Source organism: Populus trichocarpa, chromosome 5, assembly GCF_000002775.5.
Source record: "Populus trichocarpa isolate Nisqually-1 chromosome 5, P.trichocarpa_v4.1, whole genome shotgun sequence".
Taxonomy (NCBI): Eukaryota; Viridiplantae; Streptophyta; class Magnoliopsida; order Malpighiales; family Salicaceae; genus Populus; species Populus trichocarpa.
The window spans coordinates 2,319,471-2,378,929 of record NC_037289.2 but is presented as its reverse complement, the minus strand read 5'-3'; the positions used below and the strand labels follow the sequence as shown (position 1 = coordinate 2,378,929).

Below are 59,459 nucleotides of genomic sequence, written 5' to 3'. Positions count from 1 at the left end.
CCCACCTCACTAGCAAGATATTGTTCGTTTTGGCCCACGGGCCTCACAAATTTGTTCTTGACAGTCACGCATGGCCCCAAAATGTGTCTTACTAGTCAAGGTGAACATGCTCCCATAAGGTCCCCCAAGTCCTCACTTGTCGATGTGAGATATTACAGTGAGTGCTTTTATTATGGATTGCACTGTTTTGCATTGTAACGCGAGTTATTGTAGGGTGTGAGTGATTTCACTATAGACTGCACTGTTTTGAGTTTGCTCTTTGCTAAAAGCACTGTAGAACCCTGAGGGGTGTTCCTCGTCTGTTTTTTTATCAAGAATTGTGGTTGTGGGCATTGCCTCATCTGCCAAAAGTTGTTGGGTCTGGCTGCCAACTCAGGCCCAAAACACTTCCAAAAAGAGCCAACAACGTTGTGTCCTGTTGCCCAGCAAGACCTAACAGTGTTGGCTCTGGCTGACCTAAACCCAAAACATTTCAAAAAAGAGTTGGGTCAGGCTGCCCAACCAGACCCAAACCCAAAACACTTCAAAAGGGGGTTGGGTCAGGCTGCCCAGCCAGACTCACCGATCTTGGGTCTGGCTGTGCAGCCATAACCAATGATATTATTATTTGTATTATAAATATTTTAAATTTTTTTATTATTAATATTAAAAATATTATTATTTGTACTATAAATATTGTTATTTTTATTATAATGAATGTTATTGATATTAAAAATATTATTATTCGTAATATAAAGATTATTATTTTAAGTATAATTAATATTATTAATATCATAATTAATACATTTGTAAAAAATATTATTAATATTGAAAAACAACTATAGATTTGATTTGAAGGGTAAAATTGAAAAAATATTATTATTATCATTAAGACTTGAAAAAAAATATTATTACTATCAAAGAAAAACAATAAATTTTATTTGACAGGATTAAAAACTATAAAAACTTGGACTAGACAAATTTAATATTATTATTAAATTCATTAATATTATTAAATTTTATTATTATCGAATAAAAACATAGATTTGATTTGAAGGATAAAGTCAATTATTATTATTATTATTATTAACTTGGGTTTGTCATTTTCTTCCAGACCTAAGAAACTTGGGGCTAGAAAGGAGAGCCTGACTCAAGTTGCTTGGGAGAGGCAGGGACGCAAACTCAAGTCTCTTGGGTCTTGTATCCCTCCATGACTCAAGACACTTACGTTAGGAGTCCAGGCTGATGGGTCTGTGTCAAGACCCAATGATCTTGGATCTTGCGTCCTAACCCAAATTTAATGGGTTGGGGCTCAAAGCGCTTGGGCCTGATGTTACAGTCAGACCCACTTAAACTTGAGTAAGTTTATTAATATTATTAATATTAAAAATATTATTATTTGTATTATAAATATTTTTAATTTAATTATTATTAATATTAAAATATTATTATTTGTACTAGAAATATTGTTATTTTTATTATAATTAATTTTATTGATATTAAAAAAATATTATTATATGTATTATAAATATTTTTAATTTTAATATTGTTAATATTAAAAATATTATTATTTGTACTATAAATATTTTTATTTTTATTATATTTAATGTTATTAATATTAAAAATATTATTATTCGTAGTATAAAGATTATTATTCGTAGTACAAAGCACGTCGAGATAGACAGATTCTTCATTAAAGAGAAATTAGATGGAAAAATTGTTGAGTTGCCTAAGGACATTCTCACCAAAACAATCTCAAATGGAGTGTTCTCAAAGTTTTTAGACAAGTTGGGCATGTGTGACATCTATGCACCAACTTGAAGGGAAGTGTTGAGATTTTATCTCGTCTAATCAGGAATTATATACATGTAAGATTCTATATTTGTTTCTTGAATTAGAATTATTGATTTCTATAATTAGTTTCCAATTTTCTTGTATATTTAGTTTTTTATTTTGATATAGCTAGGTTTGTATCCTATAAATTGTATTATTCCTATTCAATCAATACAATAAAAAATACAGTTCTGAAAACAAACAGCTACATCAAATTAGAACTTAAAACTAAGTCAGAACCCAGAACTCTCGAAGTCAGAGACTAGGTTGAGTTAAACTCAACTGTCTTCAAGGCTGTTTCTGACGCATATAAAGCCTCTTAAATCAGTTCGGTACTTTTCTTCTCCTTTTCCTTGTAGGAAACTTCCTCTTTTTTCATGTCCAGTTTCCCTAAGAAAAATGCCTCTTCTAGCAGCCTTGCAGGAGCTAAAAACCCACCTCCCGAAAGGACTTCCGGCACCGACCTGCTGCTGGAAACTCTCTGCTTGCTGCTGTTTCCGCTTCCGTGACTTTGTTGGGAGTTTCTGAAAAATGTTAACATTTTATTCTTATCTGAAAAATGATATTTGTTTTTTTAATTGTAAGAAAATCATGTTTGTTGTTGACATCAAACATTTTTTACTGCCCCTTGCCATGTCATTTTCTCTGAGATTGGAAAATCTTCACCCCACCGAATAAAGCCCAGATGCAGAGATTGGACTCAAATATTACTGAGCTAGCTGGGTCAAGCTAAAACAAAACTCTAATCATGGACCAAGAATCATGGGGCTTCAAGTTTATTTATGTGACCACTTTTCACCCTGTTTTTCCTGGCGTATAAGAATCGAGAATGAGGTCAAGAGATGGCGTTTTCATTCATTCAAGTTCTATCACCTTAATCTCTACACTTCAAGAAAGAAAAGGAGAGCGTTTTCTTTCAATTAACCATAAATTTCTATTTTTCATTGCACTTTGCTAACCTTCCTTTAAGTGCGCAGAATTCTTTTTTTACTAAATGGCTTGACAGAAAATTACATTATCAGTTGCCTGATTTGTTGCCTGGGGATCCTTCTTCTCTTGTAGAGAGATCTGAGCTTTATATAAAAAACTCACACTTAACCAAATTATTATTATTATTATTATTATTATTTAACTCTTCGTTCAATTGACTATAAATTTCTCTAGCAATTGGCACTTCCGAAAGCTTTTTTAAAGACAGAAATTACCCTTAAAGATTCTCATCAACTCTGTTGTGAAAAATTCTGAGAATTGATAATCCTTTTCTCCTTTTTCTTTCTAATTAGACACCCTCCTGTCTTGATTTTTATTTTATATTTTAAAACATGAAAATATCTTTTATTTTAATTCTTTGTTTTTAGGATAGATACTTATAAAAATATTATTTAGTTCATTCATTTTATTGCAAGTTCTAGAATCAAGGCTAAATGCTCAGAATTTCACCAATTTATTGTCTGTAATTCACCATTTATTTTATATTGATAAATTAAAAACATACAATAATCTTAAAAGAGAATTGTTGCATAAATTCATGTTCATTAAGAAAATCAAAGAAAAATTGAATATAATCAGTGAAACAGTGTCGTTAAGCTAAACACCATCTTTATGTTTTCGCTATCACCGAGTTTTGTCCAGGGATCTGAGTGATTAATCTTGATTGTATTTCTTCTAATGTTCTTCCCTTCGTCTCTGGCACCAACTTCCATACGAATAAAATAGTTAAAGCACACATTCCACTGAAGATGAAGAATGTCCCTGCAAGAAATATCCAGCACGGAATCTTAATGAAAAAATATTGAGCAATTTGTGCGTGGATGCGGCGGTGAGAGGGGGAAGGGGATAACTCACCAGCTGAACTCCACTCCAGCATAAAATTAAATGTGTATGTCACAACCCAAGAACTAGCCCAGCTGGTTAAAACCACTAGGCTTCCTGCTGATGCCTTAACATTTACAGGATATATCTGCAGTGAAAACGCATGCTTAAGTTCAACTTATAAACCCTTTTTTTTTCTTTCCAATCAGTTTTTCTGTTATAAATACATGCATATAAAAGTTTAAGCCTTATAACTTATACCTCTGCCATTATAACCCAAGGTATTCCTGACATGCCTATGGCAAAACCGCAGCCAAAACCCTGTTCATAGAATTAATTAATTAATCAATGAGCACATTTATGTGTTACTTGGAAGGAAAATTTGCTCAGAATAAAAGCAGAACAAATTAATACAGGTACTCAAGTATGAACTTATGTTCATTAATCTAAAGATGGAATTTGAATTGTTTATAGAAAAAACTCTGAATTTTTGGTAATTTTCCAGGCTAGATTAAATACCAATATGCCAACCAAAGTCATTATTGGGGTGAGCTCTTTCAGGTTGTGGGATTCCTGCTCATTAAAAACAAGGAAGAAGGATGCATTATGCAAAAACATATATAAAAAAAAAATAAACAACAACAAAGCTCATGAAAGGAAATATACTTAACCATTTTCAGGTCAAATTACCTGGAAGCAAAACGATAATCCTACAAGGAACAAGCATAAGCATGATGTGGTAGCTGAAACCTGCAAAATATGTTGGTAGATTTGGTTACCACCTAGAATATCAGCTACATCAAAATTAAAGTAAATCGTTGCCCTTGTGAGTTCTAACCATAAGAAGTGTCCGTCTTCCAAATAAATCCATTAAGAGTACAGTTGCAACAGATGTTGGAATCTGCAATAGACTAGCTACTGTCATTAAGACATAAACAGAGCAAAATAAACAAAATAAATTCATGTATCTACCTGTAAAAGAGCAAAAATTATAGGTCCAGAGGAGGTTGAAACATCTGTGGAAAACCACACAAAAATCAATATTATGTCTTCCTTTTCCACAATATTGCAGGTTAATACGAGGGATTCATGTTTATATTTCAGTCAGAAGAGACTCACTAGCTTTAGCAAATATGGTGCCAAGATAATATGACACTGCACTATTTCCTCCAAATGTTTGTAGTAATATCAGCCCTACTCCAACCTAAGCCATTTGGCGAATTCAGATTAAACATGTAATTAGACAAAAAAATGAAGATATTTTTTTTATATATATATAAAGTAGATACCTTATTCAAGACTTACAATAACTGCATAAGCATATCTCCTCTGGAACAACTCTAAGGTTCTAGTTTCAGCTGAGGTCTGTTTCAAAATTTCTATAGCATCCTATAAGAACCAAATGTCATCTCTTGTTATGGAACTCAAAAACCAAAGTTGTTAATCACGGCCCGAGAGGTTTGATTTAAAAATAAAATAAATTGAACTGATATAATTTAGATTGACCAAGGTCAACCCGCCCAACCTCACTGGGCTGGGTTTAATAACCTTGCTGAAAACTTGATTAAAATTTTGAAATCCTGCAGCTACTTTTTCTTAAGATATATATGAAGCTGAAAATTACTCTGATATCAACTGCTTCTTCAGAAATATCTGAGTTTGTTCCCCTAAGACGTTGCAAAGAAGCTTCAAACTCCTTTTCACGGCCGAGTTTTGCCTGTTGAAGAATTTAGGCTTCAATTTCGCCTCGAGATGGAACCTCTCCGTGTATAACAACAGTAGCAACAATATCATACATTGGACTCACCAGCCATCTTGGAGACTCTGGGACGAAAAATAAACATACAATTTGCACTATGCTTGGAATAGTAGCTGAAAATGAGATCAGAATAACCCAATCAATACTATAGTATAAGCTAGCGTTGCGTTAATCTCAGAAAGATAGATGATGAGAAAAGTTACCTATAAGAGACAAGGCACGCCAGCTTGCAATACTTCCAACAAAATACGTTACTGCAAAGCCACAACATACTAACAACTATACACAAAAAACAAAATAAAATTTAAGGGTCTGCTGGGAGCAAAATCCTAGATTTGATTTTCATTGTATTCAAAAACTTCATTTTACCTGATTGGCTGAGGTAAATCGTCCCCTGAGATTCTTAGGAGTAATTTCTGAAATATATACAGGCACCTGTTGCACAAAATGCAGACTCCATAACATGCAGCAAAGACACGATGATCGAATACAGGTGAAATGGAAGCTTGTGTAGTTACCACATAAGTAAGAATCCCAATTGCAACTCCGACTAAGAATCTTCCAATGTCCAGACACCAAGCTTTCTTTAAACAAGAATTCAACGCCAGTTGGTTCCATGTATTATGTGATTGAGATAGAAAGACAGAAAAGGGCGAGGAGAGGAAATAGAAACCTTAGCAAATGCTATTGCAAGCCAGCCTGCCATGCAAATTATCTGGCATGTCCACATCGTCTGCTTGACGAAAAATTACAACGAATAAGCTGAAAATAATTGAGGGCATAATAAGATAAATCTCTCACAGTTTAGATTTTAAGGGCAAGTAATGTTGTCAAGGAAATTACTCCTCTTCGACCGATGAGATCTGCCATCTTCCCACTTAAAATTGCACCTACCATCCCTCCTATTGTCACTATCGAGCCAAAAACTGAGTACTGCAATTTGTATAGAAAGACCCAAAAAAACAAAAACCCATCAAGCAGGGCATAGAAATCGAAAGTTAAGTTTGCAAAGACTGACACGCATGGTCTCACCAAATAGGATTGGAAGTTCTTTAAGTTAAGCATTATTAACGAGCTAAAAAGAAAAGGGAAGTAGATAAATTGGCATGATTTGTACTTACTGCTGCAACAGAGAGGCCTAAATCTTTCATGATTCCAGACTCAGCAGGCGACGAGTAACCCACCTGACAAGAAACTCCATCAAAGTCAACGTAATAGGTAACAATATGATTCTATTTTAACGAGGAAAATAAAATCAATGAGATAAAAACTGCATTTGAGAATAATAAAGTTAATGTCTGGGAAAATCTGGAAAAGGCATGCCCCTTTCAGATCAATAACGACCTGCAATGAAAAAAAGGAATTAATTCTTTCTTTTTTTGAACTGCGTGTGTACGTGTGGGGGCACGTCTCAAATCCAAATATTTCTCCCATTACCAAGCCTTGCAATGCATGCACCGCTACGTGTTTCTCTATAATCGACTCTACTGCAATTTGTTGCTATACTGAGGTAGTGGACGGACCTCCCGTCTGATGTTACAAGTTGTTTTGAAAAATAAATCAAATTTTGCTTCATGTTCTTCTAATTATGTGTTCCTTTTGTTATTGTAATTAAAAATAAAAAACATTTTTGATTATGAATTTAAAAAGTAAGTTTAAAAACTGTGTTTATATATTAAAACTGATAAGGCATTGATTTTTGCCGCATAATAAATGAAACCCAGGTTTTCATGAAGGAAAAATAATTCATTTTAGTTTTTATAAAATCAAAAATTAAAATGCAATTACATAAATCAATATAAAAGCAAAAGTTATTTAACTAAAAAATAGTAAAAACATAAATTACAACTATACCGATTGAGTCACTGTCCCACGAGAAAAGAGAATATCAAGATCAGCTATGGAACAGTATGCTCATTGGCAAAATCTACTACACTTCAAGTTTTTATGGCCTATCTTATCCAACCCAACGTGGCTACATCTTTATCAAACGTCATGTGGGGCACTTGCAAATAAAAAAAATGCTAAGCAAAGAGACATGCTAATCTAAGGTTTAGACTTTAATCTTCGTTTTTTAAACTCAATATGAAGGATAAATGTTGCTAAAATCTCAGTTGTGAAGAGAGTAATTTAGCTTTAGACTAGAATTACATTAATTCGTGCATGGTGATTATTGGAACTTGGATTTTTCTCTGAAATTTTACTAAATAGGTAAATAAAATAAGAACAGGAAAATGGCAGAAAAAAAAGCTATATATTAAGTTTTTGCTAATACCGATCAATCGATCATAAACAAAACTAAATAACTCCAGACTTTGCCACTACTACGTGTATATATATACTTACAGAACATCCATAGCTGAAGGAACCACAGAGAGCAACAAAGGTGCTGAAGACAAGAACGGGAGTGATGGAGTGCTGGTTGCTGGTTGTTGTGTTGCCGGTGCTCTTATCTCCGAGAAGTAGAGGGCTTGTTGCTGATTCCAGCCCTTCTTCTATGCCGTCTCCCTCCATTACTTTAGTTTCTTGGAAGCTCAAGCACAAGGAAGGGTAGACAAGACACAGGCAGAAGTGCTAACCTCGGGGAAAAAAATATTCTGATTTCTGTGAAGAAGGAATTAAGTATTGGAGGGGTCATATAATCATATTCGCGTACAGTAAGTTACCAATCAATCCTATGTCTATACAAAACTCCAACTACCAGTACTAGGCAGGCACGTTTGTTTTTTTCTCAAGCTACAGATCTTCTAGTCTATTTATTAATTAATGCAGTTCAACCTCTTTAATTTTTTAAAATATTGTTTTTATTTAAAAAGGTATTAAATTGTATTTTTTATTTTTTAATAATTTTTATATACTAATATAATTTTAAAAAAACATTATCTTATTAAAAACATCATTTTCATACAATACAATACCAAACGTACCCTTTATCATGCGGTGATGAAGGCCACAGGAGTTTGGTTTGTGATCTTAGGTGATAAACTGGGTTTATTTAATAATTTCTATTTTATATTTAAGAAGTTATATTTATCTAATGATTTTAGATAAATGATTTTAGATAATAAGTTATATTTATCTAATGATTCTTGTTATTCTACTACCTAGCTAGCTAGAAAGGGATCTCTTTTCTTATAAAAGTTTTTCTTTCTTTCAAGAATTCTGAGCTGAAGAATAAAGGATCGTCATCAATGGGGAAACATTGAAAAACTTTGTTGTAATGGAAAAAGAAATACTTTTCTATCCAGAAAACATCATATTCTAAAATAAAGACTCTTCGAAAATCTTGAGCATGATGAACTTCTCCCCCACCCATCCAGAAAACATCTTTCTTTTTCTCTCCGGTGATGATGGCCAAAAGCTTGATCCTTTCACTTTCACACGCTTTGTTTTCTTCTGTGGTGAAATAAGCACTTTCTTGTCTTATATAAATGTCTTGGTTTCAACATGATTTATCATCCCACCACGATAACTTTATACATCAGCTGTCATTTTTAGGGGCTGAATTTGAAACTGCTACAAATATTCGGCTCATTTTTTACCGAACAAAGAACTAAAGTAAAAGAAGAGAAGAAAAAAAAAAAGGCTGTCGCGTGTACAAGTACAGAGAAGAACAGGAGTTAGACCCTCATACTGTGGTGGCGCAGCCTTCCTTGATATTGTTGAAATCGTATATTCTTACAGAACATCCATAGTTGAGGGAACCAACCACAGGGAGCAACAAAGGTGCTAAAGACAAGAACAGGAGTGATGGAGTACTGATTGCTGGTTTTTGTGTTGCTGGTGCTCTTCTCACCAAGAAGTAGAGGGCCTGTTGCTGATTCCAGCCCTTCTTCTATGTCATCCCCCTCCATTACTTTAGTTTATTGGAAGCTCAAACACAAGGAAGGGTAGACAAGACAGGGAGAAGTGCTCACCTCGGAAACAGAAAAAAGAGAATATTAAGTTAAAGTTTAGTTATAGAAAGGAGGGGGTAGAGAAAAAATAACTTTTTTAAAAAATAACACATTCATCATTGTACCGAACACCCCTTCACCTACCTCCTGTACCATATATGTTTTTGCTAAAAGATCCTCTCTCTGAGTATATCATAGGATATATGACCCGTGGCAGAAATTTAAATTAGGTGCGATGATGGCCACAACGGTTTGATTAGATTAGACATGATGATTGGTGGGGTCTTGAAGATGCGGATGGGAATTGTATGGTTCGGATGTGTTAATGATATCATCATTATCAAAGCCTGCAGGTCGATCTAAAATCCGGTTGATCCAAAACTAAAACCGAGCTGAATTTAAAAAAAAATAGAAAAATTCAAAACCCAGGGTGATTAGGGTGACGAGACGAGTTGACCCGGCAAGACCCGGTCAAAAACTCGATTGCAACCTGTTGACTTTTGTTTTTTTATTAAAACAACATCGTTTTGATTTTAAAAAAAAAATCAGAATTACTAACCTCGGAATCAGAAAGAGAATATTATGTGGTGGTTTTTCTTCACATTTTAAAAATGTATTTTAAAAAATAAAAAATATATATTTTAATATATTTACAAGTAAAAAATATTTAAAAAAATAATTACTATCACATTTTCAAATACCCCTTTAAATTTATCTGGAGTATAAATTGAAAGGAGAGGGTAGTTGAATGGTCATTTTAGCATATTGCCTACAGGGACATTATCGTAAAATGAGTACTAAATTACACAAAGCCCATGTGTATACACAAAACTCTGGGACTGATGAGCGCATAATTTCATCATTTCTCGAAAAAAAAAATATTTTCAATTAATTTTCTTTATTGTTTTGATCCAATAATATTAAAAAAATATTTTTTAATATCTTTTAAAAAAATACTTAAAAAACAACCTAATAGTTTTCCTCAGGACTCCCTTCACCATCCTCTCGTACCATATATGTTTTTGCTAAAAGATACTCTCTGAGTGCAGAAGTTTAAATTAGGTGTGATGATGGGCAGAAGGGTTTGATTAGATTAGACATGATGATTGGTGGGGTCCTGAAGATGGGGATGGGAATTGTATGGTTAAGATGTGTTAATGATCATATCACCATCATCAAAGCTTCCATGTGAAAAATTTTGTTTTCTTGTTATTGGCCTTGTCGATTAAAGAAATGAGACCATTTTGTTTCTTTAAATAATACAATTAATAAAAATGATTTTCAATAAGCATAATTGAGGGGGGGAAACTCAGAGGAGTAGCCCTCTCCATGATCTAGCCTAAGCTTTGAATCATGAGTTCGAGCAAGTTAATTTGAATGAATTCAAAATGCATGGTTTTGGAAAAAGCAAATTTAAAAAAGTCATATTGAATTTAAATCAAGTTATTGAATTCACTCGTCAAGTTAATCAAATTAAATTAATTTTTAATCAATTTAATTTTAAGTGTAAAAAATAAATTCAATAAATCATTATATTAACTCCTTAACAATATTTTCTCTAAGCTCCATCACTTCATATGCTTTGTTTTTTTCGTGGAAAAATAAGCATTTTTTAAAGTAATGTTTGTTTGGTTTGAAAATGTGTTTGGGTATAATTTAAATGTACATTTGACTTTAAAAAAAAAATTAATGATTTTTTTTTAATGTTTTATAAAGCTTTTGAAATGCTTGTGTCAAAAGTAAAAGAAAAATCATTTTGATATACCAAACATATTTGTAATCTACTAATATCCATATCATTGATTTAACTTCCCATATCTTTATATGTTGTCCTATTTGTTTTTGTGTTTTAAAAATTTTTAAAAAAAAATTAAAAAAAAAATTAATTTTTTTTATTTTAAATTAATATTTTTTTAATGCACTAATTTTAAAAATAAAAAAAATTATTATTTTAATATATTTTTAAATAAAAAATATTTTAAAAAACAATCATAATCATATAAAATATAATTTATGTTTATTGAGTCGAGTACAAAAGAACATTCTCTTTTCCAGCCTATCACATTGTACTTTCGAAAAAAAATAGATGTTTTTCTTTTTGTCTACATGTGCATGCACTTCACTTATATACATTGAATGCTTTGTCTAACTTGGGAAGACTATGTATTTTAGATCCTATTTCAAAAAAAAAAAAAAATTAATTGTCCATGTGAGCTAGGTAGGTAGACTTCTTTTGTTCTTGATTTTTCATGGCAGATAACAGGTGAGATTAATTGCCAGCGTTAACTTCATTACAGGATATTTAGATTCACTAACTTTAATTGGTCCAATTAATTAATTCAAGCTTTCGACAAGGTCAAGAAACATGGTTCCATAGCATATGCTCCATTTATAAAGCTATTAACTGCACATGTAATAAGTTAAGGAGTTGGAAATTCGTGACCTCAATATTACTGGTTTTTTTTTTTTTTTTTTGAGTACTAGGCTCGGTTTATCTGATAAGCAACCAACAAATTATTAGTGATTGCATTGTCGAGGAGATCATGAGTAAGTTTATAAAGAAGAATCCGTTTATGAGGTATAAAAAAATATATTTTTTATAAGGGTAAATTTATAATATTTGATCTCCTAATAATGAAATTATAAAAGTAAGATCTATAAGAATTATGCTGCATTTCTTGGATGTCGTCCCAGTTTCTTAATTCCAGAAACAGGAGAGACGAGTGAATTTTTTATACTGTTAAGTGTTAACAAGCATGATTCATTTAGAATCCTATAATAAGGGCCCAAAGGGATTTTGCTAAGATGCTAGATTCAACCTCGTGAACTTTGTTGATCTTATTTTTGTTCACCTCATTTTGATTCATCTGTTGGCTTCTTGCATCGGGTACAGTGTTCTTCATGTTTCCATGAGACAATTTGAGAGCTGGTACTGATTTTATTTGAGAACTGGTACTGATTATCCAATAAAGATAGTCCTAACCTCATCTAATCTAATGATGGCTACATCAAATTAGAACTTAAAACTAAGTCAGAACCCAGAACTCTCGGAGTCAGAGACTAGGTTGAGTTACTGTCTTCAAGGCTGTTTCTGCCGCATATAAAGCCTCTTAAATCGGTTCGGTACTTTTCTTCTCCTTTTCCTTGTAGGAAACTTCCTCTGTTTTCATGTCCAGTTTCCCCAAGAAAAATGCCTCTTCTAGCCGCCTTGCAGGAGCTAAAAACCTACCTCCCGAAAGGACTTCCGGCACCGACCTGCTGCTGGAAACTCTCTGCTTGCTGCTGTTTCCTCTTCCGTGACTTTGCTGGGAGTTTCTGAAAAATGTTAACATGTTATTTTTTATCTGAAAAATGATATTTGTTTTTTTAATTGTAAAAAAATCATGTTCGTTGTTGACATCGAACATTTTTTACTGCCCCGTGCCAAGTCATTTCTCCGAGTCTGTAGTCTCTGAGATTGGAAAATCTTCACCCCACCGAATAAAGCCCAGATGCAGAGATTGGACTCAAATATTACTGAGCTAGCTGGGTCAAGCTAAAACAAAACTCTAATCATGGACCAAGAATCAAGGGGCTTCAAGTTTTATTATGTCACCACTTTTCGCCCTGTTTTTCCTGGCGTAAAAGAATCAAGAATGAGGTCAAGAGATGGCGTTTTCCTTCCTTCAAGTTCTATCACCTTATCTCTACACTTCAAGAAAGAAAAGGAGAGCGTTTTCTTTCAATTAACCATAAATTTCTATTTTTCATTGCACTTTGCTAACCTTCCTTTAAGCGCGCAGAGTTCTTTTTTTACTAAATGGCTTGTAAGAGCATACAGCTCATTCCCTCATCGACTTTAAGAGATTGCTCTATTGCAATCGGCCCAACAAGCATTTAATAGCACCACACAATCCCTTGCAACCAAGATATAAATGTCCCCAGTCAGTTCTTTGACATATGATTTTGTTGATTTGTCGCCATAAAGATTAATGGAGTCTGAACACGATGTTAGGGAAGTTGGATTCCTTTTTCCAAGGCAGACGTTTCTGTTCAAAGGTCATAATCTTTCCCAAATCCAGGCTTTAACTTGGACCAGCTTTGTGACTTCCATGGGAACGAAAGGTGATCATGGAACATTCCATATATTACTATACATTGTCTACGACAAAGAAAACGAAAGATAGGTGGGGATATGGTTTTCCTGAGTCTGGTCTCCAAATTTATGTTTTCTGGACAGTTGAAGACCACGGATGTCCGAATGGAATAGCGTGGCTGAGGGAAAATCTAGATTAAATTTCGAATTGAAAGAAGACTCGGATTTTTCACTAAAAAAAAGATAGACAGATTGCGAGTTTTCCTGTAGATAGAATTTTATAGTGTTTAAAAGGTAATTAATTTTTATAAAAAAAAACTTAATTCACTTATTTTTAAAAAAATAAAAGAAAGAAAGAGAAACAAAAGAGAAAAATCACATGTATGAGTATTCTTATCGCTTTTCATCGTGGGTTTTATTTTATTTTATTGTGGTTTTTTTTTTAATTTAGAAAATAATTAATAGAATATTACTAGTTATTTCCTAATTATAATAAAATTTTCTTCATAATTACTGGTGTTTAAAATAATTGACTGATAAGAAAAGAGAAAATTATACTTAATTCTATAAAAAAAAATGACTAGAATATATTTCCAGTTAAAAAATTATTTTTTATATTTTTCTCTATTTCTTATATTTATTTGTCAATATTGCAAGTATAGTATATTCAAATCATAGAATTTCTTCAATTGAATAATTAAAATCAACTTTATTCTCTAGTGCTGGGGTAAAAAATCAGCATGCTTGATGAAATAATGCTAGATGGTAATCCTTTTTGTTAGTGACATTGAACTTGCATTTGTTTGTACTTGAGTAGATTAGAGAGGTGGTGTAGAAGTCAAGGAAAAAACTTGAACGTTGAAAATCAAAAGTCAACTTTTAGTTTGTTGAAAAAAACTTTACTCACAAAATAACTAAAATTATTGTATCATGCATGATGCAATATTTGTGCTGAATTTTCAATTTTAACTTTAATTGTTAACTCTAGAACATGTCATTATTGTAGACTAGTAGTAGTTTTTAGAAATACGGTTGAAATTGTAAATTGTATTTTTTAAAAATTTAGTTTTTTATTTAAAATTTATTTTTTTATATTTTTATATTATTTTGATATGTTGATGTCAAAAATAATTTTTAAAAAATAAAAAAATATATTTTGATATATTTACGAGCAAAAATTATTTTGAGCCATAATTTCTACCACATTTCTTAACACTATTTTAATTCACACCAGATGAGGAGATGTTTAGGAGTGTAGTTGCGATTGATTTTCAAAGTGTTTTTTATTCGGGAAAATATCAAAATAATATTTTTTTTATTTTTTAAAATTTATTTTTAACATCAGCGCATTAAAATTATCTGAAAACATCAAAAAATATTAATTTAAAATTAAAAAATTAAAAAAATAAAAAAATTAAAATTTTTTTATAATATTTTTAAAATACAAAAATAAACAGTACCCAAATGTAAGTTCATTTGCAACTTTGCAAAACCACCAATACAAGAAATAGCTTAAACTGGGTGTGTACCAATTAATTAATCAAGAAAATCAGTACTTAATATTATACAATTATAGAAGCCATTTTTTATTTAGATATGGTTGCAACTTGCAAGAGTTGACAAGCCAAGCCACTGTTAATTAAAAAAAAAAGAAAAAAAAGAAGGCATGCTTGTTGAGTTGCCTTTCCATGTGAATTTGTGTCTTGATGGGGCAATCAGCAAGCATTTTCGTTCTCTATTAATTTAGGTATTAATTACTGTTGCTAGGAAACATCGAAGAAAGAATGGATGACGAGTGCTTGAATTGATGCACCAGTAATATTTATTCCTCGACGAAGGCACATTAGATTGGACTATCTTGACATCGCCCAGGAAAGTTGATGCACGGAACGCGTTCCGAAGCGAGATGATGGAATCTCTGCCCACATTTCTTCAAGACTGCCTCGGTACTCCCACTTGCACAGATTCTTCAGTGTACAAGCTGCTTTTTTTTTCCTTTTTCAATAGATTGTAAAGGGATAGGAGTGCTTTTGTTTTGTTTGGTGACTTGGACCCCAGCTATAACTAAAAAAGAGGACACCTTGAGATCAGGGCAATGCCATGAATAGTCAGAGAGCGTAACTGCAATTGTGGTCCAACCATGGCGGCCCTGCTACGAATCTCAGCGCCCATTGTTTGACTGCAACTGGGGCTTAGACAAGTCTCGATGCCTACATGCACATTCCTTCTCACAACTCAACGATCCTCGAGACTTCTTGACCACCGTACGTCGTCGTTGAAGAATCATATTCTTGATCTAGAAGAAGGAAGATCAATACCTTGTATAATACATCTTTCATATGGTACTTTGGTAGCCCTCTGATGCTGGTATGATGCCATGATACAATCATTGACATAAATCTGTAGCAGAATTTGGGCCACAAAGTAAAAAATGCTTTCGGCCGATATGTAACGTTTGTTGAGCTACATGTGATATATTTGACCCTTGTATTTAATGACTTCACCTAACCAAGAATCCATTACCATACAGGACTTTCATTGAAATTGCCGATCACATGTTGGAGCTGGCGATCTTGAAATTGATCAATTGTTCGAAGTTAACCAATATTTTATTGGTATTTACTAAGAAAATACTAGATAAAAAAACACATGGTTATAATTTTTTAAAATTTTTAGTAGCCTTGTGCTGCACTCCCAATACAAACACGACACCATCAAAATATATTGGGCTTCATTAGTGCTACATCTAACATGTTTGGACTTGATGCACTGCTAGATCTAGTCGTAACTGGATTATTATATTTTTTCTATTTAAAAAAATATTTATTTAAATTTTTTATAGTTTTACATCCATCAAAAAATCTTTTGAATGTACTAGTTACAAGTCATATTGATCTACTAAGCATCAAGAACAAGCTATTAACTAGCTAGATTAAAAAAACTAGATAAAATTATTAGGATTAATTGATTAATCAATTATTAAGTATAGAAGTCGTCTTCATCTGTTAATTGGACTTTTAGTATATCATCATATATATAAAATCAGAAAAAATCAAAATCACACTAATGTTGTGCGTGGAAATATCACATGGGTTATGTAAAGTTGTCATGGTTGCATATTTTGCCTACAAGCTTAATATTCTAATGGAAATGAGATCAATATGGCAGTCCATGCAGCCAAAGAACTGGAATGTGTGGCAATTGATTAGGAATTTAGTAGTGGATTAATCGAGTTTTCTTTTGATAACAAAGAATATCTTTTACCTAATTTGTATAGCTTTTAACTAATTTAGCAGTGGATTAATCTAATCAAAATTAAATATCCTTTATAAACCATAGTTGTTAAATTTGGTTTAGCCTAACAATTTGACATGGTGATTTAAAACTTGATTTAGTCCTGGATTTATTTTGATATAACGAGTTGACACATGATTTATTTAACCTAATCGAACTCGATTTAAATATGATCAAACTTAGTAGATTCAAACTATAAAATAAAAAAATAAAAAAATATTATTTTAAATAAAATAATAGATTCGGATAGATTTAATGACTCACAAGTTAACCCGATAACTCAATAACCTAAATCCCAAATCAAATGAGAGTATCGTTTAGTCCAAAAACACTATGCTATAAACAATTTTAAAAGATAAACGTCTAACTTTTTTTTTCCTTTTCGTATGATTAGAAAGAGAGATTATAACATGGGATCTTATTTTTTAAGAGGAGGAACAACTTTATATGAGAAGATCCCAGCCTCCACTTCAAAGTTTGGCAATACAAAAAAAAAAAAAAAACCTTTCATTAAGAAAGGAAAAAATAAAAATGTAGTGGTTCTTAATGGATGCAAAACATAAATACAGAGATAAATTTATCTCAAATTTATAGTTATTAGTTTTGTTATAGTTTTTCTTCTTCCAAATTCTCTCTGGTTTGAATTAATTATTATTATATATGTTAATATAAATGTGAGAAAAATTAATATCAAGTCAAATCCTAATTAAAAAACACTCATCACATAATTACTGATCACTAAAAAACATTAATTAAAATATAATTATATATTATTTTCTAATATATTCTCTTAAATAAAAATTTTTTAAGTTTGAAATTTACATAAATTTACATTATCTTATACTATTAATTAAAAATTAAATAAAAATAATAAAATTTAAATTCATAACAGTCAACAAAACTTTAATATAATATTAAAAAATAATTTACTCCAATAACTTAATCTCTCACATAAAATTTTTAAATATAATTTTATATTATTCTCTCATTAACAAATTCTTTCATCAAAACAATTATTTCTTTCTCTGGAAACTTCTAAGCAAACACACTTGTCCACGCGGGCTCACCATGTCTGACCAAATCCCTTGCATTACCATCACACATCAAAGCACTGGACCCCACAACTCTTTGATAGTCTTCCTCTCTTGTTCTACACGGCACTTTCTCCTTTAACGCCCAGCATGCTCCTTCCCTCCTTCATTTATAAACCCCATCATAGCCATAACCCTTTCTCTCCATTTCCGTTCTTCACCCCGTGCCCTACCTGGCGCACTCTCAAAAACATAAAAACCCTCGAACAGAACTGAACTTAACTATACCACTTCCTGTCTGATCATCACTATTTTTTGTAAGGTTGTTTGATTTCTTCTGCATGTACACCATGGATTCTTACAGGTTCACACACATGATCCTCCCCCTCTTAGTTCTCTTCATCTTGTCAACACCTCATGGTGTCGTTTCCCAAACCACCAACACGAACGACGGGCAGCCGTACAACTACGCGCGGGTGACTCCATCGATGGCCATAATCATTGTCGTTTTGATAGCCGTACTCTTCATCATGGGGTTCTTTTCAATCTACATCCGCCATTGCAACGAAGCCAACGGCAACGGGAGTATCCGGCCGCTGGGTATGGGCGGACTCTCTCGACGGGTCGCCGCCTCGCGTGGGCTTGATCCTGCCGTTATCGAGACGTTTCCCACGTTAATTTACTCGGTCGTGAAAGGCTTGAAGATTGGTAAAGGCGCGTTAGAATGCGCCGTTTGTTTAAACGAATTTGAAGAGGATGAAACGCTGCGTTTGATTCCTAATTGTGACCACGTGTTCCATCCTGATTGCATCGGTGCTTGGTTGGAGTCTCACACTACCTGTCCTGTCTGCAGAGCTGATTTGACCAAGCCAGCTGACTCGGTCCCTCAACTCGGTGAGTCGCACGACCCCGAGCTGGACCTGGAGGCCCAAAATGGGGCAGTGATGGACGAGCCAGAAAATGGGAATGCTAATGTGGAAGTGGTTGGACCGGAGCCTGAGGTTATGGGTGCGAGTGTGGTTAAAACTTTGAACAGGAACCGGACACGTGGGTCGAGATCGGGTAGGCCATTGAGGTTTACTAGGTCACATTCGACCGGACATTCTGTGGTTCAACCAGGAGAGAATACCGATCGGTTTACTTTGAGATTGCCGGTTGAGGTTAGGAAACAAGTGATGAACCGGAAGTTGAACCGGGCGATGAGCATGGTGGTGTTGTCCAGACAAGGAAGTTCAGTGAAGGGGAACAAGAACGGAGTTGGTGAAGGGAGTCCTAGGAAGGTGTTTAATTATAAGCGACTTGAGAAACTGGACCAAGAAGCAAGGTCGGACCGGTGGGTTTTTAGTCGGAACCCGTCATTGCTAGCAAGAGCGTCGTCATTCCTATCGAGAGCTTCGTCATCGGTTAGGTCACCAAAAGTGGCTGCTAATGGCAACCAAGGGGATTCACCTAGACAGGTTGGACCGAATGCGGGTGAATCGAGCAGACCGCTGGTTTAGTAGGGCAGTCCTGTTTGCCCACTTTTTTTTATATATATATTTTTTATTTGTTTTTTATAAATTGTGTAATATAATATAGGATCGTCAAAATGGAAGAGGTCAAGTCAAATTGAGATAACGACCCTCTAATTTTTTTTATATTTTTTTTCCAATTTGTAAGTTAAAAATCCATGGGATTTTTGCCAAAGAATCAAAGCGATATTGCTTGCTGGTTTAGACTTTGCCATGATTTAGTTACTAGACATTTCGTGGAAGGACCCTCCCAGTTTTAGGCAATGGTCATTCCCCTTTTTTTCAGCAATTTTGTGCCCATAAGCAAATGCAATTTCAGACTACATTAAAAGACTAAACCTACCAAGTCAACTCTGTAGCCTGTTAGCTCGAGATTTAAACTAAGTCATAACAATATTGTTTCAAGATCTTGTTTTAACAAAAAAATTCAAAACTTAAATCGACAGGGTTAATTCATTTGATTTACTATCCGAATCTTGAATTGGGTTTTGCAGGCATTAGATTTATGAGTGATTTTTACAAATAATCCCATATCTGATCCCATGATCTCTCACCTGCTTTTATCTTGCAATTTTTTTTAGATTAATATAGGTGTTCGGGTTAGCTTGCGTGTATCTCGATTAATTTTATGGTCTCTGAAGTTAGCGATCATATAAACCTACAGTGATCCTGAAATGAAATTTATAAAAATTAAACTTGTAATCTTTGAAGGATAAACTCAAAGATTTACCAGTTAATTATCTTGCAAATCTTTAAAGAATCTAATTGGTGTTGTTTTCATGAATTGGGGTTGGAGAAAATGGATAGATGGTCAGAGAATTCATGGCACCAGAACTTAGCTAAGGGATATTAATATCGAACAAGGACCAAGCATGCTGAATTCTGAAGAGTCATAATTTGTCCATTTCATTTCCCAGAAGTAATAATATTTTGATCCAATTAAAGGAACTGGAATTTCAGAAGTTCATAAATATGCTTGGTCCTTGTTCGGTATCACTTTCCCTTTGCTAAGTTTCGAGCATCTCAGCCTCTTATAAAAAATGACTAAAGTTATCAAATCTCTGAGCCCACAAGAGCTCCAGCGACTTGGTCAGCCATTTGTGGGATACTACCCAGGTCAAATGGCCAGTCTTCTAGAAATATAGAAAGTCTTTCTAAGCTCTATAACGGTCAATCTGGGGCTGTGATCATGGAGATTATAAGCATTTGCAATTGCCATTGATAAGGAACAGTGACTAATTTGTTTTGCTGCCTAATGTTTGTGCAATGAACCTAAGTTGTTTGTGACTTGAGACTGCTGCATTGCTTCTTGGCACTGAGAAAGTTTGGTGATCAGACTCTTTTTCTGTGTTTTTTTTCACTAAACAGCTTTATCTTTGATTTCAAAGAATCAATCATTATGCCAATATTCTTCACTCTTGAAGCAATTCCTATGGAGTTTTGCATTTCCTTTTAGCCAAATTGAATTCATAATGCATCCCTCGGTGGTCTAAACTTTAGAAAAGAAGAGTTTTCTTTAGCATCAAATTAAGTACCACCTTAACAAATCGAGCATGAGTCTTTTGAATAATATAAGTATATACATATTAATGATAATATCTAAAATCATACTAATTTAAATATGTATATGATGAAACTATTGTGATATAAATTCTAAGTTCAAGCCTCCGAAGATTTTCTTTTTTAAGTTTCGTTTAGTTTGATAGTACGACCAACTGCGTGATCAAATTCCATTTTAATTTTTTATTTTGTTTCATTGTTTTTGTTTTATTGCATGCAATAGGATATTTAAAACCTTTACACACTAAGCATGCATGGTAATGAGTCTATTTATTTTTGTGTTTCATAAATGTTTTTAAAAAAATATTGAATTTTTTAATGTTTTTCTTTACTTTAAATCAATATTTTTTTATATTTTTAAATTATTTTGATGTATTGATATTAAAAATAATTTTTTAAAAATAAAAAATATTATTTTAATATATTTTTAAATAAAAAATATACTTTAATAAACAACAAAATCATACTCTTAAACACCCCCAAAAACAACCTTTGTAATGTCTTGCATCCGCAAATTGACTGTTCCCTCCCGTTGGTCACTAGAATTCCTGCTAAAACAGAGCTGCCGATCACTCAAGGCAGGCCAGTTAAAGTCACCTATCAACGACATGTCGGCTGTTTGGATCAACTAAGCCTAGAACTCAGGCCTAGAAACTGTGGGCTTAGAATCTAATTGTAGAGCCCAATGTCCTGGTTTTTAGGCCTAGTCTATCATTCTATGGCAAAATTCTCTTTCTTGTTTAAATTTTCCCGAGAAACAAACAATCGGTAATCAAAGATGGAGAGAGAAGAAAGAGGAGAAGAGCAAAACACAAATTCATCAAACCAAAACAAAAAAGTACTAATACAAATACCATCCTACCAAGAAGTAATTGAAAGCTCACAAGTTAAACCTACACAAACACAAGAATCATCATTATTTAAGCCATCACAAACTTTCTCTCAAGCTTTCTCCTTTATTAAAAACTCTGAATTCTACTCTCCTCCTCCTCCTCCACCTTCAAAATCTGAACATGGGCCTAGTAGTTCTGCAACCACGAGGTACTTTATATTAATGGGTTTTCTTTTGTTTTCTGTTCTGGGATTGGTCTTTTTAATTTTGAGGAGACTTTTTGTGATAAAGTTTTTATTTTTGGATGAAAACAGTGAAAAGGTTTCACCATCTCCATTGGCATCAGCTCCTGCTGCTTCTTTTGGTGGTGGAGTGGCTTCATCTTCAGTGCAAAATAATCAGAGTCGCAATGCTATTCTTGTTAGTCATAGACAGGTTAAGGTTTACTTATGTTTTAAGACATTTTTATAAATTTCGGTTGCAATATTGGCATGGGAATTATCCAAGTTTTTAAAAGCTTGTCTTTGGAAGTCATGCATTAGCTTTTTTATTCGTTCTTGGTTATTTTAGTACTCCTGTTTTCCTGTACAATTATTTTTTTGAACAATAATTGTGTCTCAAGTTTCGTGCTTTACTGAGTTTCATAGTGAGTGATGATTTAGATTTTGTTGAATTGTACTTCCATAGATTGGCCTGAATTTAAATTTGCCTAGTCATTGCGCAGAAGGGAAACCCCTTGCTTAAACATATTAGGAATGTAAAGTGGGCTTTTGCGGATGTTGTTTGTGACTATTTGCTTGGACAGAGCTCATGTGCTCTTTATCTAAGGTTCGACCTTCCTCTCCTTCTGTCCTGTTTCTCATTGCAAATGTATGAATTTGAGTTCTTGGCTGCTTTTTAATTATTTGATTTTTAACTTGTTACTATACTGGTTTGAAGGTAAAGCTAGAAAATTGTTCTTATTCTTTAAAATAGCTGCCTTGATGATGCTGATTTTTATTATTCTCCATACTGACGTAAGTACTGAGATCTAGTCTAGTTCCCAAGTTAGTTACAGATTTTCTATAGGCTTTACTCTTTTGATATCTATATCCCATTTACCATTTTCAAGTGTGAGATAGACAACAACACCAGAATATATTCTTGAGCATAACCAAATTTGTAACTCTATTAACCATTAATGTATTGCATGTCTTCGTCATTGTTTATTCCTACCACAAGCTAACTTTGAGAATTTGCAATTGGATGATTTGATGCAGTCTTCGATATCATTTACTCCATCCAGACTACCTATATTACCGTATAAGAGAGCTACAAAAGAACTGCAAGCTTCGTGTTGTTCTATGCCATGTTGATGTGGTAAGCTGCTCTTTCCATGCAATGAGTTTCTCATGCCTTCTACAGCCATTACTCTGCTTATTTAATATGCAAAACAAAGCCTGGTTTCCACCAGGAAAGTGAACTGTGGCAGTTTGTTGCATGTATTAAAGAGTTCAACACCGACCATTGTTCTCATTGATTTCAGGAGGATGTAGTTAAGCCTTTACTTGAAGTCACAAAAACAGCTCTGCTTCATGATTGTACACTATTATGTGCTTGGAGGTATGCTGCATATCCCAATGCAAATGGGTTATATTTTAAATAGTCTTTATACTCACTGTGTCTGAGGCTACTCATGTTTCCATTGATCTTTCCTTGTGTTTCGTATCTAGTGAGATTGTACAGAATTTATAATGGTTTGCTCTACTTATTTTTCTTTCTTTATATCTGCAACTTAATTTTGTTGACTTCGTTAATAGAGTTGGACCAATATTGCAAGTGGACTTGTCCTCTTGCAGTAAGGGCCTTGAAATGATTGTCCTTGACGAACTTGTTTGGTATTGTTTTTTCTAGCTTGGAGGAATGTGGTCGCTACTTGGAGACTATAAAAATGTATGAAAACAAGCCTGCAGACCTTATTCAGGGCCAAATGGATACTGACTATTCATCTCGGGTAACAACCTGTTATTGGTCTCCTATCAGCAATCAATCAATGAATTTGAACAAAGTTGCTTAAATCATTTAGTATTCACTCTTTGAACTGGTTAAACTGAATATCTTTTTTTTAATGCAGCTACACCATGCTCTCACAACTGTTCGACGTGTTAACAAGACAGATGTGGTAACACTTGGATCTACATTTGGGGTATGCTATTGATCTTGCCCTAGATAGTATGTGGCTAGTTGTTTATTTTGCTCTGGATAGTATGTGCTAGTTGTTTATTTGTTAGTCTATATTCCTCTGTTAGCTGATTTTCCTCCTTTTGCAGTCTCTTTCTAATATCATGGATGCATCCATGGAAGATCTAGCTCGTTGCCCTGGAATAGGAGAGCGCAAGGTATATCATGGGTTCTTGTATTATGTTATCTTGAGGCTCATAACCCTTAATATTCTTCAATTGATTGTAGACAAGACTGTTGTTGGCTAGCAACTTTTAGTGAAGCATTAAATGTTTGATTGGTTTTAATTGTTACTCTTATGTGCATCCATTTATTTGATGGATCAGGTGAAACGCTTGTATGATACTTTTCATGAACCATTCAAGCGTGTAGTTTCAAGCCACCCTGTTGTTCCACAAACCCCAGTCCAGAAAGACACTGAACCTTCCTCAGTCGATGAGGTTGCAGAAATGGAGATGGAGGAAGCAAATGCAAACAAACGTAGGAAGAAAGAACCAGAATTAACTGTCAAGTCAGCCCTATCTTCTGCATTTGCAAAGTGTGCTACTAATAAATTGGGTAATAAGAAATTCCAAAGAGAAAAGGTTGGAGAAACAAGTACTGCCATTGACTCGGAAGCTGAAACTAGGAAAACCTCCGGTTAAGGGGCTGCAAATTAATCCTCACTTCTAACATCGGTTTCCTTGAGATGGGAAATATTTATTTGTTCGTGTCATTGGAAAGATGTTCAAGTACATGAATTTTGGCAGCACTACATTCTTATCTCATGCACCAGAAAGAGTCTTCTTTCCGCTGCATATCAGGTGTTATGTTAACATTCTTAAGTCTTAACCTACCTACTTCCATCTGATGATTTTGTTCAGGGGATTAGAAACTCTTCAGGTTAAAGTGTAGCCTCATCTGTATTTATGTAGAGTGCTTAGAATTAGAATGATTCTATACCTGTTTACAATTGACTTCCTTTCTCCAAAAAAAGAGAGTTAGTACACCTTTTCTTTAAGCTGCAAAATGACCACAGGTGAAATGTTCACGTAACAATTTCCCTTGAATGGCACCCGCAAAATGGATACAAAAAACTGCCAAGTATTTCTTTCTAAGTTTTTATCAGGAGAATACTATTTTAGTTTCTGCTTTCAAGGCCCCCTTGTGCAGTTTTGGTGGTCCTGTAAAAGGTGGTTGGAATAAAATTATTGTAGTTCATTTCCATCTCAGCAGGAACAGGCTACAAGCACGTCTGTATTGATATTGGAGGGCATGCAGGTTTTAATTGAATTGTATGGAGGATAAAAGAGCAGGAAGTCGTTTCTCTGAAGTTATTTATTGGCATGAAACCAGGATCCATACTAGTAGAAGCAAATCTGGATATGATAAATAGTGCATTGACAGCCTTAGACGTTCTTTCTCGATTTTTGCGAAGATGGAAGGTCAATTGCTGAACATATAGTACAGTTTTGGCCTGTATCCGGGACAATGACCTTGGAGGTAAATGTTCAATGAAGTTAATGCATATCATACATGGTTATCAAAGCTGCCGTGCCTAGTAGGTCGATCATGTGACTTGTTTTTTTTCTTTTTTTTGAATATGGCCAATGACCGTGCAAGTTTATCCACAACTCAAGTTATCTTATCAACATCTTTTATTTTTCTAAAAAGACATTTCAGTTTTATTTTAAAAAAAATTGTTTAAACCATCATTGTTTTATTAAAAAAAAATCTAATAAACTCGGGTTAATTTAACAACTTATGGATAGACTTACTCAACTCGTAAACCATACTTTGAATCGAGTCACTGGCCTGACCGGATCTTATAATTATGATAATACATACACAAGTTTAATTTGTTTTACTTTTCCATTAAGCTTCAATTTAGAACATTGCTTTAACTAATGCACATGGAATTATGAAAATGATGGACCAATGTAACATTGAACTTTGCTGCTAACTTTATGAACAAGTTCGTTAACATTACCATACAATGGTAACGGCAAGTCCTTGCCATACTTCTAGGCAGCTCAGCCCTTTGAGCATTCTCCTCTAGTGCCCCTTTGGCTTCCATTTAAGACACTCACATGGGAGCTTTAATGGTGGTGCCACCCCATTTTTGTTCTGTCTGAACTTTTTTTAGTAGGCTACATAACACTTTTCACTTGCTTGCGATTTTTTCACACTATGGCCACCCTGTTTCTCTCCCAACGCTCGTGTCCTCTGCCAACTTCCATAAATCTAGACTAGTTGGGTCCAGAGGAACGAACATCCACTGGCATCATTATTTAACCAAAAGCAGCATGTCAGTTTGTTAAAACTTCCTCTATTCACTACAATCTGTATGATGTATCACAGTTTTTACCTTTACAATGAATAGCCTTGCTTGAAGAACTTGAGTGGTTTCTATATCACTTCATATCATACTGATTACTCATCTTAAGTTTTAAATTGCTTATTTGCTGGATCAAACTGAATTTATAAAAAAAACTGGAAAAAATTTTAAAAAATTAAAATAATGTCATTTTAGACAAAAATTTAAAAAATAAAACTTCTTGTAGTTGATCAAATCAAATCTCACATGAATTTGGTCAAATTAACTAGATTGCAGGTTGACTAGCTAAACCATCTAGGTTTGACCAAGTCAATTTTTAAATTGATTTGAAACGAAATCTGGATTAATAAGTTACTAAATTGGACCAAATTTAATAATATTCCATATCAATTATGGTGTATCATGATCATGCAACGTAGTTTACTGCATAGAGAATGATGGACATGCTTACGAGATTATAATCGAAATGTAGGATAAATTCTTTTGAACCTTAACTTGAAACTTGTTCTTAACTGCTTTGCAAGGTGATTAGCACCACACTACATGCCTATTGGTGACTTCAAAATGCCTGACAAAATATCAATTTCCAAATTCCTAGCTTTGATTTTTGACACAAGCTAGTAACAGTGTCTTTTATTATCAATCTTTGTTACAACAAAATCTACATAGGCCTTGGACTGCACAACATCTGATTCACAAATCTAGAGGAACAAGAGGAAGATACGGAAGAGAGGTTCTTGACCAGAGGGATTAGAGACTGCACAACATCTGTCATGAGAGGCCTATAATCTGCTTCTGGTTGCACACACACAGCTGCAATAGCAGCCACCTGTGAAAAGGCAACATAGTGCACAAATTTAGTTGGAAATTTTAGGTTTAAGGATACATCCAGATGCTAATAGTATAGAACTGAAAGGTAACCTGGATCAAGTCCTTCTTTGAATACTGGTCTTTCATGGCTGGATCAACCATTTCCACTATCTTATCTCTGTTGGTTAGCCTTGGAAGAGCCTGCGAATTCATATAATCACAGGAGGTCAAGGGTTTGTAGCTAACAACCTCCTTACTAGTTAGCTCTCACAGTTTATGGTATGAATTAAAAACATATTCTAGCTAGTAGATTTTTTGACAATGGAGTAATGGAGTGGCACACTAACCCAGGAGACAAGGACATGTTCACCAGAGGGCTGCTTGGTATCAACAGGTTTACGGCCAGTTAAGAGCTGTAAAAGAACAACTCCATAGCTGTATACATCTGATTTTGTGGTGAGCTTACCTGTTGAAGCATACCTAAATATGGCAGAAAATGATCAGCATTGATATGACAATTGACTTTGCATTGATATGGTTTGCTCATTAAAAATGAGATGCAGGATAGATGATGGATCACTCACTCTGGTGCTAGATAACCAGTGGTACTCGGCAAACACGTCGAATTTCGAGCATTGATCCTTTCCGAGCCCATCTTAGCCGATCCGAAATCTGAAACCTTAGCCCGAAAATTTTGGTCTAGTAAAATGTTACTACACTTGAAGTCACGATGGATTACTGCTGGGATTGTGAGCTCATGAAGGAACTCCAGGGCCCTTGCACAATCAAGGGCAATTCTCAATCGTGTCCCCCAATCCAACGGTCGATATTGCTTGTGATGGAGATGGTGTTGAAGAGTCCCATTAGGCATAAATTCAAATACTAGGAGCCTGTGGTTCCGGTCAGCACAATAACCAAGCAGCTCCACCAAGTATGGTGAGTGCAACCTGCTTAGCAAATCCACCTGCAATATGGAGATAGAAAATGACACTACGTATCACACCCATGTGTAAGGTTTCTTAGCATTCAACACAAAAGAGTAGGTGCCTTGACAGATAGAAATATTTATGCATGTATTTCAAATTCAACTAGCAACATTTCACTTAAATATCTATCATTGACATTGCAATCCCATTTGAGTATTTGAGGTTGACTTTAAGCCTCTTAGGCTATTAAACTTCTATAGCAATATAGAGACTAGGAACCAAGAAAATAACAAATCAAGAAGAGGGGCCTAATGGGGCAAAAAGCTCTTAAAAGAAGTCACTTGCCTCTATCCTGAATGCACGCTCTCCTTGCTTCCCTGCTCTATGGAGCATCTTAATTGCTGCCACAGTTCCATCACTTAGGGTACCTCTATACACCACTCCATACCCTTCATTCAATGTCACATTTGCTTCACTGAATTTGTTTGTGGCGATTTCAAGCTCCTTGTACGTGAAAACCTGGACTCCTTTGTATTTGCCTGGAGGCTTATGGCCCATATTGCTTCCATATAGACATCCACCCTTAACATCTGATATATTCCCAAAGACTGTAAATTTCCACACCAGTAAAAATTTGCATGGATTATGTAATTTAAAATTTCAGGTGATTGGATCTAAATACACTGGTTTTGAAAATTAGATGTTGAAAATTTACATTCCAAACACAATTCTTTTTAGATTGAGAAATGAATAAAGATCACAAGAACTTTGACATGGGACAATTACCTGGGCTTGGAGTGAATCTTAAGGTGGTATGAGCAATGAACTTGCTAGTGTTGCAACTGCTAAAGTCTCTACAGTTGCCTCCATCTTTGGAATATTTGTATCTTCTAAGCATTGCTATAATCAGAAAGATAGTGAGAACTACAACAACAGAAATGGATGATACGATGATTATAAGAATAGAGGTGGAAGAGAGGGTGCCAATGCCATGATGGTGATCATGGATTTGAGATTGCAAGCTATGATGATTATTGGTATGGTTTCCATGTGACTTTGCAGGGTCATCAGTGGTGCTAGGTTCCATGAGCACAAAGAGCAAGGAAGAAAAATGACTATGTGAGAGATAGAGAGATGGGAATGATAATGTGAGGTGCAAGAACGTATAAAAGAGGATTAATTCTCCCTTCCTAGGGATGTCACATTGCCTATGCTGTCAGAAAACTCCACTCTATTTCTCTCTCTCTTGCTCGTGGGTAATGTAGGTGTTTTGTGTACTTCGTTTGTCTTTTCTCCTGTTTTTTCTAAGGAGTGGTCATTGTCATTGTAGAAAAGATTAGAAACTTTTGCACCATTTTTACTTCTGTACTCAAATCATATCATTTGCTCAGTCTATGTATATTTACAGAGTGACTTCAAACATTCAGTCCTCTCAAGTCCTCATGGGTGGGAGCATTTATGACTGTAGACAAAAAGAAAATGGCTTCTATCCCTAGTTGGAGTTGATTTTGCTGCTTTCTTAAGCAATGGCAGAGCCAAAATTTGTCATGACCTTGGCATGCAATTAATTTCCAAAGGGCTAGCTGCTAAATGACCGCACAGGTCAAAATTTTTATCTGGGTTGAAATTGTCATATAGGATTATTCCAAGAATTGTGATCATAAACTCAACTGTTGCATAGGATCCAGGGAAACCAGAAGTGCCCCATGGTCTCGTGTTACATGTGAAGATTAGTGTTCAATGAAGCTCAAATCACTTTATCTATAAGTCGAGATACGAATAAATTGACCCGGATACCCTCGGTTATTAAAAAAAAAAATCAATTTGCCTTGCCAAAAAATTTTGAATTTTTTAATGACACTAGAGCCCAGCTCATTTTTTTACTCCTATAGAGGGTTAGGGCATTAGGATTTCTTCTTTTCTCCTTTTACCTAAAAGATTTTTCCTCCATCCCTACTGGGCATCAAGAAAACAGCAAGACCTCCCCTCCCATCCCACCCCACCCCATCTCTAGCAGTATATCACTATCTGCATGGGTTGTGCCTTTGTCCCTTTTTGTCTCCGGTTTCAAAAACGGGGACCCTTTAATAAAACAGCTGTGAGTGCTAATCTGCAAGTCACACAGGTCATTTCGCAATCACAATTTGGTACAAGACTGGAAGTGTTTGGTCTTGAAAAAGAAATTAATTCACGTAGGGACCTTGTACAAATAATGCAAAGGAGTTTCTACTTCCTACTATACTACAGTGCCATCTCATGTTACCTCTATCAGAAATGAAATTCAGATCCAGTATCATATTCATCTTTTTACATCAAGAGCTGTGTCATTGATCAATGATATTGTCAGCTGCTTGCAAAAAATATCTGTTAAGAGTTTGCTGAATGGAACCTTAGGTTGGTAACCTGATCATCAACTAGTACCGAATTCCCACACAAAATCTTAGCATCGTAACCATTCCAACTCTTCCAATAAATAGCCACATCAATTTCCAAATGTTCACCATTCCATTCAACAAAAATGTTTTACATTGTGTCATGAAACTAAATATAAGTGCAATAAATTGTAAGTAATATCAACCGGATCTATTCCAATTTTTGTCGGACAACTAGCTGGACATGTCCAACAACAAAGTTTTATGCCTTGCCAAATCAGGCAGCTCCACAGTCTGGCAATGCTTCTGCCGGCATGTGCATACATACAATTATCTAATTCAGTTATAAAAAAATTTACAGAATCGTCAATCATCTGGGAAACCTAGAAACCTGTTTATCAGCTTGGCGACTGCTGCGGCATCACCTGGCGGGTATGGAAGGAGGGACTCAATATTCATATCAGATATTGTCTGATGAAGCGTTTGAGGATGAGCACAGTATAAATGCTTCCTCTCTGCTAGTTCTTCTGCAAGTTCACTTTGATGATTGTCCATCAAATCTTCATTAACCACAACAATTAGAGGTTTACCAAGCTGCAAAGTTTCAAATATGCTCCCTGACCCTGCACAACAGACAGAGCTAGTTAATGACCACTCCAGCATCCAAATTAAGTGTCTGTTACTGTGGTAGCACATAGTTATCAGATATTTTCATATCACAGCTTTTACCTTGAGACAGCTTTCACTAAATTATAACATCATTGCATATCAAGGCATGCATAGCTTGACTAACTAAAAAGATTTCGCTTCCATCCCCTCCCCTCTTCCTTTTTTTCATGTAAAAAGTACAGATTCTCTCAACCTTTTCGATAAATAAAAAATATATACGAAAAAGCTGCAGTACAACACCACAATCACCAGATAATAGCTAAGCTGAAAAGTACCAATTGACCTTCAGCAACCGACTAAGTAAAATTTATAATTTAATTTTTAGAAGTTACGCACTCTCCTACATACTCGCAGGCACATGATAGGCTACAATTATCAAATAATAGAGAACCTGAATTATGTCATGAACCATGTTGTTTCAATGGTCTGCATCATTATAGACAAGGAGAATGAAGCAGTAAAATGACTTTGAAAAGTTTATCAATTTTTTGGACACAAAAGTGCAGGAATACAAATCCTGAGGGGCTATAAAATAAGTATAAGGAGAACAAGGTATCTTCCTCGTTTTCAATAACTAAACCTTCCATGTTAATGATTATCCTTTATAGAAAATGTAAAGGGGCGCAAAATAACCTTGCTTCTAATAATGAAAGTGGTTTTCCTCCAGATAGGTACTGACAATGATATTTCCCCATTACTCATGGAAACCTTAATTCAACCAATACTTTCAATTCTGGGCCTATGTTGCTGTGTACTATAACCGATCCTGGACCCCACCAGCATTTTTCTGTTTCAGATAATCCTCAATTGATAAGAACTTACAAACATTTTCTGTCATGCTTAAATATGATAGTTTGTGTGATCTTAGGTGTGAATTGTATAGTTGTAACAAAGTGGAATATAACCCTGACATTCACAGAATATTAATGAAAATTAAAAGATAAATAATATCTTACCTGCATGGCTGATGACAAGAGATGCTGATCTCAGATGGTCTGCAATGCTTGGTGAAAAAGTGAAGTAATCAACAGCCAGAGATCCATCTTTTCCTTCACTCTGCATTTAGGAGGAACTCATATGAAATCTGACGGAAGCATGAATCAAAGAGTAATATGTCCAAGGAAGGAATCAAGTGAAAAAAGAAAGATTCCAATATTCCCCCAAAATCAAACCTACTAAGAATCTAAAATATCCAAAATATAAGACTTCACTAAAGGATTCATTGCTTTTCTAGAACCTTTCATCTCACATGATTTTTAACAATTTTCAAAGCACGTAATAAGGGCCGTAGATATGTATTTTACTTTAAACGTAGATCCCACGTAAATTTCAATTATGATCCTTGACATTATAGATGCATTAGGATAGAAAGATGCATTATATCAAGGATAGAAGAGCTGCCTACATAAGAATTTAGATCAGAGGCAATTATCTAACTTATTTAAGACAAGACGTCTCTAGCCTTTGTCCATCCTCAGAAAACCAAACTCGACATCTTATCAAACCAAGAAGGACAAATGACTTGAGTGAAAAGGGAATGAACTATATAAAAAAGAATACCTTGGCAGGAGTGTAAGATCCTCGACCCATTTGAATAATGAGGTGGGTATATCCGTTTCTTAATAACTCTTGTTTAACTTCCTTAGTATCCACAGTTCTCACAAGAGCATCAAACAATGTTGTTCCTACAGTTACAAATACCACTTTCTTCTCTTGCTTCACACTCTCCTCAATATCTCCCATTTTACCTGCGTCTGATTCTTCAAAATCCTAACCAACTACAAAACACAAAAATCACAAACAAACCAAAAACATATTACAAAACTAGTATGATTCTAACATAAGGTGTTTGTTTATTCATCTTCTCATTCCTTTACCTGCACACTCACATTCGTGTTCCTATCTAAACATTAAACTTGTATTATGTTGTAATCTCACATCTTATTTCATTCTTCATAAAAAAATAATATTATAAGATCATCAAATAATAAATAAATAGATTATTCAAACTATGTAAAGGAAACAAATGAAACTAAATATATGACAAGAAAATTCCTAAACAAACTTTGTACCATATTATTAAGCATAAAATTCAGATAATGCTGCACCACACTTTACAAAACAGTATCTTAATCACCAACCATCACTAACAGAGAAGTCCATTCTCATAAAAATCACCAAACAGTAACTTCGAAGTTCAAATACACACTCCACACAAAACACATTGTTCTATATGACAGAACAACACAAAACAACTTCATTGCAGAATAAAAATCACATTTAATTAACAATGCTGCCGGATTACAAGTTAGAACCCAAACTACTACTTCCTTAAAAATTGCAAATTTATGCTTTTTTCTATGTTAAAGTTTCCTACTTTACAGTTTAATATGTTGTTTTATATTACAACAAACTAAAATCCACCAAATGGAATTTCAATCTAATTGACAAAACACACTATATATCTAGCAAAACCCACAATTTGAAACCATGAGCAATAATCTAATTTTATCCCCACGTATCCTTTCACATTGAATTCAATTACTAATTAGACAGCAAAGTTTGGCTTCAGAAAACAAAAGGCAGATTGATATGGATGCAGATGATGATAACAGCAACTGGGTTTCTGTGTTTTGCTCACTGTCAATGCAAAGTTTAAATCGTTACATTGATCAGCAAATATGCAAATACTAATGAAATGAAAACAAGAAAAAATGGGTTTTTGAGTTTAAGTTACCTTGTTTTGATGGAAGATGAACTGGCCTCAGCCTTTCTATTCTTGTTCCTGTCTTTGCAATTCAATTAGGTAGCTCCTTAGAGAGAGAGAGTTGAAGGGGGGGGCATGTCGTTGATGAGGAAGAGCACAATTATTAAACTCGGACTGGCCGGCTCGATCTAATCCGAGGCGGGTGTCCAAGAAAAGTCTGCCCGGAGTTGACCTGGTACCGACTAACCATGTAAAAAATTGAGCTGATTTTTTTAAAAAAAAATTAAAATAATTTTTATTTAATTTTAAAAAATTAAAATGATATTATTTTAATTGAGTGAGATATACTCAAGTTAATTCGGCTAATATATAATTCAAATCATTAGTCAAATCAGATTTTATTATTATAATCTTGTTTAGTATTTTATTATTATAATCTTGTTTAGTATTACGAGTACTTTTAAAAAGTATTTTTGAAATTATTTTTAAATGAAAAATTATTAAAATAATATTATTTTTTAAATTTACTTAGTACTTACTAACCATATAAAAAATTGAGCTGATTTCTTTTAAAAAAAATTAAAACAACTTTGATTTAACTTAAAATAATTAAGATAATATTATTTTTAATAATTAAGATATACTCGCCTAACATGTTATATGAGTCCTGAGTTAGGTCGAATTTCATTACAACAGTCCTGCTTGGTATTAGTAACTTTTAAAAAGTATTTTTCAATTTATTTTTTATTTAAAAAACTAATTAAATAATATATTTTTTATAATTTTAATGTGTTAATATGAAAAATGAAAATATTAAAAATATATTTTATTTTTTTAATTAAATAATACTTTTAAAAACATAATATATCACATTACCATATCATAGGAGTAAGGGAAGAGAGGTAAGGTATTGCGTTTGTCTTCGGTTACTGGTTATTTGATGTGAAAGTTCAATTTTGGTCCTTAAACTAAACATTTATTCATTTGGGTCTCTCACTCACCATTTAGAAACTAGAATTTCTTGGCTGAGTGCCTTCTTCTATATCCGTTAATAGTTTTCATTCAGGATGCGCATTTTCTTAATCAAAACAATTTTATTTTATATATCATTCGACTTTTTTTTTCATGAAAACATCTGTTATAATTTTGAAAGGGAAGATTAAATTGAGGAATTATGCTAATTCAATATATGTTTTTTAATACGGTAATCATAAGGCTAACTTTATATTTTTCCTTGAATTTTTTTTATTAACGTGAGTGTCCGGGTGAGTTTGCGTGCACCTCGACTAATCCCACAGACCCTGAAGTTAATAAAATGTAAACCTCTGGTGATTCTGAAATTTGTAAAACTTGAACTGGTGATCTCTAGAGAATAAACCTAAAACCTAATCATTTGAGCTACACTCCTCAAGATTCTTTGAAATTATTTCACGGTGAAGGGTTCAGTATTAATACAAGAAAGAAAGAAAAAATGTGAATAGATTATATTGAGATAGAGAGAGGAGATATGAACAGTTTGAACATTAAGATAGAGCTCAATAATTGTTTCAAGATAGAAAAAATGCCGATAATAAAGATAGAGAAGACATGTTTATTCGTTTTTTATGATAAGCAAGATTATATTCCTTTTGTATATTTATTTATTGTTATGATTATATTCCTTCTATATTTGTATTTCCGGTATGCTAACTAATCTAAAAATTCTTACAAATTTATTGTATTTCTAATGTTACGGGTGATTTTTTTTTTCTTGGTGTCTAGATTATGTATATCTTCGTTATAAAGAAAAAAATATTTATTAAAATAGTTCATTAGAAAATATCACATTTGTGTTATTGTCATGTAAATCTATTAAAATGAAAAATAATCCATGGAATAAAAATTTCATTGAATACGATGGCGTGCATAACTTGCATCGAGAGTTTGATTGGTTGACTCAAGTTCACTAGAGTTTTTTTAAAAAATAAAAAGAAATTGGATTGTTTTTTCTAATTTCATCCTTTAACATTAAATTAATTCGAAATTTAGGTTCTCGGTTTATTTTTTCAAGATTATACCCGTAATTTTTGCATGTTTAATTCAGAATGACCTGAATTGATTCAATATGTTTTTTTTTCAATAGTAGATAAAAATATCATCTAATATGTAACTGATTTTAAATTCATTGATAAAATATTTTCATTTCTTTAATAGACACGTTAATAACACCTAGGTTTTTTTTTATCATTTGGTCTTCTTTTTTTTGCGTAATGTGGGCCAATAGGCTAGCCTAGGTGTTATTTTGGTGTTAATGGGTTATATTTCATAAAGGTAGTTTGACCTAGGTGTTTTTCTTCTTCTTCTTACCCGGGAAAATAGATCTAACCGCAGGAGTTATTTTGGCTTCAAATTGATCTTGTTTTTAGAGATGTTTTTTGGGTTTTTGGAGGTCATAGATAGGTTTATCAAAGTGTTCATGGTATTTTCTAAGTGTTTTGGGTCAAGATAAGTTTTAAATTGAAAAAAACCAATCCCTGATTTTCCAACAAATTACAGAAAGCAAGCGACGTATTGCATGTTATTTTTTTTTAAGGAAAAAAATGGCCCACCCATTTAAGAAATTAGAAAAAAATTAAGATAGATTTAGGTGCGCTGGTTGGGCTGTTTTTTTTTTAATATTCAGGACCACGTGGCTAGGTATTTTTTTCTATTTTATATTTGGTTTTAAAAAATTGATAAAAAAAATTATTGAACTCGATTGAGTCCATTATCCAGGTAACAGTTTGACGGGTTGATTCACGACATCAAGGGTATTATTTGTTTTTTTTTTTTTTTGTTTGATGTTTTTTTCTATCCTTTATTTTTTTTATCATGCGTTTTATTGTCATATAATTAAATAAAAAATAATTTATAGGATAAAAATTTATTGAATCCGATAATGTGCGTTCACTCTATTTTTTTAATAAGACGTTGTTTTTTATCGATTTTATCCTTCAACATTGAGTTAATTTGAGATTGAGCTTTTCAATATTTTTTTCAAAATAATCTCCGTGAGTTTCGCAATTCAGCCCAGGTTAACAAAGGTTGATGAAATGTTTTTCTATCTCAATATTAGATCGAAATATCATTCAATTCATGGTTAAAATCAATTTCTTCTTTTAGAAGACATGTTACCAATACCTAGATATTTTTTTTTGCTCAAACAAAATTTTACGACTCACAGTGTAGCACAAGACAATGAGATTGTATAAACTAAAAGAGGTGGTGCTTTTACTGTGCAACACCTCACAAACCACTATTTCAATAATGTCTTGTTTTCCTATGGTTTTTTTTCTAAATTTATATTTCTTTCCCTAAATTCATACTTTAACATTTAATTTATTGGAGATTGGACTTTATAATTTATTATGGTTTGCCTTTATATGGTTAGCTTGGTCTCATAACTAATATCACGAGTTTGACGGGTTAACTCGGTAGACTTGAGTTTTTTTTGTATTTTTTAATTGACATTTTGTTTTTAATTTCATCATTCAGTATTAAATTGATTGAAAATTAGGTTTCATGATTTATTTTCATTTGCTTTTTATAAAGTTATTTCAATCTCATGACTCGAACCACAAATTTAGCAGGTTAACCCAGTTGACTTGAGTTTTTTTAATTGATATTTTTTTTCAATTTCATCCTTCAACATAAATTTAATTATGAATCATGTTTCATTGTTTATTTTGATTTACTTTCTATGAAGTTATCTCAGTCTTATGATTCAAGTCACGTGTTTTACAGGTTAACCCAAATAGATTAGGTCGTTTTATTGCGTCCTGTTTTTAGATTGAATTTTTTTAACTTTCAACTTTCAATAATGAATTTATTTAAAATTGGACTTTATAATTTGTTTTAATTTTTTTATGGAGTTATCACAGTCTTATGATCCTGATCGTAAATTTGACATGTTAACCAAAGTTGATTCAAGTTTCTTTTTGTTTATTTTCTATGAGATTATCTCAATCTCATGATTCAGATCATGAGTTTGACATACCAACTCAGATCGTGTTAGCCTTCACGTGGTTTAATTTTTTTTACTAAAATAAAAAAATATCAGCAATACCATAATATTTGTTTTTGTATAATTTTTTAAAAGTTATCCGATCCAGCACCTAACACCTAACACCCACGAACCAGCTAGTAGAAGACTAATTACCAAAAGTAGAAGACTAATTACCAAAAGCAGAATGATGGCATAAACTAAAGGGGCTGGCTGATGATAGTTTATCTAACAAATCAAAAAAGAAGATGCTGAAATCATCAATCTTCAGTGGTAGGGTAGGGAGATTCCATCTATAGGTTGGGAAATGTGGATATAAAGCAAAAGAGACAAAAACCCTAGTTGCAATCTTTTATTATATAATTACCCTAATTTGTTATTCCTACTCTATGATCTATTTTAATTATCTAGATAGATCAAAATACCCCTAAATATAAGTCTTTTTCTTTCTTTTACAAATGATGGTATTAATAAAATATTATCCAATAATAAAATATTTATTTAGAATTTTAATAACTCTAATTTTTATTTTTTTCTTTCAAATAAAATTTGATTTTAATAATTAAAAAACAACTTTCAATACCATTTTATTATGTAAAAAAAAAACTCTAAAATTTTATTAAAAAAACAAGGAAGAATGTATTCTATCAATGTAATTTATAATAAAAGTAGAGTGAAAATAAAAAATCATGGAATGAGAGCACCAACATCCCAAAAAAATATATATATATAATAAAATTTATGAGTAAATATTTAATTGGTTGGGGGTACCGCTATAGTAGAATCTTCCCTCCACTAACCTATTCCCGTCAAAATCAACCAAGATTTCCTCTCTCCCCTTATCCGAGTCAAATCAAAGAAAATAATGCTAATCCAATTGATTACGTAAACCAACATTGATTTATTATTTATATTTGTGAATCTTGAATTAAACTAGTTATGATTAAAAAAAATTAAAAAAAAACTTTATTAATTTAGTTAAAAATTCGGGTTAATCCACCTACTCGGTTGAATCTATTAATCTTTTTTAAAGTTATTTTTATTTTATTTTTATCAACTTGGATTATCCCAATAATTCGTGAGAATGTTTGAAAGAGCTTTTGTTTTATTTTTGTATTTTTTTAAAATATTTTTGAATTGGAAACTCAAACATAGAATATATTATTGTTATTATTATTATTATTATTTATTTTTCTTCCAGAAACAAAAAATATAATATTGTGGTCCCATCTAGTTTCGGCATATATGCCTGGGAAAAGAACACCAAAACCAAAGCAAATGTCTCCTTAAACAACTTTGAACAAAACAAGTTCTACCAGTTCGAAGATGGGTTCCGCTTCCAGCAGACACAGAAGAAACCACCGCCAAAACAACCACCTCCACCATCGTCAAAACCCACAACACCCTTCTCTACCTTCCTCCTCCTCCACCACCGCCACCACCCCAATTCACCAACCTCCCTCTTTCTCCGACACCAACAATACAAATAACCTCTACCCACAAAACAGTTCAATACCTTGTAGTAATAATTCCTTAACAAGTACTATACCACCACCATCATCATCACCGTTACCGCCACCTCCACCTCCACGTCCACCGACACCACCTCTACAACAGCCACAAAGTTATTATTTTGCAGCGAATGCACCATACAGTACTCCTATGATTCCCACAAGTTCTGCTTACGGTTCTTATAGTTACCATCACCCTCCTCCTCCTCCTCCTCCTTTCAATAACAATGGATGGGGGTCATATCATTATCATCAAGCTGGTTTCATGGGACCACCACTGCAACCATCAACACAGGTGAGACATCATAATTCGGGACTGGTGCAGCCGCCGCGTTATGTGGAGCATAATCCAGCGAAGACAGTCAAGAATTTTGTGAATGTGAATAAGTCTAGTATTAAAGTTGTTGCTGATGAGAATAATTTGGATTCTCACTTGGTTTCCTTCACTTTTGATGCTGTTGTTGATGGCAGGTACTATTCAGATAATCTTTCTTTTTTACTTTTGTAATGATGCTAGTGTTTGTTTTGTGATTTTAGTATCTGATCGGGATTAAAGTCTTGTTTTTAATGTGGAATTTGTTAATGGGGTTTTGTTGTTTGTGATTGTTAGTGTGAATTTGAGTTATTTATGATTGATAGGAGAAAGTTTTGGTAGGTTGGAAGGAATTGGTACTGGAAAGATTAAGAATTTTTGTGGTTTGGTGTAGGGACGTTTGGAAATTCTACTTTCCTGAATTATAAATGTGAATTTTGTGGTAAATTGAATTGAAACAATTCTGTAAGTGCCTTAGTGTATAAAACCTGCTTTGGGAAGATCAGTGATTCAATTTCGGTGGGGGTTTGCAATTGAAAAGGTTTACATAATTTGAAAAGAATAGAGGATCATGATAATGGTAAGAGTAACATATTTTATCTAAGTTAACATCTCTTGAGCAAGATGTTTGAAATATTATATACATCAGGAGAGTTCTCATGACTCATAAAGTTTCAAGAGGAATATGAAAGCTAATGGAACCATTGACAAATTGACGAAGTGGTTAGAACTGCAGTAGCTTTCATATTAGGGAGGGTTTTTCTCTTAATAGTTTATTTATGTAATATTTATGATGGCAGTTTGGGTGGCTAAGATTTAGTTATTTTTAAGGGCAATGATTTATTTTACTTATAGTTTTGTTAGTATTTAAAGCTGCTGTTATTATATATATGTGTATATATATATATAAAAAAAACTACTTCGAAATTTTGATAATTTTATAAAGAATTTGTTCTCTTTTTCTGGCTTTTCAGCCCAGACAACCAGCCTTTGGTTATGTTAGCTATCTTTTATCTTTTTCTTCCTACATGAGTTGGTATCAGATCAAAATCGATCCTATTTTTGGTGATGGCAGCCAAGCAATCAAGAGTTCCTAGGTTCAATCAAAACCAAGAGATGTTGGAGTTGTGAAGGATGCTAAACCAACCCAAGCAAGAGGTATTAACCATGCTTGAAATTAGAGTGGAAGCCATAAATGAGCCTTTGGAAGGTGGCCACAACCCCTTAGACATACTAAAAGGTAGTCATAAGAATCAAGACTCTTTTCATCATGCTAGAGCCATCATGCTAGAGCCGGGAATCATATGGTGTGATATGGATTAAAAGAGGAAAAAACGCTCCACTTCAATGGAGGAAGAGAGTTGAAGAGCACCAAGCACTATTTATTGAGACGAAAGAAGTTATGGATTGGAGTTCTTTACCACTCCATGATGAGATAAGTGTGGATTAGGATTCTTCACCAATCTATGATGCTTGTTGTGATGATGAGGTTGACGAGGAGAACTGTGACAGGAGTAACAACAACCATGAAAAACTAGAAACTGAATGTAAAGATCGCACCGTTGTAGTTACTTCAAAAAAAGAATTCATAGGTTTAAACTATGATGATCTTTTTGATTACGTGCATGATACGAGTTTAAAAAAAGCTTCTATAGAGATTATATATTGGTTACGCAAATTGATACTTAGGGTTTTACTTGTATTTAAAGGGTTGTTACTACTATAAAAGAAAAAAAACTTGAATATTTTGATAATTTTATGAAGAGTTTGTACTTATTTGGATATTCAAACAAGACAACCAGCCTTTAACTGTGTTGGCTATCTTGTCTTTTTCTTCCTGCATCACTAAGACAAAACTAGACTTGTTGTCAAAGGTTTTAAATAGCAAGAAGTTGTGGATTATTCTGATACATACTTGTGTGTTAAGAATAATTTCCATACATGCATTAACAGTCATTGCAGTTATTGACAAGTTAAAAATACATCAAATGGACATAAAAACGACTTTCCTAAATGGTGACCTTGACGAAGAGATCCACATGGAATAACCCGAGGGGTTTATTGTTAAAGGGAAAGAAAAGAAAGTTTGTAAGTATGTCAAAGTCATTATATGGTTTGAAACAGGTTCCTAAACAATGACTAAGGTTTCAGATTTTGGACAATGACTAAGGTTTCAGATTTTGGATTGGCTGAGATGGCTTCTGATAGGATCAGCGGTTGGAATTTGATATGTGTGCTAGGGACCACCGGTTATCTAGCACCAGAGTGATCCATCATCCATCTCATTTTTAATGAGCAAACAATATCAATGCAATGCCAATTGTCATATAAGATTGCACATGGGCAATTCCATTGCCCATTAGATAGCATGTCGTTTTCTTCATCTTCTGACTGCTATGGAAAGCAAAAGGTCATGCTCAAGGACAATTTTACATGAGACTTTTAGTTTCACTGCCAAGTTTATTAATCCTTAAATATCTTGGGATAGCATCAACTGATTTCATTAACTAGTAAGTTAATTAGCACATGGAAAAGTAATTATTTGGTTTTGAAGCTACTTATATTAATGCTGATTATTTTCTGCCATATGTAGTTGCGTAATTATTTGGATTTTGGTTTTAGATTTATGGATAGAATCTAGTTTGATTTTAATTATTGCTGATGGCAGTTCTTTCTTTCTCATTGATTTAATCGGCTGTGGTTGGTGTAGAGGCTATTTGGCGACAATTCTTGTTAGTAGTGATAGAGCCTGTGAGCCTGCAAGCTATACTGTGAATGGGGTTGAAATTGTATTGAGATTACTATTATGGATGGTGTTGGCTGGAATAGCGTCTGTAACAATGTGGTTGATGAAATAACTTTCAGTAAATATTTTGTTTCCATTTAGGATTAGTTTAAGTGATGCCTGATGTTAAGTTTTTCATGGAATCCAAATTGAAGCAACATCTTTAATTTGCAAAAGGTGGATCACCATTCTGAGAGAGCTCAAATACAGATCTGTGTCTTCAAGTACTAGTCAACCCTAGTTGGGGATTTGAAGGACTTGAAAGTAAGAGAAGTTCCCCTGGTCCAAGTACGATTAAGTGTTTGGGTATTTCACCATTTAATGTTTAGGTTTTTTGTAGGATCCATCTTGAAGCAACAATCTGGTTTCCAAAAATAGATCTGAACTTTGAGGGTGGTTGAATACAGTTTTGCACCCCTGTAAGATACAATTCTAGCAGGGGATTGGAGGAGTTGAAGTAGGAGCAGCAGTTTTCTTGATGGTGTGGATGAGACTTGTGGTTTTCTCCTTTGAAAATTTTCATATTGAGCTAGTTAATATCTTTTTTAAGATTTTGAGTAAATCATGGAGTTTGCTTATTAAGATCTTCGTAACTTTCAAATTTCAGATAATGTAACTTGCTATTAATTGATGTTTAGCTTTTTTGCTCTTTAGTTGCTTTGTTTGATCTAAAGCCCTAAAATCTTCATCCAAGTTCTATTTGTGTAGGCTGCTATTTGACCAAATATAAGTGACTACGAGATAAAGTTCCATTTGAAATTTTTGGTTTAGGGCCATTAGCAATGTTGATCTGATTTTTGGTTATACAATATGCTGCAACCTTTGGAATGTGCATTCATTTTTGGCTGTCTTGTAGAGTTCGAGAGTAAACTTGTTTTGAATGGTTATGGTAATTGTTTGAAAAATATTGGAGCTTCAAAGAGTTGCCATGTGGGCCTTTTGCGAGGTGCTTTGGTGATTAAGATGTTCTTTACTGGCTTGGATTTGCAGATATGTTGTGTATCTTGTTTTTTCTAAATTATATGAATCCAGCGTAGGACCAATTATTCCTTCATACATGTGACAATTTTTCTTTTCTTTTCAATGACAGCATCACCATATTTTATTTTGCAAAGGAAGGAGACAATTGTACATTTGTACCAGTTTACCCTGAAATCTATACGCCAAGGAAAATCCCCTTTGAGAAAGGAGTGGGCCAAATATTCTCACAGCCATCAGGAACCGGCATTGACCTAGGCTTTTTTGAATTGGATCAGCTATCAAAGCCCTCGCCCGAGGAAGATATATTTCCGCTTGTTATCTTTGCTGAAGCATCCTCACCTTCTCTCTCTACATCTACGAGTCAAGAGCCTGACAAGCCTTTGCCAACCATGTCTACTCATGCACAAATAACTGAAGCTGTCTTGGTGAAAAATAACGAAGGCCATTTTCAAGTAAAAGTAGCCAAACAAATCTTATGGATTAATGGGATTCGTTATGAGTTGCGAGAGATCTTTGGCATTGCCAATTCTGATGGTGCTGGTGTTGATGGGGAGACTGATTCCGGAAAAGAATGCATTATTTGCATGACTGAGCCAAAGGATACTGCCGTTTTACCTTGTCGACATATGGTGAGAATGCTGGCCTTTATCTATATATATTTTATCTTGATTATTCTTTATATTAGCTAATCATGGACTTTTATTATTAACAACCGGTCTTGCATTGAGTCATGTTCCATCTGGTATCATAGGGTTTGTGGTTGCATCAATTCTGACATGAAAACATCGCTAGTCTGCCTTCTTGATGTGCAAACTTTCGGATTCATCAAGATGTCCTCATTCCATTGGCGAGTTCAAATAAATTGGCTCAAGGGTTGAAGCAATTAAGAGGTTTAGATTTTTTGACCATTCTAATGGCGTCGGTACACGCAACTAAAGCAGGTTTAGATTGTTAGACCATTCTAATGGTCTGGGTGCAGGCAACTATTGCAAAACATAATCTTGAGAAACTAGTTTATGCCTTAAAGCTCTTCAGCTAGAATAATGAAATTGAATTTTGTGAATTCTTGGGGAACATGCTTGGTAGATTAAATAATCCCAGCAATTCAACAGTTTGCTTGAAAGATATCTCTTTGCAATAACATCCTTACTGCTCTTTCAGTGGATCTTGTTAGTTAGGCCCTGAATCAACCTTAACTCGGTGCTGGTTGAGAACAGGCGATGACGATAATTTTTTGTTACGAAACATGGTCTTAACTACAATCATCTGCACTTAGAATCACATCTGTTTACCATGTTCCACGCCTTTTGCATTTGTTACTGAATTAAATGAATAACCAATATCTTCTCTGGCAGTGCTTGTGCAGCGGATGCGCAAAGGAGTTGAGGTCTCGATCGGATAGGTGTCCTATATGTCGCCAACCCATACAGGAACTTATGGAGATCAAGGTTAATAATTGTACGAGTTCTTAACCCTTTTCAATTCACGCAAGATTTCCTGAGAGGCTATTTCTTCAATAGCAATTTTCCTTTTGCCTTACATTCTCTCCTGTTTGCTTATAGCTCATCCTGAATAAAGAACCAGTAGACCATCGGGTGAGGGTTGCCCGAAAAGTTTATGATGACTTGAAGCACTGATCTGCGCTCAGGTCCTGCTTTAGCGTCTCCCTGTGGTTTGGGATGACAATTTTCTTTACACATGAAAGGTTGAGGTAGTTTTTATTTTTTATTTTTTCTGTATAAACTGGGTGCATTTTCTAATAAAGAAAAGGGCATCATCTTGATGTGTTTTTTTCTTATTCTTTTATAGAGCTTGTATTGTATTTCATTCTAAACAAATAATAATAATAATAATAATAATAAAGATTGTATTATATTTACTTTTACGAAAAGGATAATTCTTTTCTGGTAATTACTGTACTCTCTTTTTCTCTTAGAGATGAGATTTATTATCGATTGATCATATAATTTACCCCTACCATTAAAAAAGAAAATTAATGTCCATGATTATTTGAAGATTGGAATAAAAAGATCAAATTAAAAATTTATATACGAATAGTAATTTTCAAATAGATGTGATAATATAAAAAGAAAAAGAAAAATGGAATTTAAGATACAAGTACAAAAAAATAAGCTTGGTAAGGAATAAATAAAGGGTATTTTCATTTATTTTATATTGGATATAAATTGATATAAAATAGATTTAAGATAGAAAAAAAAATAAAAACTTAAAACTTTGCTTGTGATCTTGACTTGAATAGATATATTTTGTTAATATTATTAAAACAATAAATTTAAATAAAATAGAGCTTACAAAAAGCTCACGCCTTCTTTACCACTTATATATCTAATATTTTTTTTATATAAAGTTCAAGGGAGAATCAATGGCGATAAACTTTATCCAGAGAGTTAGAATCTATCCTGGGCAGCAAATCTCATGTCAGCTGTAGTGTTTTGAATCGCACAGGTATTGTTCCTCTCCCTGGTCTCAAGTAAATAGATGCCTGATGTACCTTCTTCACCAACAGGCAACAGGTCCCTGGCGCAGTTGCATGATTGCTTCACAGCGCAATCCTCTGAAACCACCACCATATGAAGGAAAAAGTGATGGAAAACAATCTTTGTCTGTGCTTGAACAGAAGAATCTATGTCGATATTCTTCTTTTCTTTTTTGTTACATCTTTCTCAGATTTCAACAATTATCTGAAAAGAGGGGGACTCGGACTGCAGTCATTACTTAGATGATAGATCGGACTTTTCCTTTTTTTATACAGTTCTTGTATCCTTGTTATAAATAGTGTTATTAAGCCATGCGGGAGCTATAATGACAATAATAACACAAAAAAAATACTTCCAGCTAATTTTTTAAAATATTTATAATGGCGGTGAATTTTGAGAAAGAAAGAAAGAAAATCTTCATGCATGGCAGTTGGCACCCAAAACAGAGCATGTCAAGTCTACAGGGAAAGCCAGACAGTGTCCGTGCCTGATGTACTGTACCTCTATATCTGCTGAAAAAGACAAAGACCCTACTGAAGATCGTCAAATCTTCGCAGCACTACTGTACTGAAACGTGCACGTATGTCGCTATCCTCCTCGCACCTACGTTAACATCTCTTTCATCAATTTTATAATATTTTCTAGATAGATTTACAATATCTACAAGTGTTGAAATCATGGAGCTGCCACTTTACTACAAGTGTTCTTGCTTATTTTACCAGTAAGTTCATGCAATTATTTATGGCCTTACCTTAAACAAAGGCTTTAATGTCTCTCATTGCTGTTCGTGCTTGTCCCTGTAAGTGATAAAACAAGCCCATCAGGAACATGGTTGAATACAGTAGAGATTTGGAAATTCGCATGTCTTATCTTTTAATCTAAATGTCAGAAAATTGACAGACAAATAATAAGGAGCTTCTGCCAATGAAGGAGAAATTATTTTAAAAAATAATTAAAATTTCATAAAAAAATACAAAAAATTCCATCTTCTATTTAAAATAAAAGATTGGGTTAGCTTTGCTTGTGTAGACCTCTGCTGCCAACGAACCAAACCATAGAAACTCAACTAATCAAATTACAACCATAAGCGTGTCTTTATCAAAAATATATACCAAAAAGAATCCAAATTTTAATATACATGAGAAGAGGAAGCTAGGAAGAAGGAATGAGTAATAATGTCATCAGGAATTTAAGAGTTGTAATATTCTTTTCGTCACATGATGACCAGCTGGGTTGACTGCATATACTGAGCACAAGCAAGCACATGATGAAGTGTGAGTTAGGTCCAGGCTGCCTAGCTGCATAATCTATTGCATAATGTGCTAGAAAATTAGAATTTATGATTCCCTGTGAACTTCCGGTCTTCTTCTTCATCTCCTCACCTGTACTGATAGTAAACACTCACTTTTTATCTAGTTTCATTTTGGTTTGGCAAGATCAACACGGTGTGAATTGACTTGTCATATCATCTATGTTCGTTTAGATTAACTTTCAAATAATTTCAAAGAAAACTTAATATGTACTAAATTAGGTTCTATATAAACAAGTGATGAGATTTATCTATGAATTAGATTTGATAACCATGGTTTAAACCACTCCAATACAATACAATACAATATATATATATATATATATATATATATATATATATATATATATATATATATATATATATATATATATATATATATTTTTTTTGTAATTGTGGATGTTCCGGTTAGTTTATGCGCATATTAACTAGTTTTTTGAGGTTATAAAGTTAACAATCAGGTAAGTTTTCAGTAACCCTAAAATTTATAATACTCAAACTAATAATATTTAAAAAATAAATTTAAAATCTAATCAATTAAATTCCATCATCTTAAAATTTACCATAGACCAGTGAGTGATTACTAATAGAACACACCCACTTTTTGTCTCCTATTAGTTTTAAAACCCTACAAGGTGAGATTACTGTGGTTTCTTCTAGGTAATAGATACTTAAGTACTAGTATGATAGATACTTAAGTACTAGTATCGTATCCCCAGCAATTGACTCTCTCCAGGCCCAAGGTTTGGAAACAAATAAAGAAGATAAGCTTAAAACACAGTGATTTCATGAGTAATTGGACCCATGATTAAAAACTTGATGAAAAGAGTTCGATCAGTCAAAAGATTGGGCAGGAAAAGCCAATTTTGTAACCCAACACCATCACAGCCTATAAAGCAGAAAATACGTGCGAGGTTAGATATTTTTGGGGATGTGTCCGGTGGTCACTTTTGGTCACCGTTCGTACATCTTTTACAGGCAGAGGAAGCAAGGAAGAATATAACATGGAGGGACAGCATTTTCTTCAAGGATCGAGGGCTGGACTTTTGAGGTGGATAAACAATAATTTCAGTTGATAAAGAAGGGTCCCAAGTGAGATAAAATCATTGTTCAACCACTTTCTTAATCCTGAATCTTTGGACTCTTGTGTTTGTATGCATCAGAGCACAACTTGGTTAGTTCCAAGATCTCCAATTGTTTAATTGTTTCTTGTTAGTGCTTAGGGTGTGGTAATTTATGTGTTTTTTTTAATATATTTCAAAAAAAAGAGTAATACTAGATATACATACGGCATCCCTTTAAATAGGATAGTTGAGATATAAAATATATGTTTTTTATTTTAAAAAAATAAAAATTCATTCAAGAATATTTTAAAAATAAATTTATTTTATATCTCTATCTTTATCTATACAGCAAAATACATGAATACACCTTATATATTTTTACGGTTTTAAAAAATACTTGCAGCACAATACTAGATATATATACGTATGACATCCCTTTAAATAAGACATTTGAGATATAAAATATATATTTTTTATTTTAAAAAATAAAAATACATTCAAAAATACTTTAAAAATTAATTTATTTTGTATCTTCATCTTTATCTACACAACAAAATACATTCTTGCACCTTATATATTTTTCCCATCTATCTTTGAAAGAATGACAATTTTGCTTCACATTATATTTTTCCTTTTGCCACCAAAGGTAATATTATTTTCGGGAATGCATTTTTTAAAGCTAGAATGGCCACTTTCCCTCGTAAAATGATACATTGACCATCACTCACTCGACATGAAAAAGATTCCCTCCACGAATTTTTTTATAGGGCAAATAATATTAAAATTCAGAGCTGTCTCATTGCCGGTTCATAGATCTATATATTACAAAACCTGATAATTAATGTATTTGACTTATAAATATCGAAAACAATTATTTAATAAAACTGTCTTCAACATGTTTCTGAATCGTGGAGGTCGACCCGATGGATTTCTGACTAGAAACTTGCTACATCTTGTATTTCTAACTAGAAACTTGCTACGTCTTTTTGGTTTTCTAAATTTGTGTAGCTTGATTTTATTTAATCTTTAAATTGTTCTTGACTTTTTTGTTTCTTTTATCTTGGTAAACGAGTGGGATGTCTTTTTAATTGGTTAAAATCACTCTCATGAAACACTACTGACCTGATGGGTCAATTAAAATTTAATTTAATTAAATTAATTATCTAGTGGTTCAGTGGTAAGAGTTGGGGATCAAGGAGTTTGTTTTTTTTGTGGTCTCAGGTTCGAGTTCTGTGGTTGCTAATATGATGGTCATTGAAGATTTACATGGTCGTTAACTTCAGGAGCTGTGGGATTAGTCAAAATGCACGCAAACTGACCCGGACACCCATGTTAATAATAATAAAAAAATTTAAATTAAATAAGAATGGACTAGATCAATATTGTAATGTTTTTTTATATATATATTTTGAATCTTCAAATCATATTATTTTAAATTTACAAAATTAATTCAGTTTAATCTATTAAAACATCATGGCAAGAGAGGGTTGAAATCTCTTAGAATTGCAGTTCAATATTGATGAATTTTTTAATCATTGTTTACAGGGTCCGTTTATTATATTAATAATCTTGGTTTCTCTTCAACTTCATGTCGGCATTGCTTGCAATCTTCACAATTCCCCATGTATAGTTTTTGCATTATTAATAAATGGTTAAGCTTAGCCACTCCATCTCCAAGAGACTTCACAGATGGGCCATGAATGTTCTTGCCATGTTTTCTCTACCATGGCACTCTACGCTAGAGGTTGGAATCTCGCCATCACACAGAAGAAATATCTAAACATTAAGATTATTCTCAAGTCTGAATTGCCCGTCTGCCCATGATTGAGTCTGCATTGAAGCACTTGTAATTTCGAGAACTCAAAATTGCCTTACGAAGAAAACTTTTCCAGTTTAAATTAATTACTGTGCTGGTGAAGTGACAAATTACCTATCACGAGGACTCACGTTGGTGTAACTGTGTGCAGGAAAAATTGGACTTTTTATGCGAACATTGAATTAGATTATGTATTCTCTAGACCTGGTATTTAGGTAGTTTAATTCGACTTTAAAGTTACCCTGTTAGTTTTTTTTTATATTAATTTTTTTAATTATATTTTATTTTTTAAAATTTTAGTTTTGCTAACAGTTCAGTTTTAACTGCGTGCCTTACACCGACGAATTAATCCGTTAATAAAACTATTTAATGGTGTAATAACTTTCTTAGTTATGTTTTATTTTTTAAAATTTAAGTTTTGCTAACACTTCAGTTTTAACTACTATATATTTAAATGATGTGGATGTTGTTTTTTAGAATTTAATTATGAAATTACTTATTCTTTTGATCATAAACAAACAACTTGATCATAGCATTATAGTGGGCAGCACATCAATTTTATGTTTTGTAAGTAAAAATTATTTTTCAAACGTAAAAGAAAAGAGAAATTGCTGTGATCTCAGAAACTTAAAGGTGTTTGATAGTGTTTTTGCTTATAATTTTCATTGTTTCTTATAAATATTTTTGGTTTGAAAATATATTAAATTCATGTTTTTTTTAGTATTTTTTTATGACTTTGATGTATTTATATTAAAAATAAAAAAATCTAAAAAATCATATTTTAATATATTTTAAAAACATCACACACAACAACCACAACAACAATAATAATAACAATAATAATTAATAATAATAGATAAAAAAGAATCGATAACGTCGGTCCGTGCCGAGTTTTGGCAGGAGTAGAAGGTGAAAGTCGGGCGCCGCATTTTTATTTATTTGCCAGGTTTTTTAACGACAAGAACAAAAATGTCAAAACGATCACGAAAACCAGGTGGTGGGGTAGGAGCTTGAGTAAATTTTGTTTCTCTTACATGAACTGAAGGGTGCGCATGTGACCATATGGGTGATATTTTGCCCAGGTCAATCAGTACTGACCCTGCCGACCTCCGTTTAATTCCTTCCAATCTCTTTCGATCTAAGATGATATTTAGCTGTAATTGCTTGGAATAAATCATCATCATTACGTGATTGTCTTCGAGTTTAGGCACATTTAGACCATGATTGATCCTTTCAATCATCCTTATAAATCTCAGTCAATGCGGTGTGACAAATCAACTTGATGATTCGCAGACACAGAATCTGGTTTCGTTGGCTTTCACATCCTCTGATTTTTATTTTTTATCAATTTTATTTTGATTTTTTCTAAAAATAAATTAAAATTTAAATCGACCCATATATTCGATGATAGAACGTGATTATTTTCAGTTGGATTTGAATTTTATTAAAAAAAAGTAATTAAACTGGTTTAAAAAAAAAACAAAACCGAATTGGAACCGGTTCAAACTGACTGATTTCGGTCTGGTTTAGTTATTTTAGAACAAAAACCAGTTCAAACCGGTTTGGCTTGGTTTTTTCCCGGTTTGGCTCGAATGTTTTTATTTTTTTTTCGGTTTGGGTTCGGTTCAGTTTTTTCAGTTTCAGACTTATAAAATCGAAACCGAACCGAACTGGTTGATTTTTTAAAAATTCAACTCGGTTTAATCAGTTTTTTTTCACGATTCGGTTTTTTTGATTAATTTTTCGGTTTTTTTTTTAGCCCTAGCCCTAGTCCAGAGCTTGCTTGCCCACCAAAAACCTTGAATCAAACCAAAAATCAGCTCATGTTTTGTAATGATGAGTGTGTTTATGGTACAAGGAGTTTTTTTAAATATTTTTTATTTAAAAATACTTTTAAGTATTTTTTTAGTTTTAATATTAAAACATTAAGATTTTTAAAAAAATTAATTTAATATTTATTAGAATAATATATATATTTAAAGCTCGATCAAAAACAGAATACCACACACTGTACGAAGGCATTGGAATCGGCGGGGAAAAGACCTGTGAAACGTTGTCACCGTCCATTGTAGCAAACATCCAGATGCAAGGTTTTTCTTTTTCACTTTATTTATCATAATCTTTTCTAAGCAACTTTTCGTGTACAAAATTCGTTTTTTTTTTTCAATTAGTGCACGTGAAATTTATTTTTCCAGATTTCTTTTCAATTTAAATCTTAATTATAACAACACAAGAGATAAGCTATTCATTTATCATCCGGATCTAATCTAAAAGAACCTCCTAAAAACGTTTTTAACCTTTAATAATTATATAAAAAAAAACCTTCAACCATAAGATACTTAACAGACCATACTTAGTTATTGTCCAAATCGATTGTATTATAATAATATTCTACTTCTCCAAGCTGTGAAAGCACTCGAGGTTGTGGTATAAAAAGGCACAAGGCCAGCTGTTGTTCAAGCTAGCTAGAAGCTCACCTTGCTCTCTGTGCAACCGCTTCCAGTCTCTCTTGTCTGCTGCATCAACGAGAAGAAAGCTTAAACACTACTAGTTGTACAAGCTTGCTATAGCCTAAAATATTTGGCTAAAAAGATAAGCTTTTAAATTCACACACCACCAACCGCCTTTTAATCCTGTGTTTCTTATACGTTGGAGCACTAACACATTCTCCCTTGTTCTTCCTCTCCTCTGAAGCAAAACACAAAACCCCAGTTATAATTTGCTCTCTCTCTCTCAAACTCATACACTCTTTGAACTTCAGTTTGAGTTTGTTGTTTCTGTGTTGTCAAGCATGAATAAACAGGAGGTGATGAAGATGCAGGTATGCTCTTCACCTGTCTAGCTTGTTTTCATTTTCTTGCTCTAGAATCTAGTTAGTTTGGACCCTTTTCTTTCAGTTTCATGAACTAAGTTCTTGGTTCCTTGTTTAACTCTGCTGCTGCTGTTGTTTGTGGTTGCTTTTCATAGCAGACTCATACTTTGAAAGTGAACATAGAGTGTCACTGTGATGGATGCAAGAAGAAAATAAAGAAAATGCTCCAAAAAATCGAGGGTATGCTCCTTGTTCTGTGACTTCTCTCTCTTTTCCTTAAGAAAGAATTGATTTTTATGTGATATTTTGTTGAGATTGTTAATTTGTGTTCATTAATTGCTTCTTTTACTAGCAAAAACTCCTGTCCTGATTTTTGAAAGACAAAGTTCTTGATTCTTGTTGGTAAGATGGATGGTCAAGAGGGATAGAAGATAGTTATTCAAATTTAACAAGAGATTGTCAAAATATTACTAGATTCAAAGTTTTTCAATTTTGTTGGGATTTTGGGTGGGGAAGGGCAGTTTAAAAGAGAGAGATGGATGGTTGCTTGCTTGGAGGTTACTTGTATCTAGTTCAAATTTTCATGGAAGCTGATATTTTCAAGAAAACAGTGGATTCTTGATTGATGGGACTTTGCTTAGAAGTAGGATCGTTTTCCAATCTTACTTTATTTGTTTGTCTCAGTGTGCTTGGCAGTTTTCTTTGAATTTTATTTATGTGGTACTATTTTTATGCCCAGGTGTATATACAACCACAGTGAATGCAGAGCAAGGGAAGGTAATTGTGACAGGGAATGTTGATCCAGCCAAACTCATAAAGCAGCTCGAGAAGTCAGGGAAACATGCAGAGTTGTGGGGAGGCCAAAAGGGCTCTAACAACTTCCAAAACGTTGTCAATAATCAACTCAAGAACATGAAAATTGATGGTGGAAAAGGTGGCGGCGGCGGGAAAGACAACAAATCTCCGAAGGGTGGAAAAGGTCAACAAGTACAAACGATGCAGCAGATGAAAGGTTCCAAGGATGTAAAGATGCCGCCAAATAAAGACCAGAAGGCTGTCAGGTTCAACGTGAATGAGGAGGATTTTGATTCAAGTGATGACGAGTTTGATGATGATCTTGATGATGATATTGATGATGAGGAAGAGTTTGGCCATGGCCGTGGCCATAATATACCAAACAAGATGATGGCCATGCCCATGATGGGTAATGGTTTGCCAAACAAGATGATGCCCATGATGGGTAATGGACATGGGCCTCATGGTATGATCGGTGGGCCTGGGTTTAATGATAAAATGGGTGGCGGGGGTGGTGGAAAGGCCAAGAAAGGTGGTGGTGATGATGTTTTTGAGATCCCTGTGGTAATGAAGGGCAAGGGAGACAGTAAAGATGGCAAGAAAGGTGGTGGTGGTGATGGCAAGAACGGTAAAAGCAAGGGGGAGAACAAGAAACAAGATGGTAGAGATAAAAAAGATGGCAAGAGTGGTATTGGGATTGGGTTTCTGGGCTTTGGCAAGAAGAGTAAAAAGGGAGAGGATAGTACTAATAAGGCTGCAGCCAATAATGGCAGCGCAGGTGGAAATGGAAACAGTAATGGCAATGGGACCAAGAAGGGTGGTGGCAAAACCGATGGGGTCGATGATATTAACAAAATGAAACAAGGGTTCCATGAAATTGATGGAACAGGGAAAGCTCACAAGAATCCGGGCCAAATGGGTCCGATGGGTCATATGGGTCCGATGGGAGGGATGGGCAATGTTCCAACAGTGCATGGACTGCCTGCACCAGCGGCAATGAATGGTGGTGGATATTATCCAGGAATGGGGCAAGCTAATCCTTACAATCAGCAGCAATACATGGCAATGATGATGAACCAGCAAAGGCAGAATGGGAATGACATTTTCCAACCAATGATGTATGCTCGCCCTCATCCTTCCATTAACTACATGCAGCCTCCGATACCACCACCTACGGTGTCCGATCAGTACACTCACTTCTTCAACGATGAGAATACCGATAGTTGCAGTATAATGTGAATGTGAAGGTCGCAAGTAGAGTAGTTAGCTAGTTATGTCCTTGTTTTGTTTTTACCAGGTTAAGTGTACCTTTTGTGATGGGTCCTTATACAAGGTTGTGCGCAAGGTCTCACAGACATCATTGCCTGCGTGACTTAAAATAGGTGTCCGATTTTGTTTCACTCCTCGGAAATATATTATCCTTCAAACTCCTTTGTTTGATAGAGATTGTCCCAATTTCTTAGCAAATTGATCTATGGAGTCTAATTTGTATTACATGTTGGAAGAATTTGCGTTTAGGTTAAGAGTAAAATTTGTTGGTTACTTGATCCAATCTTGTGGCTTCACAAGGCCTAATAATAACATGGAAGGTTGTGGTTGCTCATATGATGACTACTGGAGGTTTACATGGTCGTTAACTTCAGGGCCCGTGAGATTAGTCGACGTATGCGCAAGCTGGCTCGGACACCCACATTAAACTAAAAAAAAAAAAAACATGGAAGGTACCTGAAAGCATTGATATTAAACTTTGCCTAGCAATGTCAATCACACAAGGAAGGAAAGGAAGAAGTGTAACTTAAAAGTGGTATGATCTAGTTAAAAACTTGTAATTCATGATCCAATTAGAACTTGGTACTTTTTTTCTTCAAAGTGTTGGGTTAACTTGTAACTCAGGCTTTCTATCTAATTAATCCTGAAATTAGGGTTTTTATTATTTTTAAAAATATTAGGTTAACTTGTAACTCAGGTTTTATATGCATACACAATCTTGTTGCTTTGTAAGTTCCAATAATAATAATAATAATAATAACAATCTTGAGAGTGACGGCTCCCAATAATTCAAAATCTGGGGTCCTTCTGGTCGCGTCTTTATGACTTTCATCACCGGAATAAAAACTTTGTAATGCACAATCTTGAGAGTGACCGCTCTGTTTTGCCATCTTGCTTGCTTGCTTGCTTGATTGACATCTTTGTGGCTTTATACTTTCCGGCCGCAAATTATTGCTTCTTTTTCTGGCGTTGATGCCCCAAATCCACATTGAAGACTTCCATCGTTCCACTTATTTCTCGTCTTTAAATTGTCTCTTTTCATACAAGTTCTCAATAAATTTTGTAGCCTCTTTCATATTTATTTCTCCTCATATTATGTTTTATGTGTTTTTTAATTAAATATTATTTTACCGGTAAACAACAGTGATAATATCCTTCTAAATATGTGTTTGGTAATGTAATACAATACTTTAAATTAATATAAAAATTAATATTTTTGATTTCAAAATATAAAAATCATCGAAAAATATGTAAAAAATCAATTTAATATATTTTTCAAACATAAAAAAATTTAAAAAGTTTTAGCTACTACAACACCAAACAAACACTCCTAATATATATATATATATATATATATATATATATATATATTATGGGATATATATGATAGAACATACCTTGGGGAATTGGGTTAGGTCTAACATGGATTGAGACATTTCATGCCCATCCACTTTCTTTTATTTGCTTAATAATTAGTGGAGAAACCACTCGAGCAATCAATGAAAAGCACTTGATTTAAGATCCCAAGTGGTTTTAAAATATGGTCGGCCTTTTTTGTTCAATATTTCGATGTTTATCACATGAAACTATGAATGTTTCCCATTTAAATTAGTTTTGATAGAGGACCATGCATGTGTTTTGCGAGCCATGGTTGTTGTCCACAAGCTCGTGTTCCCATAGGAATTGATTTACTTTTAAGTATTCCGCATAAAATATTTCTATGCAAAATAAGGTACTTTTTTATTATTTAGATGCATTGAGTTTTTTTTTATATGAATTAATGAATTATTTTTCATTTATGGTTTTTGAATGATGGTAATAAGATGAAAAAAAAATATATTTTATGATAAAAATAGTAGGGGTGACAATGATAGTTATGATGTGATGGTTATTTTTATAATATATGCTATATTAATAATATTATTGATAATAGTTATAAGGATGATAGTAACAATAACGAAGAAATAATTGTTAATTTAATAGCAAGGTTATTGGTGTTAATGGAGATAATAATTACAAGTTTTGTTTTTAATAACATGGAATAACGATAAATGATGATTATAATGATCATATTGATAATAACGTGAAATAACAATGAAATAATATATTAATAATTGTTATGGTGGTCAAGTTAGATCATGAATTGATAAGGAAAATGTGAATATTTTTCTAGAAAGATGAACTCATCTACTTAATTTCTAATATTTGTTTAATTTAGTGGAGAAACCACTTGAGCACTCCATATAAAGCACTTACATAGATGATCAAGATCCCAATTTATTTAAGAATATGGTCGACATTTATCACACGAACCTGTGGATGATTCACATTTAAATTAGTTTTCATGGAGGGCCATGCTTGTGCCTTGCAAGCGACTGATTGCCATGGTTGTTGCCCGCAAGCTTTTGTGTCCCCATGCTACTTGATTTACTTCTAAGCAATGTAGTCGGCCCTCGACGCCAAATTAAATACATTTGTCATGTGAAAAGTATTTTTCTATAAAATAAATCACTTACTATTATAAAGAAAATATTTTTTTTATAAATTAATGAATTATTCTTCATCTATGATTTTTGATTGAGGGTCATAAATTGAGGAAATTGTAATACTTTTTATGGCTTGGAAGTGCATCAAAATAATATATATTTTTATTTTTTTAAATTTATTTTTAATATCGGTACATCAAAATGATCCAAAACACTTAAAAAATAACTTGATGATGGATCGATCACAATTTCAGCTTCTGTGCGATGGGCCCAATATGGATCTCATTTTCTTATTAAGTTTACTCTCAATCAAGCCCCTATTTGGGCCATTCTGAGGGCCTTTTTCTCTAACCATCTATAGCAAATTCGAGCTGGGCTTGAAGATAAAGAAAGCCCCGAACCTCAAGCGTATGGGTTAGGCTTCAAGTAAAAAAAAATATAAAATATTTCCACAAAAAATCTTTGGTTGTGAAAAATATTTTCCATCTTGTAAATTCTCTTTCGCGTGCACCATCTGGATTGCCTTTTCTTTCATGGAACAATGTGAATTACTTCTACTCCTTCTTCTTGTTTTTTTTTTTTTTTTGAACTCATTAAATCTGGTATCTAGCTCGAGTAAATTAATAAAAAAACATTTAAGTTAATATGATTTGATTTACTCGGATTTCTAACTAGTTTGATTTTTTTTAAAAATAACATTATTTTAAATTTTAAAATTTAAAATTTAAAATTTAAAATGATATTATTTTGATTGATTTATGTGAACTTAAATTAACTTATTAACCTAGCTTAATAGATTAGGATAAGTTTAATTACCATTCTTTAAAAAGTTATTTTTATATTTTTTTAATGTATGTTATTTATTCACAAATTATAGTTTTATTATAATTAATTTAAATAAACTCTAGCAATGATGTATTAAAACTAATTTTAATTAATATAAATTTGGAAGACAAAGCAGTTAATGACATGTCAATTTTTACTAAATTTGCCATGTCAGCAAACATGGTGACTAAACTAAACGCGTAGTAACCAATCAAAACCAACAAAAAGTCCAACTCTCTCTCCCCCCCTTCCTTAATTTCAGACCAAAACTCACTCCCTGCAGTTCTGACAGAAGAGGGATAAGGAAGGACAGCACGATCTAGTTTTGTCTGAATCAAAACGGCTTGGAGATTCTTCTAAAAGCGACATCGAAAAATGCATACGTTCGGATATAGAGCGAACGCGTTGCTAACGTACGCCTTGACTATACTGGCTTTAATGTGTACTATCGCTTCTTTCTCTGACAACTTCAATTTTCCTTCTCCTTCTGCTGAAATCCAGGTTTTCGCTCTAAACTTGTGAAATTTTGTGTTGGTTTAAGGCTGTTTGGATCGAGATGCAACTTTGAAATGATGTTTTTTTTTTTTTTTAATTTATCTTGGGGTTTTGTAGGTGTTGAATTTCAATTGGTTTCAAAAGCAGCCGCATGGAAATGATGAGGTGATATGATTGTTTCTTTGCTTAATATATATTTTTTATTCTTTTGTGTGAGACGTGATTGATTCTTTTGGTAGATTAGTGGGTTTTTTTTATGAATTGATGGGATTAACAATAATTTTTGTTAAATGGGTTTTTTTGATTAAAAAAAGTTACTTTTGGGTTCCATTTGCTGCTAATTATGAAATGCTAGGTGGGTTTTTATAGGTGTATATGTTTTATCAGAAGGTTTTAAATTCTGGGTTTGAGTGGCTTAATTTTTTAGATTATGGTTGCATAATCTGTTTTGATGATTTATTGGATTGAATTTTCAGTATTTCTATCTTTTGTAGCTATAAGAGTATTGGTCTCAGAGTTTGGTTTAATCTTTTGTTATCTTAGCTGTTCTTTTGTTTGTGAGTGTGCTAAGGTTCTTGCTCATCTGACTTTTCCCAGTAAATTTATGTAGCCTGGTTGCTAAAAAAGTGGTCTTGGTTTTTAGTTTCTGAAATGTCGATGTCTAAAGATTCTCTTCTTTAGGTAGAGGTTTAGAAAATTGAGTTGAACAATCCCATTTTCCCCGTTCAATACTTGTTGAGACCTGATTTTGCCCCTAACAACTGGTAACATGCATGGATATTGGAAGGGCAAAATCTACAGGAAACATGCTTTCATCTTACAAAATGATCCGCCTTTAGTTCTTTGTTGCTAGTGAAGTTAGTCTCAAAGGGTAAT

General features: G+C 33.4%; 8 protein-coding genes across 12 annotated transcripts in view; 5 read left to right on the top strand and 3 right to left on the bottom strand.

The window, feature by feature from the left end:
- Nucleotides 1-3,255: 3,255 nt before the first annotated feature.
- On the bottom strand, nucleotides 3,256-8,079 carry LOC18098814 (sugar transporter ESL1). 2 transcript variants are annotated; one of them, XM_006382565.3, is made up of 18 exons: nucleotides 7,730-8,079; nucleotides 6,505-6,567; nucleotides 6,227-6,316; nucleotides 6,057-6,116; nucleotides 5,902-5,967; nucleotides 5,753-5,818; nucleotides 5,587-5,662; nucleotides 5,432-5,496; nucleotides 5,249-5,341; nucleotides 4,930-5,013; nucleotides 4,744-4,828; nucleotides 4,597-4,640; nucleotides 4,463-4,525; nucleotides 4,315-4,374; nucleotides 4,144-4,197; nucleotides 3,886-3,945; nucleotides 3,658-3,772; nucleotides 3,256-3,564 (listed from the first exon to the last, which is right to left on the bottom strand). In XM_006382565.3, exons 1-18 carry the CDS (start codon nucleotides 7,895-7,897, stop codon nucleotides 3,413-3,415), a joined length of 1,464 nt encoding a protein of 487 aa, XP_006382627.2. In that variant the 5' UTR covers nucleotides 7,898-8,079; the 3' UTR covers nucleotides 3,256-3,412. The 2 variants fall into 2 exon arrangements, with proteins under 2 accessions (XP_006382627.2, XP_024456561.1); XM_024600793.2 differs by lacking the exon at nucleotides 7,730-8,079 and adding an exon at nucleotides 7,238-7,314.
- A 9,788-nt stretch (nucleotides 8,080-17,867) lies between these two features.
- LOC18098812 (E3 ubiquitin-protein ligase ATL6) lies at nucleotides 17,868-19,394 on the top strand. Its single transcript, XM_006382563.3, has one exon. The coding sequence runs from the start codon at nucleotides 18,021-18,023 to the stop codon at nucleotides 19,176-19,178; it is 1,158 nt and encodes a 385-aa protein (XP_006382625.1). The 5' UTR covers nucleotides 17,868-18,020; the 3' UTR covers nucleotides 19,179-19,394.
- A 2,082-nt stretch (nucleotides 19,395-21,476) lies between these two features.
- LOC18098811 (DNA excision repair protein ERCC-1) lies at nucleotides 21,477-24,802 on the top strand. The gene is made up of 9 exons (XM_024600822.2): nucleotides 21,477-21,791; nucleotides 21,897-22,017; nucleotides 22,307-22,410; nucleotides 22,842-22,941; nucleotides 23,108-23,184; nucleotides 23,476-23,575; nucleotides 23,696-23,767; nucleotides 23,892-23,960; nucleotides 24,129-24,802. Exons 1-9 carry the CDS (start codon nucleotides 21,529-21,531, stop codon nucleotides 24,444-24,446), a joined length of 1,224 nt encoding a protein of 407 aa, XP_024456590.2. The 5' UTR covers nucleotides 21,477-21,528; the 3' UTR covers nucleotides 24,447-24,802.
- A 1,898-nt stretch (nucleotides 24,803-26,700) lies between these two features.
- On the bottom strand, nucleotides 26,701-29,173 carry LOC18098810 (probable serine/threonine-protein kinase PBL7). Of its 2 annotated transcripts, none has more exons than XM_024600657.2 (6): nucleotides 28,642-29,173; nucleotides 28,201-28,463; nucleotides 27,514-27,893; nucleotides 27,277-27,409; nucleotides 27,041-27,130; nucleotides 26,701-26,948 (listed from the first exon to the last, which is right to left on the bottom strand). In XM_024600657.2, exons 1-6 carry the CDS (start codon nucleotides 28,940-28,942, stop codon nucleotides 26,781-26,783), a joined length of 1,335 nt encoding a protein of 444 aa, XP_024456425.1. In that variant the 5' UTR covers nucleotides 28,943-29,173; the 3' UTR covers nucleotides 26,701-26,780. The 2 variants fall into 2 exon arrangements, with proteins under 2 accessions (XP_024456425.1, XP_024456426.1); XM_024600658.2 differs by having other exon boundaries at nucleotides 28,201-28,445; nucleotides 28,642-29,160.
- Nucleotides 29,174-30,341: 1,168 nt separating this feature from the next.
- On the bottom strand, nucleotides 30,342-33,847 carry LOC18098809 (uncharacterized). The gene is made up of 4 exons (XM_006382560.3): nucleotides 33,634-33,847; nucleotides 32,457-32,674; nucleotides 31,853-31,952; nucleotides 30,342-30,850 (listed from the first exon to the last, which is right to left on the bottom strand). The coding sequence occupies exons 2-4, from the start codon at nucleotides 32,637-32,639 to the stop codon at nucleotides 30,594-30,596; spliced, it is 540 nt and encodes a 179-aa protein (XP_006382622.1). The 5' UTR covers nucleotides 32,640-32,674; nucleotides 33,634-33,847; the 3' UTR covers nucleotides 30,342-30,593.
- Nucleotides 33,848-38,883: 5,036 nt separating this feature from the next.
- On the top strand, nucleotides 38,884-45,105 carry LOC18098808 (probable E3 ubiquitin-protein ligase LUL4). Of its 2 annotated transcripts, none has more exons than XM_024600365.2 (4): nucleotides 38,884-39,606; nucleotides 43,324-43,843; nucleotides 44,570-44,662; nucleotides 44,777-45,105. In XM_024600365.2, exons 1-4 carry the CDS (start codon nucleotides 38,951-38,953, stop codon nucleotides 44,849-44,851), a joined length of 1,344 nt encoding a protein of 447 aa, XP_024456133.2. In that variant the 5' UTR covers nucleotides 38,884-38,950; the 3' UTR covers nucleotides 44,852-45,105. The 2 variants fall into 2 exon arrangements, with proteins under 2 accessions (XP_024456133.2, XP_006382621.2); XM_006382559.3 differs by having other exon boundaries at nucleotides 44,570-44,672.
- Nucleotides 45,106-52,296: 7,191 nt separating this feature from the next.
- On the top strand, nucleotides 52,297-54,963 carry LOC18098807 (heavy metal-associated isoprenylated plant protein 34). 2 transcript variants are annotated; one of them, XM_024602289.2, is made up of 3 exons: nucleotides 52,297-52,722; nucleotides 52,869-52,953; nucleotides 53,453-54,963. In XM_024602289.2, the coding sequence occupies exons 1-3, from the start codon at nucleotides 52,693-52,695 to the stop codon at nucleotides 54,745-54,747; spliced, it is 1,410 nt and encodes a 469-aa protein (XP_024458057.2). In that variant the 5' UTR covers nucleotides 52,297-52,692; the 3' UTR covers nucleotides 54,748-54,963. The 2 variants fall into 2 exon arrangements, with proteins under 2 accessions (XP_024458057.2, XP_024458058.2); XM_024602290.2 differs by having other exon boundaries at nucleotides 52,298-52,722; nucleotides 52,872-52,953.
- Nucleotides 54,964-58,315: 3,352 nt separating this feature from the next.
- Nucleotides 58,316-59,459, top strand: part of LOC18098806 (signal peptidase complex subunit 3B) — a 3,484-nt gene continuing 2,340 nt past the window's right edge. Inside the window, exons 1-2 of the mRNA XM_006382557.3 lie at nucleotides 58,316-58,589; nucleotides 58,701-58,748. Coding sequence (XP_006382619.1) covers nucleotides 58,464-58,589; nucleotides 58,701-58,748 — 174 coding nt within the window. The 5' untranslated portion in view covers nucleotides 58,316-58,463. The remainder of the gene's footprint in view (nucleotides 58,590-58,700; nucleotides 58,749-59,459) is intronic.

Coding starts and splice junctions, on each gene's coding strand:
- LOC18098814 (XM_006382565.3), bottom strand. CDS start 7,897: ATGGAGGGAGACGGCATAGAAGAAGGGCTGGAATCAGCAACAAGCCCT. Junction 5,968..6,056: donor TTGCAATAGCATTTGCTAAG/GTTTCTATTTCC, acceptor TCTTGTTTAAAG/AAAGCTTGGTGTCTGGACAT. Junction 5,342..5,431: donor CAGAGTCTCCAAGATGGCTG/GTGAGTCCAATG, acceptor ATTCTTCAACAG/GCAAAACTCGGCCGTGAAAA.
- LOC18098812 (XM_006382563.3), top strand. CDS start 18,021: ATGTACACCATGGATTCTTACAGGTTCACACACATGATCCTCCCCCTC.
- LOC18098811 (XM_024600822.2), top strand. CDS start 21,529: ATGGAGAGAGAAGAAAGAGGAGAAGAGCAAAACACAAATTCATCAAAC. Junction 22,411..22,841: donor TCATGTGCTCTTTATCTAAG/GTTCGACCTTCC, acceptor GATTTGATGCAG/TCTTCGATATCATTTACTCC. Junction 22,942..23,107: donor TTCTATGCCATGTTGATGTG/GTAAGCTGCTCT, acceptor CATTGATTTCAG/GAGGATGTAGTTAAGCCTTT.
- LOC18098810 (XM_024600657.2), bottom strand. CDS start 28,942: ATGGAACCTAGCACCACTGATGACCCTGCAAAGTCACATGGAAACCAT. Junction 27,894..28,200: donor AGCGTGCATTCAGGATAGAG/GCAAGTGACTTC, acceptor TCCATATTGCAG/GTGGATTTGCTAAGCAGGTT. Junction 26,949..27,040: donor CAAAGAAGGACTTGATCCAG/GTTACCTTTCAG, acceptor GCCTTTTCACAG/GTGGCTGCTATTGCAGCTGT.
- LOC18098809 (XM_006382560.3), bottom strand. CDS start 32,639: ATGGGAGATATTGAGGAGAGTGTGAAGCAAGAGAAGAAAGTGGTATTT. Junction 31,953..32,456: donor GATCTTACACTCCTGCCAAG/GTATTCTTTTTT, acceptor TCCTAAATGCAG/AGTGAAGGAAAAGATGGATC. Junction 30,851..31,852: donor TCTTGTCATCAGCCATGCAG/GTAAGATATTAT, acceptor TCTGTTGTGCAG/GGTCAGGGAGCATATTTGAA.
- LOC18098808 (XM_024600365.2), top strand. CDS start 38,951: ATGGGTTCCGCTTCCAGCAGACACAGAAGAAACCACCGCCAAAACAAC. Junction 39,607..43,323: donor GATGCTGTTGTTGATGGCAG/GTACTATTCAGA, acceptor TTTCAATGACAG/CATCACCATATTTTATTTTG. Junction 43,844..44,569: donor TTTTACCTTGTCGACATATG/GTGAGAATGCTG, acceptor CTTCTCTGGCAG/TGCTTGTGCAGCGGATGCGC.
- LOC18098807 (XM_024602289.2), top strand. CDS start 52,693: ATGAATAAACAGGAGGTGATGAAGATGCAG. Junction 52,723..52,868: donor AGGAGGTGATGAAGATGCAG/GTATGCTCTTCA, acceptor TGCTTTTCATAG/CAGACTCATACTTTGAAAGT. Junction 52,954..53,452: donor AATGCTCCAAAAAATCGAGG/GTATGCTCCTTG, acceptor TTTTATGCCCAG/GTGTATATACAACCACAGTG.